This window comes from Hoplias malabaricus, chromosome 1 (genome assembly GCF_029633855.1).
Source record: "Hoplias malabaricus isolate fHopMal1 chromosome 1, fHopMal1.hap1, whole genome shotgun sequence".
Classification (NCBI taxonomy): domain Eukaryota; kingdom Metazoa; phylum Chordata; class Actinopteri; order Characiformes; family Erythrinidae; genus Hoplias; species Hoplias malabaricus.
In genome coordinates this window covers 22,701,958-22,758,302 of record NC_089800.1, presented here as the reverse complement: position 1 = coordinate 22,758,302, position 56,345 = coordinate 22,701,958, and the positions used below count along the sequence as shown (strand labels likewise).

Sequence of the window (56,345 nt, the reverse complement as noted above, 5' to 3'; positions counted from 1 at the left end):
AAATTTGAATTAGTATATAAAAATGAATGCAAAACAGTGAGTTAATGTATTAAATCCATTTAAAACATGGCTAGCCCCATTAGTGGATACACACTATGGTAGTTCAGGTCAAACATGGCAGTTTGATTTAGCTCATCTGAGCTGCACATTAAATAATAAATTGTCTCTTAATTATTTTGTCATTAATTTATTTTCTGTCATCACTTATCCAGTTCAGGGCGGCGGTGGGTCCAGCAGTGGGGTTCCAGTCGTTCACACATTTGCTCACACCTACGGACACTTTTGAGTCGCCAATCCACCTACCAACGTGTGTTTTTGGAGCGTGGGAGGACACCAGAGCAAACCCCAGACGGAGGAAACCCACGCGGACAAAGAGAGAACACACCACGCTCTTCACAGACAGTCACCCGGAGTGGGACTCAACCCCACATCCTCTCGGACCCTGGAGCTGTGACAGAAAAACTACCTGCTGCTCCAGTGCGTCGCCCTGAACAGGATATAGATAGATATACATATACATTTTCATTCTCATGGTCATTAATTGCTGGCGGTTAACCATTATATTTTATATATTATTTTATATATATTTTTAAATACATATTTCATATAGTTAATAGAAATATCTTTTATATTTATTTGATATGTCTCTGTCAATAAACACCCTGCATTAATGATGTGATGAGGACACTTAGGGGACGCTTGCTGAACTGTAGTGTAGGCTGTTTCTCATAAATGTCTTGAATTATAGTAAAAGCCTGTGCCTTAACCACAGCAGCCTACAGGATAGTCACCAAGGAGGAAGTGGCTGTGAAACACCGCACGTTACGAGTAGCGCTGTCGCCCAACGGTCAGGTGACTGCTGCAGCGAGGAGCTTCTGAGCTCGAGTCGAACAATGAAAGAGTACAGAGCTGGAGATAACCGTTCATGGAGATTGACGGGAGCTCCAGGTTACACCGAGATATTACTCTGTTTTGACACTTTTGGTTCTTATCTGGTGTTTTAGGAAGAATATTGCCAGTTTTGAGCTGGTTTCGATTTGAGCTCGAGAAGGGGAGAGGACGCCGTTTGTTTACAACTGAAGAGAACGAGGACACCCTTTTTTCGATAAGTTATCCAACAGCCTAATACTGCTGTTATACCACTGAACAAAGCAGGTCTTAATCTCATGAAATAACTAACTTACTTTATCGTGTAGTTTGAGGCTGTAAAAGCGGTGTCTGATTTTTTTAAACTTTAAACGGCCTCGAAAGCAGCTACTGAGGCTAATTTTCTTTTTCAGTGAAGCGACACTAACTTACTGACTTTGGAATGATTGTTATTGTCAAAGTGACAGTGCAGTGTCCACTGTCCGAGTGAAAGTGGTTGAACATATTCCTTTAGAGATGGTTTACCTTTGAGTAAATATTAGAAATACCTTTGGTAAAAGCACATTAAAGGCACCAACAATACAAAAACATTCCTGTAACAAAACCTGATGGCTTTGGGGCCATGCAGTGAAGAAATACAGAAAGGTCGGGTGGAGATCGTGGAGAATTGGAGCAAGCATATAAACCCTCTTCTGGAGCTCCTCTTCAATGTGGGAACAGTTACAGAAGAGGACCTGAGCTTTATAAGAGGCGGAGGATGTACGGGTGAGCGGAACTGTTTGAGGACACTGCTGGATGTTCTTCAAGGCAGAGGAGAGGAGGCATGTCGCGCCTTCCTCTATGTTCTGTCCAATTTTCAGCCTTCAGCTGCGATCGGCACAGCCAGCCTCTTCCCCCAGAACGCCCTGAAGGAGCATCTCCAAAAACACAAGGACATCCTAGCCAAGCAGCATGGTCCAGCAAATTATCTCAGCATGGCACAACGGATGTCGAAACCCACAGAAGTGGACACCTTCACGGACATTTCTTTCTCCAGGCACGTGGGATATCCTGTGGCTCTTCAGTACCAGCATGAGGTCGCAGTGGTTGGGGATCCGTTCAGGGCAGGACGTGGAGAGGCAAGGAAACAAGGGGAGACTTGTGGCTTTCGAGATGTATTTCAGAGCCTTTTTTCAGCCAAAGTTGATGGTGTGGTGCTGCTGTCTGGAGTTGCAGGAAGTGGTAAAACTACAGTGATAAGACAGCTGGTCCAAAAATGGGCAGCTGATGCAGATGTGCAGAAAGTCGTCTTTTCCATGCCGTTCCGTGAACTAAACCTGATTACAGAGCCTCAGAGCTTACAGGGGCTGCTGTCTGATCATTACAGTCATTTGAAGCCTATCCTGCCAGAGTTAATGACCTTGAACCACGGCCAGGTCTTGCTTATTCTCGATGGACTTGATGAGTTCTGTTTCCCTTTGGATTTTGAACACACCCCTAAATGTTCTGACCCTGAGCGGGAGCTGTCCGTAGGAGGTCTGGTGGTGAACCTGATCAAGGGCAACCTCTTGCCAGGAATTGCCATTCTCCTCACATCTCGACCCCATGCTGTGTCCAAAGTACCCCAGCTGCTGGTAAGGCAGTTCTATAGTGTGTTAGGATTTTCCCCGGTTCAACAGCAGCATTACTTTGAACAGAACTGTAGCTCCAGCCAAGCTGCTGCTGCAGTGTGGAGTTTTGTGTCTTCCCACAAGCCCCTTCAGCTTATGTGTCACATCCCTGCCTTCTGCTGGATAGTGTCCACTGCTTTGCATGATGGCACTTGCAGCCTGTTCTCAGACACGGTCTCAAATGGTGCTGCTTTGCGGGAAAGTAGAAGTGACTGCTCTGAGGATGGGAGCGCCGATCCTTCCTGTTCTGATACTAACACAGTGTTGCCAAGGAGTTGCTCCAGCCCTGTTACTGTCACTGAGATTTACTGCTGCTTCTTAAAATCCATTGTGGTCTTCCATGTGGGAGGATGCGTGGAAGGCATGCACCTCAACAGGCTCCAGGACGCCCCTCGTGTACTAAAGGAGAACAAAGCCAAACTCAAATGTCTGGGGTCTTTGGCCTTCAGAGGCCTGCTGGAGAGGCGATTCCTCTTTAACCAATCAGACCTGAGCTCATTCGCTCAGGAAAGCTGTGAATTGTCAAGAGCTTTTATGGTGGAAATTCTTAAAGAGGACAAATTTTCGCTCACGTACGAGAAGAGCTTTCACTTCATCCACACCAGTGTGCAAGAGTTCCTAGCTGCACTTTATTACGTGCTTGAGTCATTCTCAGGTTCAGACCCATTCTCAGGACTAAAGCCAAATGTGGGCCTGCTACCTCCATCAGTTCAAAAATGTTTGACATCTTTGGTTAATAAGCTGCGTCGGCCAAGACATGTCTTACGCAGACATATTAAGAAGGCTCTTCACTGTGGAGAGAGTCACCAGTCTGGGCACATGGATCTTTTCTGCAGGTAGAGTATGCATTATATCATTTTTTTTTTAAAGTTGGTATGCTGGGCAAAATGTAACGTAACAATGTGTAAAATAAATCGTTTAAACTCCTTGAACACCAGCTCCAGGGTCCTGGAGGTTGTGGGTTTGAGTCCCAATCCGGTTGATTGTCGGTGAGGAGTGTGGTGTGTTCTCCCTGTGTCTGCGTGGGTTTCCTCCGGGTGACTATCTGTGAGGAGTGTGGTGTGTTCTCCCTGTGTTTGCGTGGGTTTCCTCTGGGTGATTGTCTGTGAGGAGTGTGGTGTGTTCTCTCTGTGTCTGCGTGGGTTTCCTCCGGGTGATTGTCTGTGAGGAGTGTGGTGTGTTCTCTCTGTGTCTGCATGGGTTTCCTCTGGGTTATTGTCTGTGAGGAGTGTGGTGTGTTCTCCCTGTATCTGCATGGGTTTCCTCCGGGTTATTGTCTGTGAGGAGTGTGGTGTGTTCTCCCTGTATCTGCGTGGGTTTCCTCCGGGTTATTGTCTGTGAGGAGTGTGGTGTGTTCTCCCTGTATCTGCGTGGGTTTCCTCCGGGTGAAGGACAGGCACCCCCTCCAGGGTGTGTTCCCGCCTTGCGCCCAGTGATTCCGTGTAGGCCCTGGACCCAGCGCCCTGAACTGGATAAGGGTTACAGATGATGAATGAATGAATTTATGGATATCTCAAAATGCAAGGGACAAGGCCTAAAGCTAATATTGTCTTTGTAAAGTCGTATGTCGATTCATAGCAGAAATAGATGAATGGCACATCTGTGAAGGCACTATTAATGCTAGTTTCAACATTTAACCTGTTATTTTTGTAATGTTTTAAATTCAATATAGGCTTTAAATGATTACAGTTGCCTTTTGTAAAGATTTCGTAAACTGATAAAGAGCTGCAGTAAATTTTAAAACAATCTATTATCAAAAATGCAGGATAATTACAACCCAGAATATGTACATTTATTTTAATGAAATTTCATGAATCTAATCTTTTTCTTCACAGATTTGTGTCTGGCCTCTTAGTCCCTAAGACCCGCTTCATCTTAGATGGTCTTTTCTCTGGTGAGCCCAGGCCTCACAGGTTTCCCTCATGCTTACCTTTACTTTCCACAACCCCTCCCTTCGTTCTCCAGCTGCTCCGTTCCCAGCTTCACAGCTCCAGCCTCAGTCCAGGGAGGCAGCTAAATGTGTGTCACTGCCTGTATGAGGCTCAGGATCCGGGACTTCCTCAACGGCTGCAGTACTGGTTGAAGGTTCTTTCTCAGAAGGCCTCGGGTCAGTGTGCCTCGATGAGCAGTGACTGGAGTGAACTTGCCTTTCTGCTGCAGCTGAGCCAAGACCTTCAGGAGCTGAATCTTGATGCTCAGGGGCTGGATGCAGAAGGACTGCGCAGACTGCTGCCTGTGCTCCCTCTTTTCTCCACCCTCAGGTATCATAATAGACCATGTTTTCTACAATTACACACCGTGCTTTGAATGTATGTGGGTGTGTGTTGGGTGGGGGAATGATAATTCGATTCTGCAATAGTGTGCTGTCATTATTAAATGTTCGTCTGAATATGATGTTTTCCCAAAGCCTGGCACAGAATCCTCTTGGTCCAGAGGGGGCAGAGGTGTTATCTGTGGCACTGCGGAGTCCAGACTGCCAAATTGAGAAATTGTGGTAAGTCAGAGTTGAAAAATGGATAACTCAGAGGTGCAGTAGGGGATTTAGGTGGGGTGCTGCTCTTGGCCAAATGAGGATTTGTATTTTCTTCTTTTAAAAACGCTTTTTGCAGCATGTTTAGGATGACTGACTTGTTGAAATATGTCTTTCCTGCTGAGCACCTTGAGACTGGGATGCATCTTAACATTTATTATTCTGGTATACACACTAGAATTCATCATGTCAAATATAAAATGTATCTCCCTTATCCCTCTGCTGAACTCTGAATGCTTCCAGTCATACCTTTTTATTTGCTTGATTTCCTACTGTAGATATTAAATGGTTTTACTGTAAATGAAGTAATGTGTACTGTGTAAAGGTGTCAGTTTGAGAACTCACATTATCAAAAATGCAATTAAAATTGGCGTCATGCTCAAAAAAGTCTCTGTGTTTGTGTTGTCAGGATTGTATCAACAGGCCTGGGCTGTAACGGAGTCAAGATCTTAACAGAGGCACTTAAAGACAACCACACTGTGTTTGACCTCAGGTAAACAGCATAACGTGTCCACGTTTATCACAAAATATATACGCATCCTTAAATACCAAAACATACCAGGCATCTCATTTAAAATTTTTGACACACTACAATCATTTTGTTAGAATGGCAATCAATAGTATTGGTGATGTTGGAGCTGCCTGTCTTGCTGAATTATTGAAAACCAATCGCAGTCTGAGAGATATCAGGTAAGAGAAACAGACTGGTCTTTATGATTATACTATAACCACAATACATCTGTATTCATATTAAATCAATGCTGTGTTCTAGACTTCGAGATAATTTCGTGACAGACAGAGGGGCAGAACTCCTGATGGAAGCCCTGATGGAGAACACCACATTAAAATATCTCTGGTGAGTTTAAGCGTTTTTGTAACCAGACTACAATGAGGAATGTAAAATAGTAGCTACAGCACAAACATGGTACCAGCTGATAATGTGTACGGCATAATAGTGTGTAATAAATTACGTCCCAAAACTTCTGAGATTATCACGGGACTCTGGAATTAAGAAACACTCTTAAAAATGAACATGCTACAAATGCTACATGCAAATTTGGTAAATAGGTAAAGAACCTTAAGATCGAGTGGTGATTTTATAAACCGTTTTTAAACAGACATGGTTCTTTAATGGAACCACATGTGGTTCTTTGTATCACGTTTTTATTTAAGATTGAACGCAGGAAAGCTGTACGTTTCACCCAAAACTGTATGGCAGTTCTAGGTATACTCTTACTATTCTCTCTGTGTGTTTCAGGTTGTTCGACAACAAGCTTTCCAAGGAGTGTGTTCAGCAGCTGAAAGATTTTTCAAAGAGCAGACCCACCCTTGACATCAAAGTCTGTTACTGATCGTCCATCATTAGTTTGTGTTACCCATTGTCTGATTTTTCTTTTTTTTCTTTTCTATAAGTTGTAATATATTGGTGAAAGGGAATATGTGCAACACAGTACAGGAAATAGTGTTACATTGTAGTCACAGTGTGTAAATCCAGCTTCAAGCGAATTAACTTGGTCAGTTTTTCATAACAGCTACCGCAGAAACCTTTAATTTACCACAAACATAATCACGTTTTTTAATGAAACTCAATATCCAAGTATAGTAATTTGACTTGTATGGTATTATAGTCTGTCATGACCTGTCAGACTTGACTTTTACTCTGTATACAGCGTTTTCAGTGAATTACACACAGTTAATCAGGTACTTTTCTTGGTATTTTGAAATGTGAACAGTCATTTCATACCTGGTCATGTGCTCATGGTCCCTGGTAATGCCTTAGCGATCCGAGGCCTGGCCTTGCGCTCTGAGTGGGTGAGATGAGCACCCACTCCCCATTGTCTTTGGCATTGTGAACATTGCTTTGTCATCCTTCAGTATTTAAGGCTGATGTGCCTTGATGCTAAGGCACCGAGTCCATAACAACTCCTCGCGTCAAAGTGATTGCCCCCTGCTCTGGGTTTGTGTGCCTTCACTGCCCTTAGTCACTAGTGTGACTGTGTAAACTGCCACAAATGACTTCAGTGTGGAGACAAAGTATCGTTGGGTTGCTGAAATGTATTGTATTGCTGCTTGATGACAATAAAAGCCTGTTTCACGTATTCACAGCGTGAATCAGCCCACCTGATCAAAACGATCAGTTAACCTGGACATCCAAGTAGACTTCCTGCTGAATTTAACACCGTACAGAATGCAATACACTTAGTTTCTACAGGGATGGCATTCTGACTGTTACATTAAATGAATTTCATGTATGTTATTTATTTATGGATTGAGACATTTGTAATATTCATACATGTATTAAAATAGTTACTAAACGATGCTGCCGTTTATTAAAGGGCTCATTGCCTACATTGTTTTATTGTCTTTCTAATGTGGTGTAGTGAGATCCCTATTAGAAGTTTGTGTGGTTGTGTGTTTGTTTCAAAAAGTATTTCAAATTCAATTCACATTTCCCAGCCACCCTTTATCTCTATTTCCCAGCTTTCTTTTGTTATCATTCATTCATTCATTCATTCATTATCTGTAACCCTTATCCAGTTCAGGGTGGCGGTGGGTCCAGAGCCTACCTGGAATCATTGGGTGCAAGGTGGGAACACCCTGGAGGGGGCGCTAGTCCTTCATAGGGCAACACACACACACACTTATGGACACTTTTAAGCCTCCAATCCACATACAAACGTGTGTTTTTTTTTGGAGCGTGGGAGGAAACCGGAGCACCAGAAGGAAACCCATGCAGACACAGGGAGAACACACCACACTCCTCACAGACAGTCACCCGGAGGAAACCCACGCAGACACAGGGAGAACACACCACACTCCTCACAGACAGTCACCCGGAGGAAACCCAAGCAGACACAGGGAGAACACACCACACTCCTCACAGACAGTCACCCAATATTTTTTTTTCTTGTTTAATGTCCAGATAAGGACTGTTCTGTGAATACTGAGTGTATTAAGGATATTTGTTTACACTGGCCCTATAAGAATTTAAATATTTCAGGCAAAAAAATAAACACTGAGGCACAATATAAAATACAATGGAAAGTAGTAAACAGTTCCTAATATGCGTCGATCTGATGCATTCCAAAGCTGGAGTCACACAGGTCTGAACTTATCTTTTGTTTTGCTCAACTTCTAATAGAAAGTATTCTGCATGACCGCAGCTCCAGAACTGAGCTGTTTTCTGGGGGAAGGCAGTGCCATGTGGGTGTGATTTTAGTATTTGAAATGGCTGATAAGATGTACTCCCTAAAGCTAACAGACTTAACCTGCTCACTATTACAAATCGAAAGGGATTTGCTGTAGGCCTTGTGCTCTGCTTCTTCTGGTACATTCTATCACCTGGCAGCACTGGTCTATAGCTACGTAACAGCAGTGTCATGTAGTAGAACAATAACAACAGACTTAAGGTACTATACCATACTGTAATAAAACGATCTATAATAATACTCCAGTATTTATTCAAATGAGCCCTAATCTTTAATATTAGTGTAGAACCCTGTAGTACATTAGAGTAATTACAGTTTATTACGTCCTTTGTCACAGCCATATAAACAACTGTATTTGATGTAGAACAGTGAATAAATGTGTGTTTATGTGCTAAAGCACTAGTGCAGGAGTGTGTGGGATATTATCTCTCTTGAGAGTTCACATATGTTGCATTGCCAGCTGCTGAAAGGAACTAAGACACTGTAAACGGGTTTCCCTTAGTGGCCTTAGAGGAAACATATCACTTTCTACTCACGTGCGGCAGACAGACAAAAAAGGCAATGCACAAAATAAGAGCACGCAGTCGCGTCACCCCCCTTCACCCCCCCCCCCCCCCCCGGTCAAAGGGTATTTCTATTTCAAATGTTATTGATTATTATTTTTTTACTAAACAATGGGCTAATTTACATAATGAACAAACCAGTATTCATTGTTGCTTTTCCATTGTCCTGTAAACACCTCCAAGATGCAAAGCTGACTGCTTTTTTTCTGATTCTAAGCTTCCTATGACCAACAGATCAATACAAATCCTTCATGCAAAGTATTTGCTACTAATCCCAAAAACCGAGATAATTCTAGTTTTCCTTGTACTGCCAAATCGTTCCTGTGCAATATATTGGGTTAATAAATCCAAAACAAAGTTATCTAAAAATGGATGTGTACTGTTAAATACGTGGACATTTTTAATTATTTTTTTACTTTCTCTCAAGCACATGTTTTGGGTTTGTAATTGTTGTTGACACAGCACTCACTTGAGTGTTTTTTTTTTTCTTTATCTGGAATTTCTACAGCTATTAAAGCTTGCTGTTGATAGGACTATCGCTAGAACTGGATTTAATATGTAGTGACCTAACTGCACCACCAGAGGGCGATTGTGTGTTGGGAGCTCTTCTGCCGTAGTGCCCTGCTGTCCATTGTTTTTCTCAAGTTCTCTTCGGTACAATGCTTTTCTTTCTGACATTACTTTTCCTTATCCTCAAACTGTATATATATATATATATATAAGTGTCCGTAGGTGTGAGTGTGTGAGTGAATGTGTGTGTGTGTGTGTCTGTGTTGCCCTGTGAAGGACTGGCGTCCCCTCCAGGGTGTATTCCCCGCCTTGCGCCCGATGATTCCAGGTAGGCTCTGGACCCCCCGCGACCCTAAATTGGATAAGCGGTTACAGATAATGGATGGATATATATATATATATACACACACAAAACACACACACACAGTTAATGCGGTTGCACCTTTGTCCAAGCAGCACCAATGTAGTGTTGATGGTGTAGATGTTCTGAAAATTATAAAAGACCAGACCTTTAGATATTTATATCTTGCCCCTATTACTACTTAATTAAGCCTGATATCTTAACATATAAAACACTATAAATTGTGTGTCAGATGGATATATATATCAGGTAATTATTTCCAAAGCACATTCATGTGAAGATTATTTTTATCCAGTTTAATTAGTTTACTGTTAGGAGTTAAAGGGAAAGGTAAAGTAGTCTGAGACTATCCTTGAACCACAACACGTGACACAATAACAGAAACCTGAGGAACGGCGTTCACATCACAGTAAACAGCTGTTTCATGGGAAACTTGTTTCAGGAGGAGAGTACACGGAGTAAAATATGATGTCTCGTGTTTAGATCCACGGAGGGCGCGCGCTGATTGGTTTGCGTTCGTCTCTAGCTCAGGAAGCAGCCAATGGCGAAGTTGGCTTGTTTGTGTAGCGAGCTGGTGCAAATATAAAAACAGCAAACGGAGATGGATGTGCAGAAATATATTCGTACGAAGACACCACAGCCATAACAAGAGAAGAGCACTCGTCTATCCCCGACATTCGCGTTCAAAAGAGAAGACGTGTGGAGGAGAGGGATAAACAGGTAGGACTTTTGTTTATTGTGGGGATGCTCTGCAGTAACTTGAGGCTGTGTGGAGACTGTGCGACTCATAATGAAGGATGACATCACACCTGAATGTCTGATTTCTTGTGGTACATTGGTATTAAAGATGAAAAATAATTGTACTCTGCATGACATCGAGTTACAAAGCCGATATTTTACGTTGAGCATCGCTCTGAACAAAAACAGCAGACGCTGGGGTAGAACACATTAATCTGAAGGGTTTAGTGGGAGCTCCGGGAATGACGGGCTTTATGAAATAGTGCTTAATGAATCCTGAACTTTTTTCAGAGGTGTGGAGATGTGAAAAACGATTAAATGCTGAACATCCGGTTCAAAGGCATACATACAGTAACTGTAGCATAAGTGCTCCACTAGCCTAATGATTAGACGTATAAATATAACCCGTTATAAATATAAACCAGCATTTAACAGCCTGTTACGGGTTCGCACAGCGGTTTATTCAAATATATACATATATATAAATATATACACACACATAGCAGTTACAATTTGAAGAAGGTTTGAGTCTTCACCAATAAATGCACGGTTTTTCTCCTACACTGTGTTTAAAAAAACGATCAAATTCACACAAAGCACTGCCTGTGTTCGGATTACAACCAGGAAGTACACAGTGTTTTTATCTCTACTCTACGGTAGTGGGTAGAATGATGTACACTCCTGCCCTTTTCACTGATTCTTTAGATCATTTGCCTCAGATCACAAATAAGAGTCGATTCTTTACAATAATCTTTAAAAACGGCAATTGCCTTCCAGATCTTTGCTTTCATTAACTTACAAATAGATCTACAGAGCTTTAAAGAAAACTTAGTCTTAATTTACTAACGGACTAACAACTAAATAAATATGCTTATCCTGGTGAGTCGGTTCCCAAAGTTCAACTAAAAGAGTGTTCAAGGAGTCGATTCCGTAGTGAACGACACAGCTGTAGTCCAGATGGGAGATATGTGTGTGAGGGTGGAGGGGTTTTCAGAGGCGGAGGCGCTGATTACTCTGGCCAGTTCAGACCAGTTTTAAGGCTGCTCATTTCCCCGCAGGATACCGCATAATATTAACGTACATCCCGACATTTCGACACGACATTCAAACTTACTCTGTCTGATATATTGTAAGAATGCGGGACCTGTTTTCACATATAATATCGCTAAGCGTCATGTTTGAATTTCCCATTCCTCTTGTAATTGCTGAGGCAGTTTCAACACGCGTTTGCTTTTCTTTTAAGCAAGATGGCGTAAATGCAAAATCAGGGATGACTTTTAACGTTGGAGTGTGTTTTTGACTGCTATCCGTTAACTGTTGTTTAGCAGCACAAAGGATACCGCTGTAGTCTCGCGCCGCACTGGTTCGAACCGGCTGAATCTTGGTTTCACGTGGACCTGATCTCAGTAACGGTTTACCATACAGCCAATAGGAGACCGATTAAAACACCGACAACCAATCAGCTTTCAGCGTGGGCGGGATAAAGGCGGAGCTAGCCAGCAGCACGCGTTTGGGAACTCAGCTGTTTTTCTGTTTATGAGCTGTTTTTGAAGAAGTGGAACAAAGAAGTAGGTTAGGTGACACAAAGCGCATTTTAAACACGACGTTTCATGTGTAAAAACGAATAAATATGTGCTCAGACATTCGGTTTATGTTTTAATGTATGGTCAGCACGTATTTTTTTATGAAAATAAAAATCGCTATGAAGTAAAAACATTAAGAACATTAAAAGATTATTGGTAAATTAAAGCAAAAATGTACCCAAAAAGAAAAGCATTAAAATAAGAACAGGTACAAAAAGTAAATTACTTATTTACACAGGTTCATTTTTATAGGAAAAAAATATTTATCTTTATTTAAAAAAAAGTTTAATCGAAAAAGACTTTTTTTCTTATATCTAAACACGTTTAAACAGTATTCTTAAAAGAGCAAATATATGAGGATATTTTTCTGATACTCTTAACTAGTAATGATAGCCTCATTATTGTGGTTCATAATAACAATAATTACACAAGGCTGGTTCCTCAGGTTTTGTAATTCTTGAAACATTTAATGAACAATTTGGAATACCATCATGATGAAAACCATCAGGCATTCTTCAATGTTTGATGGCACCAGCCAAAATAATAGACAGTTGTGTTGGGCTGTCTCCTTAACTGTAAACTGGGTTTTACAGGTTTAACCACCAAAGCTTTGAAGACCTTCCCTGTATCATCAGCTTTTGCCTGTCATAGTTTCCAGCATTATGGCTCCCTCGCTGGCCACAGCTTTTTCTCGCCGCTGGTGGATGGCAGTGACGGCAGTGATAGAGAACCTGCTCTTCTCTGCTGTGCTCCTAGGATGGGGCTCACTGCTCATCATGCTGAAATCAGAGGGCTTCTACTCCTTCCTCTGCAAAGAACCAGGTAAGAAAGGACACAAAGGTGAGACATGAGGATATGATTGTGTCTGATTCATGTTACAGTGCTGCTTCCTGAAAATGCTTAATGCACAATTTGTGTCAGAAATACACATGAATCAGGCTTCTGACAACAAAGAAGCCCACCCTAGGGGGCAGATTTGCATGAGTTACACTGAGGTGACTGTACAGTTTTACTGCGTGGGTTCATTACCGAGATGTATTTGTTTTCATCAGTCTGCACTCATTAATGCAACTTTTTATAGTGAGATATGTGGTAGGCTACCTGTAATCGCAAACTTTGAGTGTACTTCCCCATAGATGCTCTGACAAAGATGCTGATTCACCTTAATTGCACAATCCCACCTGCAGCTCCCACTAATTTCAAATGGCTGCACCTTGTTATCTTGAATCTCGCACAGTTAGGATTGTCGACTGTTATAATCACATCACTAAGTCCTTGCTTGAGTGGATGCAGTTTAATGTAATACGAGCACCACATTAAGAAAGCAAGCTTATTAAAGGAAACATGAAAAACGAGGAAACGAGGAGGTCCAGCAGGCATCACGGGCCTTGGCTGGCATACCCTGCACTTGAACTAAAGAGTCTTTGCTGCATTCAGCTGCTTTAAATGGGCTTATATTCTTTGGATTTCATTAGTAGTTGCTGGACCTACACGCTGGCTGTGGATCAGGGTGTTTAGGCAAGGTCTCAGCATGTTGTTGTTTTCAGTCACACAAAGTTAATCTGTAGAGAAAACAACTTAATAGAGATCAGGCTGTTTAAGTCGAATAACTGCTATGTGCCGCTACATCTGTTTGTCACAGTGTTTTACTCACATATAAAAGAAACATGGAAGAGTGGAACAGTGAAAAAGATAGCACTTACAAATCGACAGGACAGTGACAACTCCTTTCCATTCATACCTGTAGATGAGACTTCATTGTCACTGAATGCACATGTGCAGTATGTGTTCATCCCTTCACAGATTAGACCACACAGAGCAATCTACACTGCCCTTTTAAATATTTGGAGTGTAATCAAATACATGAAGTGTGCTTCAGACAAAACATATACTGAATTATGTGTTAAATCATCATTTTATTCAACAGCATTGACTACCAAATTAATAGAAATGAAAATATTTACACTCCATTCTAAGTAGGTAAACTTGACTTCTCAATGTTGTTAATTCAGATTTAGATCTTTTCACATATTCTCCTTTTACTGTTTTACTCTGGGATCTTGAAGACTTGGGCCGAATGAGCCCCTCCTCTGCTGAAGCAGGGCTTGTGTCAGTCAGAAAGACACTTCAGGCAGTGTTTTGAAAGGACAGACAGAAAAAAACAGAAGAAACAGAGCAACACATGACCTCCCCTAACAGAACCAGTGTATTTATTTGTCTATGGGTCTTAAAGGTCTGCCTTTGATGAACAGTCTTCATTTTCATCAGAGAATGAGAAAGCTCATGTAAAGCTGTTCTTTGAGTTCTCAGTAAAAACAGGCACCTTCTATTTGATTGTGTTTAACTCTAGAAGGGGACACGGGTTTCTAAATCCTCACAAAGCAGAGTAGCAGTCACCAATGTTTCCCAATGGCTTACTATTTTTAAAGGAAATGATTATCATATTTCATAATGAATTCACATTTACAGAACAGCTAGTTTGTAAATATAAGACTTGGCATGTTTTCATATGTCTGTCCACAAACATAAAACGACACCAGAAAATAGTGATATTGTTTAAAATGCACTAAAAACTAATTTAGATTTTGAGTTGGGAAGGAAAAAAAAAAGAGTGAAAACATATTCAAGTATATTAAAAATAATATTGGAGTTATAAAATATAGCATAATAAGCAGGACAGTTGGTAATAGGTGATGGTATCATTATTGTGTTCTACAGAGGTTCACTCTTTGTAAGAAAAAACGTGTTGTTGTTGTAGTCCATGTTTCATAATGTTTTCATAAAAAATGTAGGTTGTGTTCTCCTCGTAATGACAAAAGGGACTATCCAGATTGTAATCAGCAGTAGGTGCAAAAGACAACATCTCATGGTATAGGGTGTGGGTGACCACAGCATATGTGAGAATTTTCATTAAAGTGAAGGAGAACATAGGGATTGTAGAGATACCTGTGCTGCCATGAAGATGACATGTTCTCCTGGGAGGTCCATGTTTATTTCAGCAGGACAGTGCCAGGCCTCATTCTGTTTGTGCCACAAAGACATGGCTTCATAGACACAGAGTGTGTGTGCTTGACCGGCCTGTCTGCAGTCCAGATCTGTCTCCTATGGCACATCATGGAGAGGAGATTTAGGCACCGTCTACCACAGACTGTGGTGCGGTCTCAGTCTCGTATCAAGCAAGAATGCACAAAAATTCCCCTTGCAGGATTTTAACAATTACTGACGTCTGTTCCCAAATAATCCAACCATGTAATTAAAAGGAAAGGTGATGTAACACAGTGGTAATTATGCTTCTGTCCCAACGTTTTTGAGAATTTGTTGCAGGCGTCGAATTTTATGTGTTTATATAACAAAAGACAGCTGTTGTTCTGTGAAAACATTGGACATTTTTTGAATAAAGCTTAAACAGAAATAACACCTCACAGACCCTTTTGCATTCCACTTTTCTGGAAAAGCGATTTGTACATTTCCACTGAAAATGGCCATTAACTACATGTTATCTTTTTTCAAAAAGATATTTCTGAGGAAATATAAGATAATTCACTTGCATAAAGAAGGTGTACATTCAGGGAGATTAATTAAAACTTTTTAAAATGATTAAAAGATACACATAACGTGGGTCACATGCCAATGTCACTTCAAAAGGCATTTTCACTTGTTCTTGTAACGAGAGACTTTTAGCAGCGGTATTTTAGTCACTAATGTGTTGCAGTGCACCACTGTACCTAGCTGCACGTGTCATCATTAGACTCACTCTGGCAAAGTGGTGCCAAGCCAAAGGAAGGCACAGCCATATGCTATTGTCTCACTTATCTGCTGGGGTAGAGTTGGGAGCTTGTGAGTCTGTGTGAATTTATAGATCACATGTTAAATATGTTCTAATTTAACCCACTTCTTTCTTCTTCTTCTTCTTTGTTACCATCGTCTGTTGCATGTGCTATTAATGTTCTATTGAGCTTGAATGAAGGCGATACGTATGTATATAAGGCTTAGACTCAGATTGGCTTAACACATACAAACATAGTCAAAGTTTGAAAAAGATTGTCCTTCAGTAAACTATTGAAAGTCAAGGTGCCAGAATTGATTCTTCATAGAATGTGGGAGATAAATATCAATGTTCATTTTACTTTTAGTAAAGTAAAGTTTATCTTTATTTGGATGGACCCCTAAAGAAACGTAGGACAAGTTTCATATTAAAAATCTCTCTCCTGGCCCACCCAAGGCTGAAATCTAGTTTTCACTGGTCTGTGCCCAGATTTTTGGCTGTGTCAGTGATTCTGGACACAGTGCGTCAATAGTAACGTGACTAAAACTGGGACATGAAAGTAGTGCTGATTTGTGATTAGCTCATCACTATCATCTTCCTGTCTCACATGTTTCTCCGTCTGAATGCTTACAGCCTCCCTTCCCCCTTTATCTGCGTCTATGTTAACTTAAATCAGCACATGATAGAATGGTGACACGGTATTCCTGGTAATACCAACACCAGCAGAGTGATCTCTGTGCATCAGGCAAAATGTCTGCTGTCTCTCAGCTGTCACTGACTGAATCCTGTTTCATCACAGGCCTCTGATTATTTAAAGGATACTCTAATGTGGTTCCTCTTCTTGTAAAATGTCCTGTCATCTCTATCCAAACATCTGTCTCTTTGATATTCAAATACATTCAGGGCTTTTGTAATGCTCTTTTGAAAAATCAGATACTTCAAAATAATTGTTGGCTCCCAAAAAACCTCTTAATGGCTCCTTAAGGAATAATTTACGTAAAGGTGTTATGAAAAAGTGTATGTAACCTTACTGAATAATCCCCAAATAATATAAATAATTTAGTCCTGTTTTATAGTTCATAATGCACATGTGCTAAAGACAATTTAAGCCCTGAAGCCCACCCTCCACAAAACTGTGTAACCTTGAGAATAAAAAAATCCCAACACACTCAAGTCATCAGGCTGTGACTTATAACACTGTAAACAACAGTCTCAGTGTCCAAGTGATATGTGTTTAGTATCAGTGCGTTAACTGAAGCGGTTAAGACCCTGTTTGTGTGTGGGTGCCCTCAAGCTACACAGACCACTTCTCTTTATTGACTCAGTGCAGCTCAGTGCCCCTTCATTACTCAGCAAAAGCCACATAAGCCCAGCTGCTGTTTGTTTTCTAGTAACCAGCTGATTAGCCTGATCCATTTGCTCTAATCTCAAAGCAGCAAATCAAGTCTTTCTCCACAAGCTGTTTGTCTGTCACTTTCAACATAATTCTTTCAGTCCAAGAAACACAAAGGCAATCTGTCTCTTATGTTCTAAAGATGGTGGAGCTTGCCCACACACGCATAAAATAGGACCTATCTCCTCAACTCACACTTCACCACAGATATCATAATACCCTTTATTTGAGGTCAAATAAACCCCAAAGCCTAAATATGATGATCCCCTGGTCAAAACAGCACAGTGAGGGAGTGAAGTGAACAGAAATATGGGTATGTAAGTGAGCTGAGGTAGCTATGGAGTGAACAGTGTAAGGTGACTGTTTATTTTGGAGAGTCAGAGTTCACAGAGGTTCATGCAGACACCAGTTATGCTATTTCTGCCGCTTGTTTACTGTTATAGACTGTGTCTGTTTGTCTGAACGTTCTACATGTTTCCTGGCTACTTGCCTATCAGAGCCCTAGAGCACAGCTTGAGAGAGAAAGAAAGAGAAAGGTGGTCGACCTGCTTTTGCAAATATATTTCCTCTTGCACAGTCCTGATGTTTTGAAGTTTGCTGAGAATACCTCACTTAGCCCAGGGGTTTTTTCCATGTGAGCTGCTGACTGCTGACGTTGATATGGAAACCCAAGCACGTATAGGTGTAACTTGAACCGGTGAATTCATGCTGTAGCTATAATAAACCAGACCATTTACTTATTAAAAGTCCAAGCTTATTAACATCTAAGTCTTATAATTCAATAGCTTCAATGTGCCACAGAGCAGACTGGCTGTACCGATGATCACATGTGTGATAAATATTTGGATCTGTCAGCGAGTCCTGGCTATTTAAGTATTAAAATCATTTCGAATGCACTGTATAAAATAACTCAGTTTTAAATGTTTGTGTCATATCCTTTTGTTAAATTCCAAGGCCTTGGTTTATTTAAAGGATAAGTAAAGGGTATTGAACTCTACTTCCCAAATTATTACTGACACTGTGAAGGACTGGCGCCCCCTCCAGGGTGTGTTCCCACATTGTGCCCAGTGATTCCGGGTGGGCTCTGGACCCACCGTCGCCCTGAACTGGATAAGGGTTACAGACGTTGAATGAATGAAATTATTATTAAATATTTTGATGCTCACTCTGGTTTTGTGATTCCCCCTGTGCTTCTGACCGATTAGATAACAGTACGATGAAAAACACGTCTGAGGAGGACAATGGAACAACGCAAGTGAAGGACGGTGAAAAGTTCCAGGACATGAATGGCTGGCCTATCTGTAAAGAGCAGGACGAGATGCTGAATCTGGCCTTCACTATTGGCTCCTTCCTCCTCAGTGCCATCACTCTGCCACTGGGCATCGTCATGGACAAATACGGCCCGCGTAAACTCCGCCTGTTGGGCAGGTGAGGAACTGTGGAGGTTTGTAGAAAACTCACAAATTATGTACTTTTTTTTTATCGAAATGTCTTTAAAATCTATTTAATTTAAAAAACAAAAGAACTAAAATGTATAGTGAAACATTTGTGATCATATTATGTCATGTCATGAAAGTAGAAAGATAAACATGTAAAAACTTGTAAAGAAGTTAATGTAGGACATTTTGATTCCAAGTAATAGTTAACAGTATGATAATGTAGAGCCTAACTTGACTTCTCTTTTAATGTTAAATCTCTGTTATTGCAGCGCTTCCTTCGCTCTCTCCTGTATCCTGATTGCCTATGGAGCCAGCAATCCTAGAAGTATGCACACAATGTTTTTCACAATACCATCAACCCATTCATTGTGCATGGCCTCTTTATCTAAGACCATGTTTTTCTAACTCCTGCAGACCTCTCCGTGCTGATATTCTTTGCCCTTGCACTGAACGGCTTTGGGGGAATGTGCATGACTTTCACTTCTCTCACGGTGAGTTATATTTTTCTTGCCATCTTTGTTCTAGATGTGCTTTTGTGCTGGAAGGGGCCTGTGAGTGTCTGGATACGTCCTATGTACATAGGACACTTCTCACACACCAGATATGTGACCCTGTCTGCACACTGCAGCAGCACTGGGCTTCATACAGGAGCCATAAAAAGACATTGCATCATGATGTATTAATGTTTGGGGTGGACAGAGCAGGCTCTGCAGTTGTGCACTTTAAAATGGAGACCAACAGCCTGGGTCTAAGGGAGATATTGATAGAGTGTAAGCCTTTAAATTGCATTCTTTTCATTTATTACTTACTCTGAAACCTGCTGTGGAGCTTTAGGTTTAAATAGTATATGGTTTAAGATTCAAGTTCTAACACATTCTCAGAAATGCTGTTATACAAATACTGTTCAAAGATACATTTAAGGTCAACACTAAACCACTGACAATAAAGATAAAGACAGGCCTTGATTTTCATTAAAAGATTAACATACAGTACCAGTCAAAAGTTTGGACACATCTCATTCAATGGTTTTTCTTAGTTTTTTATTATTTTCTTTGTTGTAAATGAATGTGGAAGACATTAAAACTATGAAGGAACACATATGGAATTATGTAGTAAATAAAACAGTGTTAAACAAAGCAATATATGTTTCATACTTTAGACTCTTCACGGTAGCCCCCTGTTGCTTTGATGACAGCTTCACACACTCTCTCCGTTCTCTCAGTCAGCTTCATGAGGTCGTCACCTGGAACGGTTTTCAGTGAACAGCTGTGGCCTCGTCGAGACTTAATCTGTAGAACCGCTCCCTTCTTAATGTGTCTGAGACCATAACTTGGAGTTGTGCAGAGGTAGGGGCTGGTACACAGTTCTCTACAGTGACTAGCTCTACTCCACCAATCACTGATGAGGAGGTGTGTCCAATCTTTTACTTGGTACTGTATATTTTTAGAAGTTCTACAGGTGCAGACCTGCGTTGAGGAATAAATAAATAACACACTATGAATAATACCGGTGTAGATACAGTGTTTACGCAAGAAGTCTAATGCCACAACCAGTTTGTCGACCTCTTATTGTTGTTGATCTGTTTCATCTCTTCAGCATGTCACCGCTTGAACCGTGTCTGTGTGTGTGCTCTGTCTGCACATGAGGAGGGGTGCAAGTCTGACAGAAGGGAGACTGTGAGAGGTGGAAAAAGTGTGTTTGCATATCTGTTAATGTGTGTGCAAAGGCGCCCTACACGGCATTTTGCTTTGTTATTGCAGCTGTGCAGCTCTCCACGGCTGCTTTAAACTGTCTGTTTAGCACAACGGCTCAGGGGCTGAGGTTAGAGCTACTGAAGGAGCCTCTTTCTCTGCTTTGCCACACTTTGTCACCTGGTTTTGTTGTTCTAGAGGCAGGTTAAAATGGAAACCTTTCCATAATAAATAGGTACAATTAATGATGGGCGGCACATGTGGTGCAGCAGGTAGTGTCGCAGTCACACAGCTCCAAGGTCCTGGATGTTGTGGGTTCGAGTCCCGCTCCGGGTGACTGTCTGTGAGGAGTGTGGTGTGTTCTCCCTGTGTCCGCGTGGGTTTCCTCTGGGTGACTGTCTGTGAGGAGTGTGGTGTGTTCTCCCTGTGTCTGCGTGGGTTTCCTCCAGGTGACTGTCTGTGAGGAGTGTGGTGTGTTCTCCCTGTGTCTGCGTGGGTTTCCTCCGGGTGACTGTCTGTGAGGAGTTGCTATGTTCATGACGGCCATGGCTCAAAACATAATAGTACACAAAATAATACATACATAGGAGTATGGCGTGATGCATTATGAGTTAAACAGGAAAAAACACCAATATTTAGGAGGAGAATTTAACATAATCAGAAAATAAATCATGTTTATGTTGTCCCTGTTCTTGTCCATTTGTTCAGGTTTTTGTTTGCTTGTTTTTCCTGCTGTACTCCCTCTTGCTCTCTCCATCAGCTGGCTGCTTGCCCTTTTCTCTCCCTCTCTCTCTTTCTCTCTCTCCTATCTGTCTCTCACTGTGCACATCCAGCACTATGTGTGGGCTACTAACTGCAGTAAACAAGTGGGAATAGCAAGTAGTAAATGACGAGAGGGTGAGAGATGAGAGAGATTCTTTCCTCTGCTCACCTTGCACCCTGGTCTTGTTCTCAGGACTCTGACTCAGCTGTCTCTGTTTAATGGCCGGACAGTCCCTTCCCTTCTCTACCCTCCCCCCAGCCTTACTTCCTATTTTGGTATTCTGACCTCAATACCCCCATTTCTCTTATGTTCATAAGATTAACACCCTCTGTGCGCACGCTGTCTCATCCAGTGCAAGTGTATTTAATGTAGAAAATGAAAGCAAATATTTCTTATTATAATTTTCAGACTGTCAGTAAGGTCATTTTTCTGTCAGCATTGTTTTTGAAGCAAGTTCACAATATGTTTTTTGTGGGAAAATTGGCTAAATTTGAGTAGTCATGCTTTAAAACTATTTGTTGTTGTTTTTCCTACAGAGAGAGAGAGAGAGAGAGAGAGAGAGAGCAACAGTATTAAGGGGGCAGATTGAGTTGGTATTGGTAATAATAGCTCCAGATTGAAACAGACACAGACACGTCCAGTACACCTTGTAAACAACACACCCCCGTGCTGTTTTTCAGAGAGAAGCTGCTCTTGTCATGTGTTCAGTCTTTCTGGCACTGATCTAAATATCATGTTGATTCACTGGGCCCATGGGGGCCACGTAGCTGCACACTAATGTTTGTGACAAACTTTGCTTTGTCTGGGGAGCCTTTGTAATGAAGACAGATTGAGCACTTAATGGTCTTATCCAAAGAACAGTGACCGGAGACTGTCATTAAAGCATGCTGTTAACATCATTGTCGTTTGCCTGACGTCTCGTTCTGACTCAGGTCTGTCAGTCCAAGATTAGACTAGTTTCTACCAGTCAGCTGCTGGTTTCTTTTAATACCTGTGTACTCACATCTCTGTCTTTTTCGTTTCCCTCTTTGTCTTTCCAAGCCTGTGGCTAGTCCCGGAGATTTAGCCGCCCTGTTCCCTACAGCACGACTATGACTCATTCTGTTCCTCAATGTAACATCCTCCTTGTTGAAGTGGCGAGAAGTGAGAGGAACTGGCACTTTACTGTGTTCTTTTGTTGTTCAGAGCGGAGGGGGTGACCAAGCATTTGATTTCGTTAATACACAGCCACACTGCACTTTTTTTATCTGTTGCAAAGGGTATTGTTTCTTCTCTATCACTTGCATGTTGCTTTTTTTTGACAAAGCTATTAAATATTCTGCAAATTCTTAAATTTTTTTTGGATAAATGTTGAAGTTAAACTTGTTTTTTTTTTTTTGTTCTCTCCTGGAGACATCACAATAAATGGCTTAAATGTTAGTGGAGAAAGGCCCTCAGCTTACACCGAGTACACCTGGTGACTTCACTGTATTTGAACATTGATTCCAAACAAAAGCCTTCAGGGTGGGACAAGTCCAAAATTAGCCTCTGTGTCCCTGAGTGCAGACCGGTGCTTCCACTGAACATGAATAGTCTAGTTCAAATAAAACCATGTTTATTCTGGGCTGCAGTTCAATGAACCCATTTCCACTGAGAGACCATTCAGATAAAACACAAACTGATAATTCTATGGTAGTGTTGTTTTTAATGTCATGACAGAGTGGTGTTTTCATCAGTCACATTACATTTTTATTTTATAGTAATAATAATAATTATTGTGCAGCACAGTGGAGCAGCAGGTAGTGTATCTGTCACAGCTCCAGGGTCCTGGAGGTTGTGGGTTCCTGAGGAGTGTGGTGTGTTCTCCCTGTGTCTGCGTGGGTTTCCTCCAGGTGTTCCGGTTTCCAAGAGTGGGTGGATTGGCGACTCAAAAGTGTGTGTCGCCCTGTGAAGGACTGGCGCCCCCTCCAGGGTGTGTTTCCGCCTTGTGCTCAGTGATTCTGGGTAGGCTCCGGACCCACCGCCTCCCTGAACTGGAAAAGGGTTACAGACAATGAATGAATGATTAAAAAACTTTTTCAAAGGAAAATAATTAAAATATAGCAAAACGTCATCAACATCGACATGAAAATTAAAATGCAATTACTAACCATTAAGAAATATATTTTAGGCTTATGCTAGTCTAAACATATGTGTTTTTAATCAGGATTAAAAAGCACCTGTCGAGCTTGCATTGCTATTGTTAGAGAATTTAGGTGCTTTATTAGAAAGTGAATGGTTTTGCAATGTGTAGCTGGTAAGAGGTGCAGGTGAAGGTTTGTTGCAGTGCTGTCTTTTTGCCTGCTGCTTCATGTGGCACTGTGCGCTGTATGAATAAGGAATAAAAATATGATTAAAGTGGTGGTGAAGCCCGGTCGCCTTGTTTTGCATGTTCTGTTTGTCCAAGTGTGCTGTGCTTTGAACTCTCTGTGCTGTTTACTGCTCGCTCAGCTTTCTGCAGCATTGCATAAGAACAGTGATAGGTCTCTTTCTTGCCACTCTGCCAAGTCCTTCATATGGTCCTGAGTTGTTCTGCCAGCTCGGGGTCCACGCTGGAGCCCACCGGTCAAAACCAGACCCTTTAGCCTTTAAGGCCATTTATTTGGCATTGAGCCGCTGTGTATGACTGTTATTGTTAGTGTCATTCTGGGATGTTTTGGCTCTCCCTCGTGTTGATGACCTTTCCTCTAATTGGAGGCAGTGAGTGACGTCCTCATTCCTGCCTGTGGGATGTGTGTGAGTGGTGGGAGGAGATTTAGGGAGTGGGGAGGGGGGCATGGAGAGATGCCAGAAGAACATGTAGGAGGGACAGATTCTTGGAAAAGCGAGCTGAACTGAGAACAATACCAGAGCAAGAGTTCCATGAAGTGTTTGTCCATATGTTTGACTGCACTGATTCATGGAAGTCATGAAGAAAACACTGCAACAAAGTAGTGGACTGAATTTACATAAGTCAGCACTCATTATGAGATGTGCTGTACATACTTACAGGAAGGTTGTTTAGGATACCGAACATGCTTCTGTCATTAATAAAACATAATAAAACCAGCCATAAATAACGTATATGTTATACAAATCAAAGAAATCCTTTTTAATGCACATGGAAGAAATAGACATTTTTGTACCTCTCTTTCATCATTTGTTCTCTGTTTTAATCTTCCTATTCCATTTCCATTCCTTCTTCAGCTCTGTCTGAAAACCTTCTGACAGTTGTTTATCTCAAGCCCACATTTTGGAACAGCTAGTGCTCTCCTGTGTTTCATCCCAGCTGCTAAAAATATTTCTATCATGCAGTCACATCTGAAGAAGAACCCCTCAACCCACGTCACTCCTCTTGTGATGATGTTTTGTTTACTTCCATGGCCCTTCAGTGTACCTTGTAACAACAAATTGTGTATGTTTGTTTGATTTATTTTGAAAAGACAACTTAATCTTATAGGGAAAGTGCATGGCACATTCATTCTTTTATTCATTGTCTGTAAGCACTTATCCAGTTCAGGGCGGTGGTTGGTCCGGAGCCTACCCAGAATCACTGGGAGCAAGGCAGGAACACACCCTGGAGGGGGCGCCAGTCCTTCACAGGGCGACACACATTCACACCTACGGACACTTTTGAGTCTCCAATCCACCTACCAACGTATGTTTTTGGAGCATGGGAGGAAACCGGAGCACCGGAGGAAACCCATGCAGACACAGGGAGAACAAACCACACTCCTCACAGAGAGTCACCTGGAGGAAACCCACGCAGACACAGGGAGAACAAACCACACTCCTCACAGACAGTCACCCGAAGGAAACCCATGCAGACACAGAGAGAACACACCACACTCCTCACAGACAGTCACCCGGAGGAAACCCATGCAGACACAGGGAGAACAAACCACACTCCTCACAGAGAGTCACCTGGAGGAAACCCACGCAGACACAGGGAGAACAAACCACACTCCTCACAGACAGTCACCCGAAGGAAACCCATGCAGACACAGAGAGAACACACCACACTCCTCACAGACAGTCACCCGGAGGAAACCCATGCAGACACAGGGAGAACACACCACACTCCTCACAGACAGTCACCCGGAGGAAACCCACGCAGACACAGGGAGAACACACCACACTCCTCACAGACAGTGACCCGGAGGAAACCCATGCAGACACAGGGAGAACACACCACACTCCTCACAGACAGTCATCCGGAGAAAACCCACGCAGATACAGGGAGAACACACCACACAGACAGTCACCCGGAGCGGGACTCAAACCCACAACCTCCAGGACCCTGGAGCTGTGACAGAGACACTACTTGCTACTCCACCGTGCCGCTGCATGGCACATCATAAAAGTAAATTCAAAAAGAAATAGCTATGTTATATATTTTGCTATAGACTCATCCTCTATCTGATTCTTCCACCACAGCCAGTCGGCAATAAAAGTTTTCTCAAATGTTTTCCCAGCAGCCTCCTAGAGAATAGTCCTGATGAAGTATTCAACCTCCTGCTCCTTTTTCTGATCACTACATGCTCTCTTTTGTGTTTTTTTAGCTACCAAATATGTTTGGAGACCTTCGTTCCACTTTCATCGCGCTCATGATTGGATCCTATGCCTCCTCTGCTGTCACATTCCCAGGCATTAAGGTAAAACTCTTTTACGATAAAGTCAAGCTACTGATGTTCACAAGGGTAAACCACAAAAACCATATCACTGCATTTATTGTTCAATTAAGAGTCATAACACTTACTACTCTAAAGCTCCTATGGGCATGAAACACTAATATATAATTCTGTTGCAGGTGATCTATGACCTGGGTGTGGCATTTATCACCATCTTGTTGGTTTGGGCTGGCTGTGCTGGCCTGGTCTTTATCAACTGCTTCTTCAACTGGCCTCTGGAGCCCTTCCCTGGACCCGAGGACATGGACTTTACGTATGTGACTGTTGTGATCAGTACACTCCAGTACTAATAAATGGTTATGCTCTATAAATCTTTCCCTGATCACTAGCCAGTACACTGTTAATCAAAGGACTTGTAGGCTGAGAGTGAACAGGCAGAATCATTGATTTTCACCTGTGTCTCAGGTGTTCTTCACCAGACTCTTGTCTGTTCGTCAGTCTTTAGTGTCACCGTCTGTCTATCTTTATTCCTTCAGTGTGAAGATCAAGTTCAGCTGGCTGGGCTTTGACCACAAGATCACTGGAAAGCAGTTTTACAGGCAGGTGACTACTGTGGGCCGCAGATTGAGCGTTGGGAACTCCATGAAGAATCAGCCCAATATGCTGGCCACTCAGGACGGAAATAAACTCTGCCTGTCCACTGTTGACCTGGAGGTGCAATGCAAGGCTGCGGAGGAGTGTAAGTGTTGTGTCTCTACATATGTCTTCATAATATCTGCTTAAGCTGGTGGCATAACCTTAATCATCTTTGGAACTACAGTCAAATGAATACAGTTTTACAAGCCCCAAAGAATCTGATCTCACAACTTAGAAATACCTTCAAAACGGGCGGTCAGACTTCACGCAACTTATGCAGTACTGCCAAGAGCTAGTCTTATTCAAGCTAACATTGGTCCAGACAGACAGGAGAAAAAGAATTCAGGAACTTTGCCAGTAGGTTCCCTCAAGCCAAGTGATTTACAAAGGCTTGCCCTTCTTTGCTTAGGCCTAGCATCCTGATCCAGGGCGTAATGGGGAACACGCAAAGAAAGCAGGCAGGGATAACGAGTGTGTGTAGATAGCGAGTGCCTTTAACATGAAGGGATATTCCTTTAGTAGTCAGATTTAAGAATAAAGCCAGCAGCTCCTATCCGGCATGATGGGGTTACTGAAGTCAGACACCAGCTGTAGATGCAGATAAATGGTGTGCCCTTTGTCTGCGCTAACCTAGATCTGTGCCATACAATTAGTCCAAACAGCTCTCAAACGCAAGCCCTCACAGCCCCTCTGTCCCTTTAACCCACAGTGGGGTTCCCATGTTGAGCTCTTTCATGCCAAATGGACCATGCAATTAATTCGGACCATGTTCCTAGAAGCTCTGGAGTAGCTGTGAGTAGCTGGCTGGAGACAGGGTCAAAGGCAGACAGACAGCAGTGGGCCGAGTTACAGGAGAGGGCCTGATTTGCTTTAGCACCTCAGCAGGAGCCAAGTCTATAGACTGTGGGAGGTTGTGGAAAAGAAGGCATGATGCTGATCCGTTCTTACTTCCGACACTCTAAATCCCCCATGATTCCACTTCATTTGTCAGTAGGCCTCTGTGTCATGGCAGCTCTGTGTGTGTGTGATCAGACAGGCATGTGTCTGTATTAAAATAATGTGAGGAGGTAGATTCCTTAACTACTAGGTAATAAACAGTGTCCACAACAGTAGTGGCAGTCATAAAAGCATTTCCAGCGCCAGTAACAGTGAGTTTATGGCTCAAAGACTGGCTTAATTATTAACTATCCAAAAACTTCCAGTCTGTAATGAACCATGGGGGTGTTTAGCTGTTGCCTTGCCTTCAGAGCACCTGTAGAATTATTTTCCATTTGGAGAGTCATTGTCATTGAGGTCATGAAGGTCACAAGGTTCAAGCTGCAGTAGTTTTCCAAAGATGTCATTTGTTGTTAGGAAAGCATTTAACCTCGAAGACAAAAAGCAGTTATTTCTAATACGTTTTCATTTGCTCTTTTTTGTTTGGAACATGGTTTTTAGTTCAGTTTATTTGCTATGTAAAGACTGATTAAAAAAAGCAGTTTAATTGTGTCATTCTGAGCAGTCAGTAGTTTCATCTTTGTCTAAAAATGTGTGCATCTGTTGCAGTGCGTCCAACAATAAACACAGCTTGTGTCTTTGTCTATAGCGACATAAACACAGATGCTAGCTCTAGCTCTATATTGATCCACATTATTATGCCAAATATTAACATGCCTATTTTAAATAATTGGACTTGAACAAATCATTTTTGACGTGTCATCTCCTAAATATGGATCCAGTTTAAAGCGTGACAGCACATAATCCTTCTTTCTGATCTCTCTCCTTCACTCTCTACAGCCCAGTCATTCATGCGCAGTATCTTCAGCCCCATTTTCATGCTCAGCCTCATCACCATGTGTGTCACCCAGCTCCGCCTCATCTTCTACATGGGAGCCATGAACAGCATCCTGGAGTCTTTCACTAGCAAAGACCTCACCACAGGTGTGTATTAATTAGTTTAAACACATCGTACACATTGGACCTAAATAATAATGTCAGTGTTTATGTCAGTTATGTCTGGCTGCTTGACTGTTTTGTCTGGAAGCTGTCAGATTACTTCCTGTGATGCGTTGTTCACTGCTCTGCTCACTGCGTGAGTCACACGTTGCTAACTCCTCTTGTTCTGTCTTGTGCTCTGTCCCTCTGCATGACCTCCTCTCGTGCTCCTTGATGCCACTTCAGTTCAGAAGATGCGAGAGGGTAAGGCCGCAGGCTGATTTACATCCTACGTTTTCTTCCCTGTCGCCTCCTCTTTTTGATGTTGATTCACCTTGTCAAGTCAAAGCACTAACGGATTCATTTCTGATTTAGAAACGGTGCCTTAGCTTCTGATTCACAACGCACATGTCAAAAACATCCATCCATCCATCCATCCATCCATCCATCCACCCACCTACGTTTATGTCAAAGCTGTTTTAATAAACCTGTATCCTTTTGCTTACCCTCCGACTCTGTTTTGTCTGTCTCAGTGGACACATACTCCTCGATCTTTGGAGTGCTGCAGCTGCTTTGTCTCTTGACCGCTCCGGTGATCGGTTACGTCATGGACTGGAGACTGAAAGAGTGTGAGGATGAGAACGAGAAACAAGTCAAGTGAGTGGGACAAATACTCTTCAACATCAAGTCATGGCGTTCTTACCCATGAACTACACTTTTAAAAACAGATTCCTCCCATCGTCCCTTTACAATGTGTAGAGGATGTCTTTAGTGTTCAACCAAATGTGGCTTTTGAATTGCTTCACTCCAAAGAACCCTTATGGAACCCACTGTAATTAATGTATAGTATACATAGTTAATCATCACTCTCTAAAGAAAAATATGTATCTCCATTTTTGTGGATTTTTAGTTTATTATGTCATTTGAACACAGCAGATATCCTTCACACTGTGTAAATATTTCATGACGAATGGGCCAATAAAAATGTTCCAAAATGACTGGGAAAAATATCTTTTTACATTGTATTTGATTATAAACTATGAAGGGTTTTTCCTTCTCTTATAAAATCACTATTTTTGAGATATACAGTACCAATTAAATGTTTGGACACATCTCAATCAGTGATTGGTGGAGTAGAGCTAGTCACTGTATAGAGCTGGGTACCAGCCCCTACCTCTGCACAACCCCAGTTACAGTCTCAGACACATTAAGAAGGGAGCGGTTCTACAGATGAACTCTCGACGAGGCCACAGCTGTTCACTGAAAACCGTTCCAGGTGACGACCTCATGAAGCTGACAGAGAACGGAGAGAGTGTGTGAACCTGTCATCAAAGCAACAGGGGGCTACTGTGAAGTGTCTAAAGTATTAAACATTCTGGTTACTACATAATTCCATATGTATTCCTTTTAGTTTTAGTGTCTTCCACATTCATTTGCTACGTAGAAAATACTAAAAAAAACTAAGTAAAACCATTGAATGAGAAGATGTCCATGTTTCTGACTGGTGCTGTACATTCACAACATGTGGGAAACGGCCCAAAACTAAGGGAACCCTTTTCTTTAGATAGTGATATTATGGAGAAAACTATATTTAATGCAGTTATCTATCATAACCATGATTAAATCGGCTCTGTTTTCTTTTTCCTCTATTCACAGGGACCCCACACAGCCAAAAAAGCGTGACAGGAAGATTCAGAAGATCAGCAACGCCACCCGGGCCTTTATCTTCACCAATCTGCTGCTGGTGGGCTTCGGGCTAACCTGCCTGGTTCCCAATCTGCATCTCCAGGTAAAAGAAACACAGATTTAGAAGGTGGGCGATATATTTTAGTGTATTGTACAGTCCTGTGGACAACACAACACACTAAAAACCCTCGAGGGAGGAAGTGGTGCAAAGCAAGCTCACATGTTACTGCAGCTGTTGCAGTGGAGGCTGCGCAGTGGTGCGGCGACCCCTTGTGGATGAATGTATTACAGTTCCATATCAAGACATTAGCCCGTGCTTCCTAATCATTATTTATTCATCACAGAGTCTATATTTGGAAACTGGGAAAACACAAGACACATGTAGGAGCTATTGTGTAATTCTACATTCAAAACACATTGCTCTTTCTCTCTGCAGATTTTGTCCTTCGTTTTGCACACCATTGTGAGAGGCTTCATCCATTCTGCTGTGGGAGGCTTGTATGCTGCTGTGTGAGTAGATTTTGTGTTCGGACATTTGTTTGTTGGTGTATTTGGTTGTTTGAATGCAGTTTGTGAGTGAGTTTTTTCGCTCTGTCATGCAGGTACCCTTCCTCTCAGTTCGGCAGTCTGACAGGAATGCAGTCCCTGATCAGTGCTCTCTTTGCTCTGCTGCAGCAGCCTCTCTTCATGGCAATGATGGGGCCGCTAGAGGGAGATCCTCTCTGGGTGAGGATATAATCCATGCTTATATTAGCAGATACTGACATGAAGAGAAACAGATATAATGGTCAAGGTTTAATAAATTAATAATACCAGCAATTATTAGAAATTTAGGGAAAGCGAAGCAAAAGAGTGTAAACTAAAAGACAATATGTTCTCTTTTTATGCAGGTTAATGTAGGTTTGCTAGTTCTCAGCATGCTAGGCTTCTGCCTGCCATGCTACCTCCTCTTTTATGGCAATCAGCTCCGCCGAGAGAAACAGGAACGCGAGGACGACCCCAAAATCTACGTCCAGATCAACAACGGCACCAACTCTGAGGCCTTCGTCTGAGCGCACGCAAGATCTGGCAGAGGGCAGGAGCCAGAGAGAAAGAGAGTCTGGAGGAAAGAGAAAGGAAAGAAGAGTGGAATGAAAGTTGCAAGCAACTTGAGTCCATCTTTTTCTTCTTCTTCTTCTTCCCTTCATCCCTCCTCCGCCTGTGTTGGGCCACACTTATTCATAGACAAATACACATACACAGCCAAAGCAGCAGAAGACACTTTAAACTGTAGTTTCAAGTCACAATGTGCCACCCCAACGTGTTTACACACCAACTATTTAGTGGGCTGGATGAACACTGTGAAACACAAAGCCACAAAAGCTCTCCTCTCTTACACGCTCACGGCATATTGAAGAGCTCATGTTACGCTTCTCAGTAAAGTAGATACAGGCCACACACAGGCAATGTCCATCCTGCTCAACACATCAGGAAAGAGGGAAGGAAAGGCACGCTCTATTCAACATACAGAAAATACACGGCCCTTCCTACACTTCCTGATTATTTCCAAGCATTATTCCAGTCCTTCTTGCATCTGAGATGCAGGAAACAGAGAGTACTCACTAGAAGAGAAAAGGTCGGCTGCTGGTGCTTTCTGCCATGTTTTTTGTTTGCCAGTATGGACTCAACATCTCTGGTCAACCTGGTCCCTGTTTACAGTTCAATTAGATGCTAGCTCCTGCTCTGAATTGTCCAGTCTTTCTGAATGGCATGGGCATGAGACGGCAATCTTTTCTGAATGGAATTAGGATTGAAACCGGCTGCATGCACTTAGATGAAAACATGTCAAGCAAAAGTGTCTAGAACACACTCAGCATAATCGACATCCTAAGAAGAATTCACTGTAGCTTTACTAGTGTTTGGCATGTATCATGAGATAGCGGAGACTTCAGGAAAATCAAAAACTACACGCACCAGGATACAATACCCTTGCAAAATGGACTTCATTTTATTCCTCAGTGTGTTTCACACGGGTACATATGGGTATATGGAGTGAGTCCATTCAGAATGTTGCGGTAGTCATGTTTGCCACAAGGCAGTGCTCCCCAGGATGGTCCACATTTCTGCTCTGTGACAGTGTGTTGATTACAGGGATACCAAACACATATGGACTATCTGGGGAGCTCTAAGGAACCGTTTGAAAACCACTGCTAATGTTTTCAAATATGTGTAGTTGATGTTGGTCAATTGACAACAAACAGCCACAAGGGGGCAGCGTTGGGAGTTAAACTCACTGATTCACCTCAGTGATTCACAAACAGTGAAACCAACTAAACTTCACCAGCAATAATGTGCCACACCATAACTGCACAACTCTTAGATTGTAGTAATGTACTGATCATTGTGTTTCCAAATGATCTGCTCAGTTTAGCATGACGTTAAGTGTACATACACGTGTTTTTCATGTATTTTTTTGTGATAAATTTTAGGCTAGTAATAATTATTGTCAACTGTATTTACCTGCAATATGACTCTGTTTTAATCTCATGACAACATGTGTGTGTATATGTGTGTGTGTTTATGGAGAGAGAAAGAGAGATGGCATATTGGTAAAGAAATATGAGTAGAACGGTCTGCATTCGCTGCGACGAATCTAAGGATTTAGCATGGCTAACTGTAACAGTGCTTATGTCACCCTTTGTGGAGCATCCGTACATTTATACTGTATATTGTTCCCCCCCACACACACACACACACAGCCATATATGACTAACACACATGGTCTTTTAACCAAACAGTAGTTATGTGTGTGCTCAAGGGTGTTGGCCTACCATGGTGTTTACTTTTATTGGTGCTTTAAAAAAAAAAAAAACAGGAAAAAGACATAGAGAAATATACTTAATTTTTCTGTAATGGTCAAGTATTTGTACTCGGTGTGTACCTTGTGGCAGTAGTCACCCTGTGTGGTGAAAAGAGAGAAAAAAAAAGTACAAACTTGAATTTACTCTGACCGTCAAAAAGGGAGACAGAGGTGCTTCATCTCTGCTGTGTCTCTTCTCTGGTTCCACATATTTGTGGCCGATCTCATGGCTGTATTAGTCCAGTGTATTTGTTTAGTGTTGAACTCCTAAATTCAGATGATTTACCTCAGCACTTCCATGTGCCCCTGTAAAGAAATAATGTTGTACGACATATTAGAGATGGTTTGGAATGAGTTTTTCATGGTGGTGTTACCTTTCCATCACTGAAATGACTTTCCTCTTAACCCCCTAAATGTAGCTAATCATTGTTCTGTAAGTAATGCCATAGACGACTCACATTTGCATCCCAAAACGAAAAAGTGTATTTTTAAAGAGGATTGTGAGAGGCATTAAAGAGGACAGTGTGAAAACCCTTTTAAATGTTTACGTAAGGTTTTAGGATGAACAGTCACATTGGTATAGGAGGTGTTGGATTAGGTGACCATGGTCATTTAAGGAACCTTCAAGTTGTTGTTCTGGGTTTTTGCTCAAAGATTTCATTTGTAAGTGTTTATTTCGAGAAAGACCTGCTTTTCCACAGCTCTGATAGACTACTTTTGTAGAAATGAACATTACAGAGAGGCATCTCCAATATTCCAGGCCTTAGCAAATGAATGATGTGATTAAACTGATGGCACTAGCGCACCTTAAAATTCATGTCAGGTTGCTGGAAGACTCAGCAAAGAAAAATGTGCCCTTACTGTACATAAACGGACAACAGCTTGCAGGTTTAGCATGATTGTAGAGTATATGACCAATTACCCTTGCACTTTTTTATATTTTCCCCCTCAAATACGTCCATCTTATCACATAGATTCATTTCCTGGAGGGGTTTCACTGTGATTTCCAGTAGATTGAAAACTTCCCAATTTTTATTTCCCCTCTGTCACTCATCTACACAACAGAGCTGTGCAGAAAAACAGGTTAAATCTCACACCCTACATTTAATGTCTGACACTCTTAGCGTCAACTTGGAGATTAGCTGTGGACGGCTTTTACTGACTTGACCATGCCTAGATATTGCAGGTGGAATTTCTCATTAATGCAGTACTGTACTAAAGCGCAATGAATGTGGGAGTACGACCTTCATGACCCCAGACTGGGAGAAGCAGCACTTTTTCACTGCCATACCTTAAAGGTTAATCCTTTTTTTGACTCATAACATGATCGTGTATCGTACCTGCATCCGTTCCCCTGGTCTTTTTGTTTGAGAGAATGTCAGATTGTTGACAGTGATAGTGATAAATGCATTGATGTGAAGATGACTGTAGGATGCAGAAATGTATAAGGAAATATCAGCTGTAACATCTATATTATGTTTACTCTGACATTACATTGTATGGGTCATTTAAATGTAGCCGGATTTTATTATTATTTGATTTTTTATAGCACATTTTTTTCTGTTTTGTGTGCATCGAAATATTTTGACTCAATACTGTGTATGGAATTTTGGTTACTTTATCACTATTTAGCATTTGTTTTTAATTTTTTGATCATTGTTCCAACAAAATATGAAATATTAGAAATAAACATAAACTCAAAGTCATTTGATTAATGTGTCTGTGTTAGTCTTTTGTGGCCTGAATGTTTGTGTTGGTGAAGAAAATTCACATATGTGTACTGCACATACAGCAGACATATTTAGCCCAGTTATGGCACTGGTAAGTGTTGTGTGGGCCAGAGGAGCCAGGCTTGACTTGGTTCATGGTACGTGTGATGCAGGCCAGAAGACTAGGCCTGGATTTAGTCCACAACACACCTGATATCTGCTGGGTCATACAGTGGGGAACTTGAGGCTGGGTTGAGGCAGTCAGATTCACCGCATCAGTGCCATTATTCAAGGCCGAATGTGGGCAATAAGAGAAGTGCAGGTGGATACATGCTCTACTCTATGTATATTTCATACAGACCTTGCCTTGTATTTGAATTGCACATAAAGGTTTTAAAAGTTTTCCCAGTCCATTTGGTTAATATATGGAAATAAAAGAGGAAAAACAACCCACTGACAACAGAACTTTTAGAAGAATAATCTGACTAACAAACTTCATTCAAAAGCAAGTTCATTTATACTTAAATTGAGTAGAACTGTGTATAGACGACTACTCCTTTAAACAAAAGACACTCCATGCTGAGAAAAAAATTCTCCACACCTGTTTGACAGAGAATGGAGGAAGACCAGTCTAGTGTGTTTACTCTGGATAGGCTGGTTTGTGTCGAGAACGAGTCTAAACTCAAAAGTCTTATTAAGCACACTCACTCCACCCAGTAGTTTTCTGCTGTTTAAACAAGTGGAGTCAAGAATCTCGTTACAAAAAAACATTAATAACTGAACGAACAGGAAGAACCGGGACCCTGTGTGATACAGTGTGATGCGGAGTTCACGAATGAGACGATTCTTTGAACTGGATCTTTTAGGTGAAGGGTAGTTTATTTTTGCTTGCTTTGAAAAAATCAGATCTTTTAAATCTGGACAGCCTCACAGATCTCACTGGAAGCCTGCTTCCGCCACATAAAATAGTATTAAAAAGGCACCAAATATTTTTTTATTATTATTATTTTTATTTAAGTTGCTATCTCTATATGAAATACTATCTCATTATTTTGAGACATTAAGTCAATATATTGAGACACTATACTACTCTACTGCGAAGGACTGGCGCCCCCTCCAGGTTGTGTTACCACGCTCAGTGATTCCGGGTAGGATCCAGACCCACGGCAAACCTGAATCAGATAAGCAGTTAGACACGATGAATGAATGAACGCTTTTATTCTAACCCCATCAGATAATGTCAAGGTATTTTTTACCTGTCCATGTTTTTTTAATGAAGAAATTACTGTGTGAAATAATAGTCAGCTCCATGCCATTTTCTATGAACTGCAATTTCAAACAGAGATACAGACAGACCGGTTTTCTTACATCACAAACCAGCCATTCTTGCGCGGTGGGTTGTGGAGCCGTTAGTGGACACTATATCTATCTATCTATCTATATATATATGTTCATCCAAGTTATTTCCAATATATATTTAATTTTCTATATATAATTCCACACGTGTTCAAGTCATAAACTAAACGGCTATTTGTTCAAACTAAAACGACCGAGGGTTCATTTACACTTCTTTATGGACACCGTGGCGCGAGTGTGGTTGCCGTGACAACGCCCCGCCCCCTCCGACGTCTTTCAGGAAACGAATGTAAAGAAAGCGCAGAAGAGATCCAGGAACTGGAAAGCTTTGGGAAGAGGGTGAGAAAAGCGGCCGGGTTAACAGCGCTGACTCTTAAAGACGACAACACGGGTCCCTGAAGATGCTTATCAAAGAATTGTGAGTAATATAGGTTTTAAAGGATTTGGTTAAGACCCTCAGCACGACTCCCAACGCCGTTTAGAAAAGAGCAGGGAGAGTTCAGAGACTTCAGGGCGGCGGCGGTGTCAACCGTGAGGCTGGAGTTTTCTCATTCAGCACCTAGTCGATTTGTCCGTACCACCTTAAACAGCGCCCCAGGTAACCGAACAGCGGCTGTGCTGTTTAAGGTGGAACGAGAAGTTCGAATGAGAATCCAACTTTTGGCTGAGGCTGAGTTCTTTGACACTGTGTGTGTGTATGTGTGTCATGTTATGAAGTTATTGTGGATGAAAGAAGCTTTTTTTCTGTTTAATACGGTGGGCTGCAGGGGGACGTCTACGTTTATTAAGTGATTATTAAGTGCTAATTTAGCTTAACCAGTTAAATCATTTTACTTTAACACGTTCAAGGCCACTTCCATTCATTTTGACCTGGTGTGATAATTCACTTAAGTTACAAGCTTTTTTAAAAATCATAAATCATATCAGTAATTAGGAGTCCATGCTGTATTCTGGTGCTTTATTCATTAAATGTAATTGTCACATGCCAAGTCACGGGACTAGCTCACTGTAATGTTTCTGCTGATAAAACTAGAGTGAAGTCTGCGACCACTTTCACACGTATTCAGCCGTGGTTTTTCTAAAGTGTTAAAACATGTCATTCTTAAGAATAATCTCGTACTGAGTGGTGACACAGCCTTGTGACATTTTAATACCTGAGGCTAGATAACCTTACTGCTGTCTTTCTCTACCGAGTCAGAGGCTGCTAAGGTGTGACCATTTCCCTTCTACCTCTAGCCTATTTATTGACCCACACTGATCAGGCATTACATTAAATTTGCCTCCTAATTCTACACACATTTTCTAGTTTATTAGCTCCACTGACTCTACAGGAGCACTCTGTAGGTAAGCAACTTCAGACAGGAGTCGACCTGTTGCTCTGCAAACGTTGTTAGCCCACTTTTAATCCTGTTTTTCAGTTGTCAGAACCCTCACACACCCTTAGTATAGTGTACCTCAAGTAAGGGTGGATCAGAAACAGCAGGCCTGTTGAAGTTTTTAGACACTGTGCCCACTCACGCACCACTGTTACCACCAGTTGACACACCTACTGTGACAGTAGCTTGTCGGGTTGTGTTGGTCATCCTCTTGTTCAGCAGTGGTCACTGGATGCAGCGCATAGGACACAGTTGATTGGGTATTTTTGTTTAGTGAGTAGTTTTGTTTAAAAACTTCAGGAGCACTGTTGTGTCTGTTCCACCCATAGCAGCAGAACATGCACTAACATCTTTACTGCCATGTCTTGACTTATTGTAGGACACGTGGCAGTAAGATATGGGACAATATATATGTATGGGACAGTATAACATTATTTACGCTTATATCATATGATTAGGAATAAGGTATACACCAGGAAAACATATCTGTGTTTGCTGTTTTGTAATGAAACCACTTCTGTCTTCCAGCCGAGTGATCCTTCCTATTTCTGTTGAAGAGGTAAGTGCTGAGTTCTCTTTTTTTTTCCCCCCTCCCTCCCCAGACCTTTAGACCTCCTGAGTTCTTCCTTTTCGTATCTGCTGTAAAGCTGCATTGCTCTGTTGGGAAAAGTGAGATTAGATTTTGAGAATGAGCTGGAAAAAGAATCCTATTGAACGTGTCCTTGTAACAGAAACTAGTTTGTTGTATGACAGACTGTATAAATGACATGGCGTTACATGATCCCGTTTACCAAAGGCATTTTCAGTTCATCAGGCATCTTGACTTTGCCATTACAATTGAGACAAACAAACGTTTTTTTTTTACTTAATTTACCTGTTATCTTTCCCTGTTTCTTTATATACATGCACACACACACACACACATGCGCTTCTTTAACATAATGTGACTAGTCATAAAAATTGAGTCAGGAAGGCTAAAGTATTTTTTTTAAACAGTATTTTTACCTCAAAAGTACAGCTTCAAAATAATTATGATTCTCCACTGACTTGTTATACAGTGAACAGAGCTACAGTCATTGCTACTTGAGACTCTGCACTGCAGAAAATGCACTATGTAACTGGTTAAGGATGGTAGGATATCACCGCAACCCTCCTGGATTTCAGGACAGTACTCTAAAAGTAAAATACACTCTGCAACTTTAGGGGAGCCCAGGAATAAAAATACCAAATCTACAGCTGGACGATAAGGCCAATATTTATATCACGATCCATTTTTTAATTTTATTTCGGTCAATAAGATGTAATTCCAATATCGATATGAACAATACAAAAGTCACAGAAAAACTGCCAATAACTGAAAGCAACATGACATCACCCTCAAACATAAACCTCTTGGCTTTGTCAACATTTATATTTTTAAAATAGCTTTAAAATTGAGTGCAATGATGCGATGGCAGTTCCCTGTAATTACTGTCTGTCAGTCAGTGACACATGCTGTAAATAATGTGTACTGAAATATTAAAAATGTGAATAAAAATAATTTCATTTTATATTGTGATATATATTGATATTGATATTTAATTATTGTTTAGCCCTAATCAACTCTTACATAGTGTTACTTTAAAGTCTGAAGAGGAGCTTTGTTGGGGGGGGGGGGGCAAATATGATAATAAGATTATATCTTGATGACATATGTCATAGTACACTTTTTTGAATATTAGAAATGTCACCTTGGATTTCTTTACAGTAATGGTGATAGGAATGAGGGATTGCAATAAGTATGATATAGACATTTTCTTCACAAACCCCTGAAACTTTCATCAAGTTGGGACACTGTCAAGACAGAATGCAATGAAGTGCAAATCATTTTAACCTTATATTTTATTGAAAATAGTACAATTAAATAAGACAATATTTGATATAGGGGCAGCACCATGGTGCAGCAGGTAGTGTCTCTGTCACAGCTCCAGGGACCTGGAGGTTGTGGGTTCGGGTCCCGCTGTGAGTGACTGTCTGTGAGGAGTGTGGTGTGTTCTCTCTGTGTCTGCGTGGGTTTCCTCCGGGTGACTGTCTGTGAGGAGTGTGGTGTGTTCTCCCCGTGTCTGCATGGGTTTCCTCCGGGTGACTGTCTGTGAGGAGTGTGGTGTGTTCTCCCCGTGTCTGCATGGGTTTCCTCTGAGTGACTGTCTGTGAGGAGTGTCGTGTGTTCTCCCCGTGTCTGCATGTGTTTCCTCTGGGTGCTCCGGTTTCCTCCCACACTCCAAAAACACACGTTGATAGGTGGATTGGAGACTCAAAAGTGTCCGTAGGTGTGAGTGACAATGAATGAATGATTGGAATTTAATTTTGAAAGAAGTTTTGTTGTGAATACCAGTAATATAAAGGCTATGCTAAATGTGAATGTAATAAGTGAATTAGGTGAAACATAGAACACGCAAAAAGGATTTAATAACACATTGTTATTAAAAATTTTACCATGAACTAGGTGTGGGAGATATGGCCATAAAATAATATCACGATATTTCAGGGTTTTTGGCGATAACGATATTCTTGGCAATATGAACAAAACACAGAAAAAAAATTTTTTTTTTCATTTCAAAAACACACAAATGCAACAAAAAATGTTTTATTGATATGAATTATATTAATTTAAATATATGTATTATATATTAATAATATTAAAGGGTTTTATGTTACCACAAATGTAACAGTTTCAAATATTCAGAAGCAACAAAAACATCTGTAAATATTTCCTTATTTTGTAAACTGTAACAGTAACCAAGATTCTGATATTGTATTAAGTAAAAAATGTAGTGTATAAATCTACCACACAATCAAAGTGCAGAAAATGTACTGTGTGCATATAAACAACAAATGTAAACAATCATACAAACGTAACCTCAAAGCTTCACAGTAAATAAAAAATACAGAATATTTGCAGTGCTGATTCAGTCCTTTTTTGACAACAGCATGACTTACTGCAGTAGTTTCCAGTGACCTTTTTCTTGAGAAATATAATGTGGTAAGGTGCTGCATGTTGTGAGGATGTGGACTGAAGAATGTCTGTTCTGCTCTGTAGTACCAGGTGGGCCAGTTGTACTCAGTAGCTGAGGCCAGTAAGAATGAGACAGGGGGAGGAGAGGGGGTGGAGGTTCTGAAGAACGAACCCTATGAAAAGGAGGATGGGGAGAAAGGACAGTACACACACAAGATCTACCACTTGCAGAGGTAAGTAAAATATTGTCCTGCTTATAAATATGAGCAATCTGCAAGTCCAAACAATACCTGTATAGAAAGCAAAAAAAAAATCCAGCAAAAAAAAGTGTGACGTCATGAAAACCTGTTGTATGTTCAGCCTATAGCAGCCCTGTCCAACTAAGGTGCCATGCACATTTTTACAAAAATACTGTTTTTACGTGTAAGGAATCAAAATAAAATAATAAAAAATATAGATTATGTAAAAAGCTTATAAATAGCATCATTTTTATTTAAATTTTTTTTGTCTCTGGTTCCTTAAGCAAAGTACCAACATTTGTGCGGATGTTGGCTCCATCATCTGCTCTAAATATCCATGAAAAGGCATGGAACGCATATCCATACTGTCGTACAGGTAAATCCCTCAAATGCATTTCCACTGAAGTAACATGTTACAAAGCTGCACGCTAAATCCCACTGATTTGTATCTTTTCCATGTGCTGCCCTCCCCGTCCTCACCTGTAGTTCTCACAGTAAGTATCTTTATTTGTATTAGCCATGACTTCATTCTGCATTATTTGCAACAGCTTCATATAATTATCCATACACATGTTATATTTCCATGTAAACAGAGGCCTTTTGAAAGAGTAGATTGTAACACATCTGTTACGGAAGTCTGAAGTGATCCATCTTTTTGTGTTTCTTATTGTTTACAGAAACACGCTATAATAACAATGGCTTAATAGTTTTTATTCATATATTTCAGTAGAATTTGATAACTACTAACCCTACTTACATGTTCAACTCCTACACACTTTTTCTTTTTTATTCTTTCTTTCTTTCTTTCTTTCTTTCTCTATATCTTAATTTATTTCTCTCTCTCTCCCTCTCCCTCTGGCAGAGTGAGTACATGAAGGATAATTTTATGATCATGATTGAAACATGGCATAAACCTGATTTTGGTGACCAGGACAATGTAAGTAGAAAGCAGAATAATGCTATGTTTACTATATTTATATAGTAATTAAAAAAAAAAAAAAAATATATATATATATATATATATATATATATATAAAATTGAACCCACAACCTCCAGGCCCCTGGAGCTGTGTGACAGTGTTTTTATATATATATAAAATACATGCATATATGTATGTATGTATATGTGTGTTTTGCACATGTGTAGAAAGGTCATTTGTTTGGAGATATGTAAACCTTTCAGAGTCATGTAAGCAGCAGATTATTGTCTTGGTGTCTTTTGTGCTGTTGAATGTGTTGTGCAGGTACACAAGCTTGATCCAGAAACCTGGAAAAAGGTTGAGGTTGTTTACATTGATATTGCAGACAGGAGTCAAGTAGACACTAAGGTGAGCACGTTTGTTGCTTCTCTTTGGGATCACTCTCACAGATCTATGAGATAATTATGAAAGCATCATCAGGAGCTACCCATTCATTAGACGACTGGAAGGGAATTGAACATTTTATTTTTAACAGCAGAATAAGTTACTGTGGTTCAAGAAAAAAAAGCACTGAACACTGCAAAATATGCGGGAAGACTGACAAAGGAGGTGAACATCCTGCTTATGTTTCCCCTCACAGGACTATAAACCAGATGAAGATCCAGCCACATTTAAGTCTGCAAAGACCGGAAGGGGACCTTTAGGACCTAATTGGATAGTATGTATGATACATTATGAAGTGGCAGCTTTGAAAAAATTCTACACAGTATTCTTGGAATATAAATGTTAATATTTATGCAGAAGTACTTCCCAGCTTAACGTTACTTCTACATCCTCTCCTGAAATAGAAAGAACTTCCACAGAAGACAGATTGTCCTCACATGTGTGCCTATAAACTTGTCACTGTCAAATTCAAGTGGTTTGGCCTTCAGAACAAAGTGGAGGGGTTTATACACAAGGTATAACTTCAGTTTCCTGTAGAGGGTTTTTTAGTTATTACCTAGTCACCAAATAAAAAACAGTTTGTTTGTTTTGTTTTTTTTTTTCAGCAAGAGAAGCGTCTGTTCACTAACTTCCACAGGCAGCTCTTCTGTTGGCTGGATAAGTGGATAGGTTTGACAATGGAAGATATTCGGCGGATGGAAGAAGAGACACAAAAGGAGCTTGACAAGGTAATGAATAATGGGTAACTAGCTTTTAGAATGTGTTAAATATAATGCAAGTCCAAACGTATTGCTTCCTCTTCCAATTAGCTGCTTAAATATGCAGCTATTGCTGATAGCTATGCAGTTTCAAGCACAGTTCTTTAAAAATCTCCATTTAAAAAAAAGCTTTAACAGTGGATTGGGATACTCTGAAGCAAAAAATAAAATGAATAAACATGCCCAATGCCAGACACTCTCCAGACTGCTATCAGGCACCTGAGCATGGGGCTGTGAAACAGTGTCACTGCCTTTTATAGAAAGATGAGCATCTTCCTCCTCTTTTATGATACAGGACTTAGCACATCGGTCCCTGACATCTGTGACCGAATGCAGTCCAAACCTAACAGGAATATTTCAGGAATCATTGTTACCTTAGATTAAAATGTACTTTTAGAATGCATCTTTAAGAGGCATCCACTTGAGTTCTGCTGTGTTTAATAAACCCTTTATCACATAGATATTTCAAGTAGCACAATGAATGACCGTGTAATACTCAAGGTCTCAGCCAATTATTTGGTTGTCATTCTGCATCAGAGATGTCCTTTAACCATTTTTAATGCCGTTTTCAACACTATGACTGTTCCTCATCTCATGCTTCTGTAGATGAGAGAAAAGGACCCAGTAAAAGGGATGTCTGCCGCAGACGACTAAGGCCCTGCAGCTGGCACTGTGAGTACACTCAAGATTGTAATTACTGGCATCTTTTAGAATAATTGCTGCTTAGTGCAGCTTTGCTGGCGTACAGAGAAACCTGCATGAAGTCATGACCAGCCAGCTCCTTTGCTTTATAGTCTGTTACTGTCTGGGTCACTGCAAAGCAAAACCTTGGAATCACTGCCTGTCCAAGTTGCATGTGATATTTCTGGAGCAAATACTGTTCCCATAAACACTTTCCCCAAAAGCATCTCAGCACAGAAATGATTCTTAAGTGTGGTTGAGTGAGCGTCACACTGAACATTATCTCGACACGTTGAGGTGATCTTAACATTAAAATACTTTTGAGAAATTTGTACCTGACAGTAGATGGTAAGCTAACAGGTTACACATTGACATTAATGATGTAATGCTGCAAACAAGACATTAATATGTTTGTAATTAAATGGTTAATTGCATGAGGTCACACATCATTCAGCTCATTTAAAAGCAGGTGCATTTACTACACTGCATTCAGATTATACCCAGTTAATAACAAAAATAATACAGCACACTGAATATTTCACTTATTTTGGTCATAGATTTGGAAATATTGTTCTGTAGAGTCCTGAATACTGAATGCAGACTGTTTAAATGACATCTACAGCACATGCGAGTGTTTAGAATGCACCTCGACTGTGTTAGAATGCATTAGATCCTAGACGGATTTCTTGGATTATGGTGGAGAAGAAGCATTAAAGAAGGTGAGTTTGTAAAGAATAGGGCCTGTTCTGAATTTATTTTTAAACACGGGTAACTAAAGCACAGAATTGGCGACTGAACTGTCCGTGTGTGAGTGTGTGGCGCCCCCTCCAGGGTGTGTTCCCGCCTTGCGCCCAGTGATTCCGGGTAGGCTCCGGACCCACCGCCGCCCTGAACTGGATAAGGGTTACAGACAATTAATTAATTAATTAATTAATTAATTAAAGCACAATAATTACTATATTATTTTCTAGCTGTAGTTGATGCTCTCACATGTTGTAGTTTATTTATCAGAGTACATAACATATTTACAGTATGTCCTTCACATAAATACCTTCACCCACTTTGATCAAATCCAAACTGCTGATATTTTTGGAAACCGCAGCAGTTAAATGATGCTGTACTTATGCACTCATGTGATCTGTGATTTGTTTATTTAAATTTTTATTATTTTTACACTTAACTGACAGAAGTATAAAGAAAAGATGAAATTGAGTGACAATCCGATTGTTTTCCACACATAGGAACAACCATAGAAAACAGAGAGATGTCATGTTTACCGCTTTATCACCTTTTCATTTAATTCATATTAATACTTTGGGAACTGAAGATAAAATTGTTGCATTTTTGTCCATTCTTTCAATGTTTGCTGGTCAAGCACTTACACTCTGTCTATGCACTCATACTATTGGTACATGTGGGTAATGCCCTTTGACATCTTCCTAAAATAACCACTAACTAAATAACCAGAAACGACTGCACCTTGATGGCAGCATATGTCTGTCCAAAATCCCAATACATGCCACCACCTCACTAGTACCTTTACTTATATTTAAGCCACCCCCAAAACATGGCTTTTTGGGTAATAGTTTAAGATTTCAACATCATTATTTCACGTGAGGGCGGCATGGTGGCACAGCAGGTATTGTCACAGTCACACAGCTCCAGGGACCTGGAGGTTGTGGATTTGATTCCGACTCCTGGTGACTGTCTTTGAGGCGTGTGGTGTGTTCTCCCTGTGTCCGCGTGGATTTCCTCCGGGTGACTGTCTGTGAGGAGTGTGGTGTGTTCTCCCTGTGTCTGCGTGGGTTTCCTCCGTGTGACTGTCTGTGAGGAGTGTGGTGTGTTCTCCCCGTGTCTGCGTGGGTTTCCTCCGGGTGCTCCGGTGTCCTCCCACAGTCCAAAAACACACACTGGTGGGTGGATTGGTGACTCAAGTGACTGTAGGTGTGAGTGTGTGTGTGTGTTGCCCTGTGAAGGACTGAACACCCCTCCAGGGTGTGTTCCTGCCTTGCGCCCAGTAATTCCGGGTAGGCTCTTGACCCACCATGACCCTGAAATGGATAAGCGGTTACAGATAATGGATGGATGGATGAATTTCACATGATGTGCTGTCTGAGAGCTTGTGGTTTCCACCCACACATTGAATGGACTGAGATTTCGGATGGACGAATCTTTCGTAATGTAATGAACGGTAGCATGTGAAACACTTAAAATATTGCAGTCTTGAATTGAGAAGAGTTCTTTTTGATCTGTTTAACCAAACACTCGTGAAATGTGGTATCAATGGGTCAGATACAATTCATCACAGCCTTTGGTGTATGCTCCATTGATGCCCATCCCTGATTAATTTGCCTATTACCAGTTCACACGCTGATCGTCAAATCACTTCAGAAACACGTAACAATGACATTCCATAAACCTTTATTGCTTTTGCCATGTTCCAAAGTTTTTGTAATGTGTTGCTGGCAACAAATTCTATTTGAATTGATACATTTTTACTAAGTAAAGTTACAAATGATTTCACTTTTGGCAATGAATATATTTTATATTCTTCATACACACCCCAGCTCATCCAAAGATGGGTTTGTGCAGTGATTACGCTGCTCAACATTTCATTTACTGAGACAGTCATGTGTAACTTGGCTAAATAAATAACTGATTTATCCTTATATTTTAATGATGTGGAGCTAGAAATTGACAAGAAGTGGAGCTAGAAACACATGAACACATCTCGAAAAACTGCAACCATCATAAACTGTAATGAGACTGTTGACTGTGCCTCTTGAGTTTCTTCTTCATTTATTTATGTATTTTTTTATGTTTTACAGGTTTTGCTCAATGAGCAGCAGTATTGTATATGTCCCAGACAGTGGTGTTAGAGAGTGTCTCTCTCTCTCTCTCTCTCTCTCTCTCTCTCTCTCTCTCTCTCTCTCTCTCTCTCCCTCTCTCTCCCCATGTGGTCCTGTCCAGTATGGTGCCTCTCTCAACTCCTCTCACACCACGGAGCACTTACAGACTGCAAAACCCTACCACAACAGATTCTTACACTAATATCATGTAATGTCACTTTTTCTGAATGTATATTTTGTATGATTTACCGCTGTTTTAGTTTTACCTCCCCCCCCACACACACATTTTTTAACTGAATAGATTGATGAATAGGTTTTTTTTTAATTATTACTATTTCAATTTACACTTCTGTGTATTACACAGTTTGCATTGCTGCAAAAAGAACACTCAGTAGTTCTCAGTTTGTTTTCTGACGTGCTTCATTCACTCCATAATTGTGTTTTCCTAAGATGCCTTATGGGTGACACATCCTAGTTCCCCTGTGCGTGCCTGGAGAGGTGCTTTCCATCGACAAAACCAGCACCTAACCATCACTTTTTACACACGTGAAAAGGCTAGTTCTAGGCAGAACTGTGTTTACATGAATTAACCTCAACCTGATTAATATGCACCAAGTGTCTAAGAGAAATGAAAATGTCTTTTTGTTTTATTTTTTTTCCCCCAACTCTGGGATGCACCTGCTCAGGACTGGGATAAATTTGAATTAGCTCTACGTCTTTTGGAATTGTGCACTTTGCCTCCATTTTAAACTGGGGCTTATCAACTGAATTGTATTTATTCGCAGGGTATTTTGCAGTTTTGCCAGTTTTCTTCTGTTATGGGATAAAGAAACACTGTATTTGTTTACTGGGCTGATATTGTACTATTCTTCTTCCGATTACAATGATTTGAAATGCTTAAAAATAAAAAAAGACTATTTTTACTGTCAATTTTTTTTTCTTCAAAAAAGGCATCATATGCTGTGCAGTGTAGCTTTGTCTATCACAATTTAAAAGGGCGTTACTTAATAAGGAGTCCTGTTTCTTGTAAAGAATACGCCATGGGCAATTCCTCTGTTCAAAACCTGGCCCATATAAAACACACATTTTCATCCAGCAGAATGTGAAAGTATGATCTGGAATGTGGAATGGGAACAGACCTTCACGGTTCTTCACTCTACAGCTGGGTGCTATGAATTCAATGTCATTACGTTTCCAAATATATCAGAGCAGTAGATCATGTTTTAGTCAGTGCATTAATAAAGTTAACGAGACAAGGTTTCTGAGTGAGTGCTGCTGCTCAAAGAGTATGACTTTTACACCTGATGTGGCTCTTAGGCCACAATAATAAAAAAGTAGACTTTTATTTTAGCATAAAAAAACAATACTAAACTAAACTAAAATAAATAAACAAACAAACAAACATCCTGGAGGGAAAAAAAGAAATCTGATTATATTAGATATACCTTTCATTCAAATAAACCACTTAAAGCTGTGGCATTGTCTGTATATTACCCTGCATCACTTTGTGTTTCAAATTTGTGGGTTTCGTGCAGAGTTTCAGCTGTTCCCTGCACCCACACCTCTTATTCAGAACTACAGATTGTCCCATGCTGGTTGGATGTGGTGTGCTGCTGAGGCAGCGAATAGAGCTTGCTGTGGGTGCAGAGGAACAGGATTATGAAGCACTTTTGTCATTGTTTATGATCATCATAAACCTATTCCAGGTTGCTGTGGGACCAGATCCACCTGAAATCAGTGGGCAACACCGTAGACATGACTAAGTATACTTGTACTGCCAATCCACATCCCAGCATGTGTTTTTGGATTGTGGGAGGAAATCAGAGCACTCAGAGGAAACCCACACAGAACACAGAGTTACCTGAGGCAGGGTCGTGACGAGCTGGTGAAACACTGGGATCTAGTAATAAATGAAGGCCAATGTGGTTGAAGTTCTAGGCTCTAGGTCCTCAAACACTAGCTTTCCCAGCACCACTGTGAAAAGCCATAATTGTACATTTAAGGCCATTCTACACTCTTACCTCTGTCTGTATAGTCCATAGCAGAATCATTTTCCTACTATAAGAAACCTGCTTTTCTTTTTTCTTAAATGGTTGTAAGCCGAAGTGAAAAACACATGCCTGGTTTGTTGTCTAAGCACATTTCAGAGTGAGTATAAATATAAGGTTGTGAGTTCAATTCCCGCTTCACATGACTGTCTGTGAGGAGTGTGGTGTGTTCTCCCTGTGTCTGCGTGGGTTTCCTCCAGGTGACTGTCTGTGAGGAGTGTGGTGTGTTCTCCCTGTGTCTGCGTGGGTTTCCTCCGGGTGACTGTCTGTGAGGAGTGTGGTGTGTTCTCCCTGTGTCTGTGTAGGTTTCCTCCAGGTGATTGTCTGTGTGGAGTGTGGTGTGTCATCCCTGTGTCTGCGTGGGTTTCCTCCGGGTGCTCTGGTTTCCTCTCACGCTCCAAAAACACACGTTGGTAGGTGGATTGTTGACTTAAAAGTGTTCGTAGGTGTGAGTGTGTGAGTGTGGCCCCTCCTGGGTGTATTCCTGCATTGTGCCCAATAATCCCAGGTAGGCTCTGGACCCACCATGACCCCGAACTGGAAAAGCGGATACAGATAATGGATGGATGGATGGACAACAAGTATTTTAAATAAGACCCTTTCAAAACACTATAAGTATGACCACAGACTTTAAGAATCCTTGATTAACCCAATTTTTCTGAGTCTTTTGTGTAGTCTGTGGTGTAGCCATAACACACTTGTCCTTGAAAAGTAAAGCTATTTTTCACAAGCCACTAAAGAATGTAAAAAAAAATCCCTGTTTTATGACTAAACACTTTGCTTAAATGGTTGTAAGCTGAAGTGAAAAATATGCCTGGTCTGTTGTCTAAGCACATTTCAGAGTGAATATAAATATAAGGGCTAGGCTCTATTTTAGACCTGATAGACTATGATGTAAATCTGATCTTTGCTTGTTATGCTACTGATCTGAACATTAGACAGGCATGCAAGAGAGAGAGCTGAATTACATTCTGACCCCAGTGACCTGAAGATTCAGTTCTCCAAAGTGAACAGGAAATCAATTTAACCAAAAAGGAGAATGATATTACAATGATATGTGCAATGTTCCTGAAAAGAGAGAGATCTTATGAATCTACTGTTTATAGTAAGGAGGTGTGCTATATGTGGCCATAACTTTTCCCATATCTCCAGCTAATGGGGCAATATCTGTTAAAGGTCACAAGATGGCGACAGATACAGTGTCATTTTCACCAACCCCAACGAACAGGTAGCCACTATAAACATTATAAAAAAATGCATGTTCAGGAGATTGTCAAGTACTTGGGCTTTAAATCATACACTGATTTGTGACAGCTCCACAGCCTTGTACCTTTGGAGCACTGTCTTATTTAGGCCTATTCTTATCTTGTGAGATGCTGAACAGTGATTCATGCCTTTGTAATTGCTGCTGCGAGGCATTATTCAGTTGTCCACCTAAAGAAACAATAGACAGACTAAAGACTGTCCCCAGTGCACAGTGCTTGAGTAATGACCTCAGCTCTGAAGAATGAGAACATTATGCTTTTCCTGGCATCTCTCTGTTGGTTAGTTTTGCAAATAAGCGCTTTAATATACACAAAAATGCTCAATGAATGATTGTTACATTTATGGCTTGTTTGTTATATGATCTCCTTCTGTTGAAATTTGAATTATATCAGAGTTAAATATGTTTTACTCATTTAAATGGACAGGTTGCTTTGGTTAATGCTTTTGGTTAATCCAGTAATCAGTCTATTAAAGTCTATTACACACAGATTACATTACTGTCGTTAATTTCAGTTTGAAGTTACACATCTGTTTTGCAGGTGTAAAACATTTTATTAATATATTGTATTTAATGTGGGTGTGGGTGTGGGTAAGGAGTTCTGTGTTTGCCTTTCTGGGTATCCTGTGATCTCACTTCCTTAAAATGATATACGAAGAGAGAAGAGAGCAGTTGTATAGAGAATGACAATTTCCTGCTGTTTGTATAAACAACAACTAACTTAATGAGCTGCAGCTTCAGACGAATGCACAGTTTAACAAATGTAATCCGCACACATAATCACACTATATGTCACTGCAGATTTTAGTATATTTACTGTCATCATAATCTAACACACGTCAACTGAGGGCAGGTGGTTTTGAGTAACAGAGTAACACGCTTCATGCACCAGGTTATTTTTGGCAGGGCCATCTTTATGCACCGAAGAGACTCCTCCTCCTCCACCACCTCCTCCTTTACTCACAACCAAAACATAGTGCCCACTCTCCTGTAAAAACAAATATTTGTGCCAGACTTTCCCCCTTGTCAACAATGAAAATGCCTCAAAGAGCCCCTTAGGAAAGTAGTGCCCCCACTCTTTTTTTAAAAAATGTACCAGTCATAACTAATTTTCTCTGTCCTTGTTTTCAGATCTCTTAGAACTAAACAATTTATATTTGTGCCCTTAAGATTGGCATGTGTTAATGTTCTGTGCTTTGCCTCGTTTAAAAGAGGCTGAAACACATTTTATAGCTTTAACAGAGGCTTAAATGCTGTAGGCTGAATAGAGAGATCAATTAAAATTACAAACATTGTCTTTTTCAGCGTATTTCTACAGGAGTGAAACCCAATACTTTATACTTACTCTTATATTTTTGAAAAAAAAAAAAAGACTTTTCTTTTGTATTGCTTAGGGTGGCAAGATCGGAAAAACAGGAGGGAGCGGGACGACTACTGACGTGCAGACTGACCAATTAAATGTTTACAGAGAAGGTTATCGCCCAATAACGGTAGCTCTACAGTCAGACCGTCCAATCAGAAGATTTTAGACTACTTCACCACGCCCCTTTCTCACTCAAGTGAACCAATCGGAGTGGGGGAGGGCGGGACTAGTTTGTGAACGAAACGCTTCTCAAAGTTCTATGTAAACTCTAGAAAAACAACATCCCGGATGTTTGTGAAATTCCGCCCGGACATTTTTTTAAGTCTAAAAAAGAGGACATGCCCGGGTAAAAGAGGACGTCTGGTCACCCTAGTATTGCTCCATGACAGACACCCCCCCCCCCCCTTACTGCTAAATTAATCAATACATTAATAAAAGATATGTGTTCGTTTTCTGTTATTATTCAGCATTAAAGTGTGAAATTCCAACAACATGTTTAAAGCTTTTTTCCCCATTGTGTTTTCATCATAAAATGTTGAGCCACTAAACCCACAGTTCGGTAAAACAGCAGAAACTAGCTTGTGTCTGTGAACTGAATCATGAAGTGAATGCTCACTCAGCTTGTGTCCGTTTTGATGTCTTTTGATGCTGAAAGATTCTTTGACTTCAGTGATTCTGTGTTAGTTAAAAAATAAAAGGCTGATGAGACTATAATATAATTTGTATACAGTCAGCAGTTTTTTAACGCTTTATTTCTTAATGTACTCTCTGTATTTTTCACTACTTTTGAGTTTAATACAATTTTACAGGAACATGCTCTATCCATTTTATTTTCTTAAGATTTAGACATTTCTAGTCTGATCCTTTTTGATTTTCCACTTCTCCTTTATTGTCCTTGCTTTGATCAGTTTTTCGTCCCCTCCCTGTGTGCCCTCCTGAGGACTAGTGTGAGTGCTCTACTGGGTATCGAATTGGAGCAGAGCCCGCTGGTGTATACGTGCAGTACTGCACTCTCCGCCGCGCGGCATGCTGGGAGCCGGAGCAGCAGCAGTGACCTTGGCTCTGTTGCTCATCCTGCAACACAAACAAGAGGCTCTCCGGCTCTTTTCTCTTTAAAACGCGTCCCAACTCGGTCAAACCCCGTCTCAGGGCGTCTGACCAGAGGTCACTGTCAGGGAGGCAGTTTAGTGACACACTGGAGGGGCAGAAATCGACCTAAATTCAGCGTTTCTCTCTCTCTTACACAACTGTGACCTGAACTCTGCCCTATCCTCAAATCATATTTACTCTCGTAACAGTCTGTTCCCCGACTCACTGATCCAAACCTCTATTTATAGAAGGAAACAGGTTTCTTCACTAGAAACCCAGTTATATCCCTTCAACATAAAAGTATCAGACCTACAGTAACACTGCAGTAAATCCTGGGTTAATCTTAGAACCTGAAAGTCAATTCAGACAAAAACGGGAAACATACATAGTCATCATGTGCAGGAGTCTGGGGCTCAGGGGAAACCATGTTTTGTTAATTTTATAAAAGAAACACTAATACGTTAAAAACGATGGCACAAAGCTAAACCATATCAATGATAAATACACCTAGACACCGTAGAGTTTGGTGTGTATATAAAAACCACCATAATGCTATATTTTTAATTTTCAACAGAGGCTTGTTATCAATATCTGGATTTCATTTCATTTTAATAAACGGAAGAAAAGTCCTGTTAAACACAAACTTATTTCTTTCCAAACTTACTTGGTTTCATGCACTCTTCTCTGAGGCTTTGCCCTTACTTTTGCATTGTACGTCTTATATGCTCACATCACGAGTTTTGAGGTATTAGCCACCAACAACAAATCAAAAATGGATTTTTAAATTATTTTGAAGTAATCTTAACCCAAAAAACTGGCTTTTGTGTTGTTTAAGATGGACAGACAACAGTGTTATTTCTGTATGTGTCATTATATCACCATAAGATGATATTGTGCACTAAACGTACTGAAACATCAACATTTTCAACACATCCTCAAATACTTCCTCCTATCAGAAATGGCAGTATGGGTTTTGTACATTTAGAACATCAGAGACTATCACAAGCACTATTTTATACATCAGCTATAAGCATGGTTTCTGAGCCATGGTCCACTCAGATCGTCTAAAGACAACAAGTCCTTCTCTAAAGCAAGGAAATAAATTAAAATGAAAATAGCATATATTTGAATATATTTAGCATTAGCATCATTTTTAAAAAAGTGTTTCCATACAGATTTACTAACGGTCTATATGCTATATTTCCAAGTATTTTTTTATGATGACAGTAAAACTACAGTAAATCTTTATTTAGTTTTTTAAAAAATATATAAGTCAAAGGTTTATCTCACAACTCTAATGCATCAAGCAGCAAACTAGTAACAATCTGATATGGCTTTCTGTGATTTACAGGTGTTAAAATATTTGCACTCTATATATTTCTCTCAAATGTAAATGTCTTGAGAAAAATTCTTATAGTAAATAAGATCTTTTTTATTATTATTATTTATGTATTTATTTGTTTATTGTGCAAGGCTTTAGATTATATGTTGGAACATTGCCTTGAGGATTTAATGGCTGATGTTGGATGATGCTTCAGGATATTGGATGGCACTCCATCATTCCAAACATAATTCAGCTGTTTGCTTTATGCCCCTCAAGCCCAAACTTGGCATTGGGTGTGGTGACCTAGGCACAAGTGCACTTTGCTCGAGATTGTGCCAATCTATCAGCAGTGCTTTTCTCAAGAGATAGTACAAGCTGTGAGTGAATGTACTGGACATAATAATGTATGTAACTGCCATTTTTCTACTACCAATGATATGTAATAAAATCATTATCCCATAACCCTTTATTGGAAAATAAGCAGTCAATTAATGTTCCAAGAGCAGCTTTTTTTCTATGTTTGTCCAGGATTACAGACTGTATCTTTTAACTTTTATTTTATTTGTTTCCAGGTGTGAATTTACAGCATCTAAATAGTTTAGACTTTAATGGCATTTACTTCCTTTAAAATAAAGCTGACAGAAAATATTTTTGGAGCAATGCTTTTAAGGATTTACTTTTAGTTCTCCAGCTCTCATTTTCTCTCTCTCTCTCTCTCTGTCTCTCTCTCAAGCAGCGAATGGAAAGGGTTGTATTTTTGTTCAGAATTCTGCTGATTCATGCACGCTGTGTTAAGCAAAGCTTATTTGCTTGTTAATTCTCAAGTGCTTTCAAACATAAAGGCTTTATGAAATACATTTGCAGGGATAACTATTTTGTTTATTGTGTCAAAGTATATATACCCCCGGATCTTACATATTTAAAATGATGATGTTGGATTTTGGTGCCTAGTCAGTAGGATTGACGCAGCTGTAAATGTTTCTACACTGTGTATCTGTACTAATTATTAATGAATTTAATCATAAACAAAACATGTTATGCATTTTTTTATTAAATAAATCCAAACCATTATTATGTAAATAGAACCAAATGTGGATTAAATTAGATTACAGGCTTAATGTTATATGAATATTTCCAAGCTCCCTTCCTCCCATTTAATAAAACAATCTGGTTGTGTCACTAGTTTCTGCTTATAACTTTTAAAGTGAGCAAGACCACTTCGCTGTAGGTCATGAAGATGAAAGAAAACTGTGATTTTAAAGATGCAGCCTGTTCTGGAGCTCACTACTTAGGGACTGGTTTGAAAATGAAATCATGAAAATGTTTGACCCTTTATGTGTTTTTGAGGGCACTGATCAAATAAATTTGGTGTTGCATCTTCAGAGTGTTTTCTGTCCGTTTGTGGATATATTTATTAAATTAATTAATAAAAAAGCAGAGAAGGTACCACAGGCTTTTCGTGTGTGTGTGTGTGTGTGTGTGTGTGTGTGTGTGTGTGTGTGTGTGTGTGTCAGAGAGAGAGAGAGAGAGAGAATACTTGTTGAAGGTGTTGAAGTTGCAGTGTGTGTGTGAGAGAGAAAGAGAGAGAATACCTGTTGAAGGTGTTGAGGTTGCAGTGTGTGTGTGTGTGCATGTGTGTGTGTGTAAACAGTGCTGAGGTTGGAGGTTGTGGTTAGATGGTATATATGGTAGGAGTGGGTGTAGTAAATGACCCACAAAGTCTTAAAACAACACTATTATATATTTCACTGTGTTTCACTGTGTGTGCCTGTTTCCAAACTTTCAGTATTGTCTTATATTAATCCGCTAAAGTTGTAAAAAAATATAATAAATAAATAAACAAAAAAAGAAAAGAAAACACATTTCTGTTTTTTTTTTTTTTGTTTTTTTTTTACAAATATTAACCTCTGATGTTTTTTCACCTCTAAAGTCTTGATTGGAAAATGTTAAAATATATCCCATTGTCAACTCAACTCTTCGTTTAGAATTATACACATTTTCATACACATTTTCAATGGCCCTTTGACTCGCACTGAAGCTAAGTTTCAGCCTGCGCAGCTTTCTGAAGTAGGCAATAGCACTTTTAAAAGGGGCATATTAAGAAAATAGTCTTTTATGTGTTCGTTTGCATTTCCACTTGGGTCTCTAATGCTCCTATAAACACTCCAAGCGCAATAATAATAATAAAAAAATAAACATCCCTTTTTTGTGAGTCCATTGAAAAGTTTGGTGTCAGGAACCAAATGCTTCTACAAGCCGTTTGGAATGGCTCCCCTATTGTGATGTGACAATAAAGAAAATTAGCATATAACCACACTGGTACCACCCCTCACCAGAGCCCCATCCTCTAGATTAGTTGAAGATCCGCCATTTTGGCCTGCAGGTTTTACAAATGTGCCCCGTTTAAAAGTGCTATTGCCTGCCTACTTCAGAAAGCTGCCCAGGCGTGGGCAGCAACAGCTTATTTGCATAAACGTGACAGAGGCCTTAAACGACTCATTGTGGAAGGGACTGAAACTGGCAAGAATAGAGCTGGTGATATCTCTATATGACAGTGATTTTGTGCAAAGGACTTCATAAACACGTTTTGTGTAGCCCATAGACATATTCTACCTTGTTTAAAAAGAGGTATAATATGTCCCCTTTAAGCTTTATTGACGCTGGGGATTGGTCAGCAAAAAAATAAATTGTGGAATTTCTGATTCCTAAAGCCACATAAATTATGTAAGTGTACGTCGGGGATAGGTTTTAAACGCAAAAACATCATAGTTTTTGAAAACCAAGAGCCCAGATTAGGGATGTGCGCCGAGTTCACTTGTGTTGTTTCTGTTCGCGCCTCTGCGTCACGTGACCCATGTGCGCACGTGTGAATGACAGAAGGGCTCATGGAGAAAGAGATAGAAATGGGGGAAGGGAGAAGGTAAAAAAGAGGCAGAGACAAAGGGATAGAGGGGAACAGAAAGAAACGAATGGGGCAAAAGAATAAAGTGAGAAAGAAAAGAAAACACACAGAGAGAAAGAGAGAGAGAGAGATACAGAGAGAGAGAGTCAATCCTGGCAATGTTTTGTTTTTCGTACCCGTTTTCTGACAGTCACCACCCCCAAGCTGTTTAGTGTTTGAGTGTGAGCTGACTGTGGTCGCTTGTACAGACATCTTAGTGTCAT

The 56,345-nt window shown here is 40.5% G+C and overlaps 3 protein-coding genes across 5 annotated transcripts; all 3 read left to right on the top strand.

The window, feature by feature from the left end:
* Positions 1–796: 796 nt before the first annotated feature.
* On the top strand, positions 797–7,366 carry si:dkey-118k5.3 (NLR family CARD domain-containing protein 3). Its single transcript, XM_066658811.1, has 7 exons — positions 797–3,352; positions 4,352–4,777; positions 4,924–5,010; positions 5,456–5,539; positions 5,653–5,736; positions 5,819–5,902; positions 6,305–7,366. Exons 1-7 carry the CDS (start codon positions 1,476–1,478, stop codon positions 6,396–6,398), a joined length of 2,736 nt encoding a protein of 911 aa, XP_066514908.1. The 5' UTR covers positions 797–1,475; the 3' UTR covers positions 6,399–7,366.
* Positions 7,367–10,263: 2,897 nt separating this feature from the next.
* Positions 10,264–34,462, top strand: slc43a2a (solute carrier family 43 member 2a). 3 transcript variants are annotated; one of them, XM_066658745.1, is made up of 15 exons: positions 10,264–10,409; positions 12,604–12,832; positions 18,375–18,597; positions 18,878–18,933; positions 19,023–19,099; positions 25,622–25,714; positions 25,870–26,003; positions 26,227–26,429; positions 28,103–28,246; positions 28,487–28,504; positions 28,774–28,897; positions 29,897–30,029; positions 30,363–30,436; positions 30,529–30,652; positions 30,817–34,462. In XM_066658745.1, the coding sequence occupies exons 2-15, from the start codon at positions 12,673–12,675 to the stop codon at positions 30,976–30,978; spliced, it is 1,725 nt and encodes a 574-aa protein (XP_066514842.1). In that variant the 5' UTR covers positions 10,264–10,409; positions 12,604–12,672; the 3' UTR covers positions 30,979–34,462. The 3 variants fall into 3 exon arrangements, with proteins under 3 accessions (XP_066514842.1, XP_066514872.1, XP_066514852.1); XM_066658775.1 differs by lacking the exon at positions 28,487–28,504; XM_066658755.1 differs by lacking the exon at positions 10,264–10,409 and having other exon boundaries at positions 12,373–12,832.
* Positions 34,463–36,110: 1,648 nt separating this feature from the next.
* pitpnaa (phosphatidylinositol transfer protein, alpha a) lies at positions 36,111–47,014 on the top strand. Its single transcript, XM_066677011.1, has 12 exons — positions 36,111–36,248; positions 37,735–37,765; positions 40,286–40,434; positions 40,725–40,816; positions 40,927–40,934; positions 41,303–41,377; positions 41,685–41,768; positions 42,001–42,078; positions 42,209–42,319; positions 42,410–42,532; positions 43,169–43,234; positions 46,072–47,014. Exons 1-11 carry the CDS (start codon positions 36,232–36,234, stop codon positions 43,214–43,216), a joined length of 816 nt encoding a protein of 271 aa, XP_066533108.1. The 5' UTR covers positions 36,111–36,231; the 3' UTR covers positions 43,217–43,234; positions 46,072–47,014.
* The last annotated feature ends 9,331 nt before the right edge of the window (positions 47,015–56,345 follow it).

Coding starts and splice junctions, on each gene's coding strand:
- si:dkey-118k5.3 (XM_066658811.1), top strand. CDS start 1,476: ATGGCTTTGGGGCCATGCAGTGAAGAAATACAGAAAGGTCGGGTGGAG. Junction 3,353..4,351: donor CACATGGATCTTTTCTGCAG/GTAGAGTATGCA, acceptor TTTTCTTCACAG/ATTTGTGTCTGGCCTCTTAG. Junction 5,540..5,652: donor CACACTGTGTTTGACCTCAG/GTAAACAGCATA, acceptor TCATTTTGTTAG/AATGGCAATCAATAGTATTG.
- slc43a2a (XM_066658745.1), top strand. CDS start 12,673: ATGGCTCCCTCGCTGGCCACAGCTTTTTCTCGCCGCTGGTGGATGGCA. Junction 18,598..18,877: donor AAACTCCGCCTGTTGGGCAG/GTGAGGAACTGT, acceptor CTGTTATTGCAG/CGCTTCCTTCGCTCTCTCCT. Junction 19,100..25,621: donor TGACTTTCACTTCTCTCACG/GTGAGTTATATT, acceptor GTGTTTTTTTAG/CTACCAAATATGTTTGGAGA.
- pitpnaa (XM_066677011.1), top strand. Junction 37,766..40,285: donor TTCCTATTTCTGTTGAAGAG/GTAAGTGCTGAG, acceptor TCTGCTCTGTAG/TACCAGGTGGGCCAGTTGTA. Junction 42,533..43,168: donor CACAAAAGGAGCTTGACAAG/GTAATGAATAAT, acceptor ATGCTTCTGTAG/ATGAGAGAAAAGGACCCAGT.